This window comes from Crinia signifera, chromosome 1 (assembly GCF_055691185.1).
Source record: "Crinia signifera chromosome 1, ASM5569118v1, whole genome shotgun sequence".
In the NCBI taxonomy this organism is placed as follows: domain Eukaryota; kingdom Metazoa; phylum Chordata; class Amphibia; order Anura; family Myobatrachidae; genus Crinia; species Crinia signifera.
This window is the reverse complement of record NC_139217.1, coordinates 64,803,015-64,875,103: the sequence shown is the minus strand read 5'-3', so window position 1 is coordinate 64,875,103 and position 72,089 is coordinate 64,803,015.

Here is a 72,089-nt window from a genome sequence, read left to right as displayed (position 1 = left end):
CTTGTATGGGGGCGGGCAGCTGACATCCGGCAATGTCAGATGCCCGCCCCGTACCCACGCGTCACGGCCTCATTACCATGCATACGCCCCGCGTTTGCATGGGAACGCCCATGAAACGCGGGGCGTATGCATAGGGTAATGAGGATAAGTAGCCCCTCACGCCCCTCTACGCCCCCTGTGCGGCGTATAGAGAATCCTTGCGGCGAATTCGCCTGCACATGTGCAGAGTGACCTCTGCACATGCGCAGTAGATAAACATTGGCGGCCCGTACGCAAGCGGGAATATCCGCATCGATCAGAATAAGGGCCATAGTTACATAGTAGGTGAGGCTGAATAAAGACTTGCGTTCATCTAGTTCAACCTATGTTTATAATAGTTTATCCCTTGTTGTATTTGTATGTTCCGATATTTTAAAGACATGTTACTTATTCATACCCATGAATGTTTTTAACCAATAAATGTTTATCTAACCTTATTTTAAACTTATTTACAGTGTCTGCCGACTCCACTTCTTCAGGAAGAGAGTACCAAAGTTTAACTGTTCTGACTGTAAAGAATTTTTTACTTCTAGATGAACAAAATCTTTTTTCTTCTAATCTAAATTTGTGCCCTCTCGTCCTGGATTCTTGTCTAGCAGAAAAAAGGGTTTTTGACAGTTCCTTATATTTGCCCCTAATGTATTTATACATATTGAACATGTCTCCCCTTAAACGTCTTTTCTCTAGTGTAAATAGTCCCAGCTTGCTTAATCTTTCCTCATAGCTTAAATTCTCCATTCCCCTAATAAACTTTGTTGCTTTTCTTTGGATTGTTTCTAATTCTATGATGTCCTTTATATAGTGTGGGTCCCAGAATTGTATTCGAGGTGCGGTCTAACCAATGATTTGTACAGAGGCATAATTACTTTTGAGTTCCTAGTTTTCATGCCACTTTTAATACATGCTAGAGTTTTGATGGCCTTTTTTGTTGCTATATTACATTGAGAACTACACCCTAGTTTGTTGTCTATTTGGACACCTAGATCATTTTTGAGTACTGAATTACCCAATTCATCCCCGATTAGGTTATAACTAGCACACTGGTTATGTCTCCCAAGGTGCATAACCTTGCAATTGTCCACATTGAACCTCATCTTCCATGTATGTAATATGGTCCTTTAAAGATATTCACAATCAGGTATGTTTAGAAGCTAGGGATGGCCATCGACCATCGGTTATTCAAAATCATAGATGGTCAATGGCCAATGTTGAATACTTTTACCATTAATTGAAGAGAAACAGATGGTTTCCCTCCATCGATGGCACAGTATAACAATGTTTCACTTTTTTTTTTAAAGTGCCGGGGCACAGAGCATAGCTCCACCCCCCCAACATTCGCGAAACACCCCCCCCCACACCCGTGTATGATTGCACCACAGGCCAATCAGTCAAACACAATGGATGACCATCGATAGTTAAACATATCGATGGTCATTCATTGCATATTTTAACACTATCGATGGCCAGTTTCCCTATTGCCATTGATGGCAACCATCGATGGCAATGGCAATGATGGTGATCCTTATTAGAAACACTATAAGGTGTAAAATGTGATTTCCTTATAAGACCTCCACTATTTACTTTCTGTTATCCATAAGATAGAACATACTGTAGGATGGTGTCATCTTACTAGGAACTGCTTTCACGCTTCATTGCTTACTGCACATTGCAAGCCAACATTCCAATTGACAGCTTACCGGAAAGTGATGTTGCCATAAAAAAAAACTGCTATGGCTTGCAGTGTACATTGATGTTAGACACTGTGCGATGAGCGCTGTAGCCTTACAAAAGATAAAATGAATTGGCTAATGTGACAAGGCAACTGTTGTCGCCTCTGCAATTTGAGGTCTAAGGTTAATTGCAGCCCCTGTATCTCATCTCAGCCCCCCATCGTGCACAGTTAGGCTAAAGTACATAAGTGCTGGTTGTGAACTATACATAGCCTTGCATGGAATCTTTTTTGCCATTGTGAGCATTAGGTTATTAAATACAAGGTGCAGACAGATCTTCCATTTTCAGTGTGGTAAGGTGTCCGGATACAAAGACTGCACAAATAACATTCTGTATTAAAAATTGGTTTTAAAATATTCTTTATTTTAATATTTGCTTTAGTTTTTATGCTTGTATTATTCATATACGATCCTATTACTTATAAAGGAATTGTCTGCTCCTTAGGTCAATTGAACCATTTTGTATTTTTTATGTGATTGACAAATGAATATAATTAAGGTATTATTTGCACCAAAACTAAACAAGTATAAAGCAGCTAACTCACTTTGACAATGTATTTTTTGTTTATGACTTTTTATTTCATGACTTTATTAAAAGAACTAAGGGGTAGATTTATTAAGCTTGGTGAAGTGATAAAGTGTCTGGTTTTTATCACCGGCCAATCAGCTGCTACCTGTCATTTTTCAAACCAAGCCTGTAACTTTACACTTACAGCTTATTGGCCGGTGATAAAAACCAGACACTTTATCACTTCACAGAGCTTAGTAAATCTGCCCCTCAAATACACTTGACTTGTCTGACTGATCGAGCACCCTGCCAGCTGCATGTATATAAAAATGTACTCTACTGGGGCATACACTTGGGGCCTGATTCAGCACTGCTGGCTAAGCAGTGGTCGTTTGCTGCTTAGCGAGTGGCTTAAAGCTGATCCGGCCTGCTGTACACCCCCCGTAAGCCAACTCTGGTGCAAACGGCTTGGCGAGTTTGAAACTAGCCAAAGCCATTCGCTCGCGGGGTCTGCACATGCACAAATACAGATGGAGCAGCTTCCATCAGAGCTGCTCCTGGCGAAAAAATCGCCATCCGCCAGCTGCCACCATCCATCGGCAGCCGACAGAAGGGGCCACGTTCTGTTTGAACACTTCACCGCCCGCCGCCGGCCCCCTGCACCTCCCCACAGACCCCACGGCTCCCCCCACTCCCTGTCCATCTCCCTGTGGAGAACTGTGCTAATTGGGACGCGTTTGCTTGTGAGATGCTCGCACGTTCTCATCAGATGGATTGCCTCTGCGCCACCTCAGGGAATCTGGCGCGGCGCACTCCCTAGATTTAATAGGGAAATATCGCCATTTGTTTTTTTCTTGCCCAAAACTAAATTTGGCAGGGATGGAATCATTTCTAGAAAAAAAAAAAATAGGCTGGCATAACTCTAAAGCTGCAAATAATACTAAAGTCCTAAGCCACCTGATAGCTACACTAACAATAAAACAATCAACAAAATTCCATCCCAATCCCTATTCCAGATGCTGTTTTCAAGGGTTGCCAAACCCATCCCATGCCAGGGGGTTTAATCATTGGTGGCTGCAGCCCCTGGGTTGCAGCTCAGACCTTACTTGGCTGGAGGGAGCACATTTAATCATAGAAGGAGAGATAAATATAACATATGTGCTGAACACAGGTCCCTGGGGATCAGTAGCGCTGGGTCTATCACAGCTGCCACTGCACCCACAACACAGCATTCAGCATTCAAAGCCCGCCCCAATCTCCTGGGAAAACTAGCCAGCAGGACTCTGGGGGTGTGTTTAGAAGGGGAGTAATGTCTAATACTGAATCCTAGTTGCTTCCGATTCCTGCAGCAGCTCATGTTTGCATATAATTTTATATGAGCTAAGCCTCCCCTACACTATATAGTCGGCTCGGCATCACAGAGGATGCAGCTGAGTTTAAGTGTACTCCAGGCACATGGAATGGCCCCTGACATGAGACTAAATCTGCAAAACAAATCCAGAACTCACACCCTCCCTGTCATGGCCTGGCTGGGACCACGGCGCTTACATGTCCGGGTCGTACGCTGGGACCTTGTCCTGGTCCATGCGTCTAGTGGGCAGAGAGAGGCAGCTGCGGTGTCCGGGTCATGGCATGTGCCTCTCTCCGGCTTGTGTCTCCGGCCAGACAGTGCAGGAAGTTCCCTGCTATGCATCAGGTGCTGCCATTTTGCCATGGACCACAAATGAAAATGCAGCTTCTAAGCTGCTGATCAATCAGCACTGGGCAGAAAGTATAAAGCTGGATCACTGGCCCCAGTCTGACGCCAGTGCTTTGGCTGTGGTCCCTTAGGGAGGACCTACATCCTGAGCTCCTGGATATCTGCTATAAGTGTATTTTCCGTCAGTCTCCTGCTTTTCAGGATCCAGCTTCTTCTTCTTATTATTATTATTATTATCTTCAGCCAAGTCCCGTCCAGTATCCTGGTGAATTATCCCGGATCCAGCTTCTTCTTCAATTATTATTATATTCAGCCAAGTCCAGTCCAGCAACCTGGTGAATTATTTCGGATCCAGCTTCTTCTTCAATTATTATTATTATCTTCAGCCAAGTCCAGTATCCTGGTTAATTATTTGGATTCAGCTTCTTCTTCAATTATTTTCTTTGTCCAAGTCCAGTTCAGTGTCCAAGTGAATTCTTCCACTATTGACTCAACTTCTTCAGTTATTGTCTTCGTCTCAGTCCGGTCCAGGATTCTGGGGAACTCTTCTGTTACCAGTTTGTCTGTTCCAAGTTATCTTCTTACAAAGACAGTCCAGACACCTTGGGAACTTCTCCAGGACATCCCATGTACTCTTTCCACCCTGTCCTGGTGTCTTACACCATATTCAACCCATGTTCATGCATCTAATGGGAAAGTCTTATATCTGTCCTGCTACTCTCTTGTCTCCAACCACTAGAGTACTGCAAACCCAAGGCCAACAGTCGGAATCACAAAATACTGAGAATCTGACACTCATCCAGAGGCTAGACTCATCCACCATCCCAGTAGCAGCAAGGGGAATTTCCCATTCTCCACAATTTCATACACTCCATCAGTGTTTTCAGTGGAGCATGTTGAGCACATCAGTAGGATGCCTAATGGGAATGATCATCCACCACAAAGGCTTGTTTAACCATCAGAAAGAACATAGCCTTATAGTTTGTATGGAAACAAACCAAATACACATATTCATCAATGTTCTGGTGCTACCAAATAACGGATCCTCTAATAGAGTAACAAAATATAATTCATGTGCACAGTCTGGAACCCTATAGTATAGGAGGGGTTGGGACCCTCAAGCAGGGTGGCCCAACTGGGATTTTTATACACGCCTGTGGGCCAGTCTTACAATGCACCCCACTCACATGATAATTGTTATTACTTAATTAATCACTAAATAAATAATAGCTTACATTTTATTTGATGGTAGGTTAGGAAACAATTAATGTGGTTTCAATATTTATTAGTCAATTAAGTTTATGATATGACTTATGCTTTATGAGAAAACAAGCAACTTGATATGGTTAAATTGACAACATATCATTAAATTTAATTCATGTAAAATTAAAGATTTAACTCTGAGCTGAAATGATTCAATAATCCCTACTCACATTCATGACAATAAACCTATCATAGTAAAATTACAAACTACAGTTACATATTATAAAATGTGATATGTATAAAATAAATGTCTTGGTACCAATACATGTAACTTTACAATGTGCTTTGGTTAGAGAAAAAAAATGTACAATCAAATGAATGCAAGAAAATGCTTTAAATATACATAATTTGCTCTGTCCTCTATCGTCATGACAACTTCCATTGTTAGATACACTTTAAAAACAAAAAAAACAAAAAAACAAGCTGCTCAAAATGGGGTGTAACTAGAACTTTGTGGGCCCCTTAGCAACATTTTGCTAAGGAGACCACAAAATACACATACCCTAATGCTTTTAGACAGACACCTCTCCCAGCAGCAGTTGTTTATTTTATGCCATATAGTGACCTAGTTCATTCTATTCCCACAGTAGAGCCCTAGATCATTTTGTTCGCCATAGTATTGTTGTGGTTAACTACAGTGCCCCCAATTCACATTATGCTACATTAATTATCCCCATAACATATATTATAAGCTCTGTTGCTTAATTTTATAGCATCCACTATACCAGGGGTGGCCAAACCTGTCCTCAAGATCTACCAACAGTGCATTTTTTCCAGGCAACCTGTGAACCTATAGTAGGAATGAATGCAGCATGTTTTAAAATGTGACAGTTAGTAATGACTACAGCTGGTAACCTGGAAAACGTGGACCGTTGGTAGATCTCGAGGACCGGTTTGGCCACCCCTGCACTATACAATACACACTACCAGTGGCGGCTTGTGATATGCAGCTGCAGGACAGTTCAAAAATCAAATAGGTAAGCCACACCGACTGCCAGGGAGTCAGTTTGGAATGGCAGTTGGTGTGGCTCCCCTATTTGAATTTTGAACTGTGCAGCATCCCCCCTCTGGATCCTTAATACTACTAGTAAAATGGAATATAATGTTCTAGTGCTCTACCACTAATACCAGATTTAGAATCTTATACCCCTTTTCCACTTGAAGAGTCAGGTCATACCCGGAATGTGTTCCCGGGTGCTTCCCGGGACACTACCCGGGAATGAATGTACCCTTTCACACTGCACTCAGACCTGGGATGGACCCAGGACAGTCCCATTCACACTGATCCCGGGAAATCCCTGCAAATACAAATGCATGTCATTAGAAATGGACTCCAGGGCTCTGAAAGATGACATCAGCGTTTGTGAGCCCAAGAAAGCTCCAATCAGCAGCTTTTTGAAATTCCCATGTACCCGGTCCCGGGTATGGGACCATTCACACTGATCGCATCCCGGGTCGATTCTGGAATCTACCCAGGTCAGGACCTGGGTAGAAATCCCAGGATACTCATCCCGGGATATTCTTTCAAGACCCTTTCACACTGAGCTAAATCCCGGGTTGATGCGCGTTCATGTGCAAAAACCCGGGATATTTTTGCAAGTGGAAAAGGGGTATAACATGGCAGGCTCAGTCCTCTACAGCCTCCAGTGATAAAAAATATTTAAGTTTACAGTTAGTATAAAGACAGTGGGTGGGGAGCAATCTGCTCCTTACTGTGGGGGATACTTCCTAATAAAGGAAATTCGGTACTTCGGTGTATTATCACGGCGCCCGTTGCGTCGCATCACATATCACTAATTAAGGTATGAGATGGCATGCGATGGACCCGATTTGAGGCTTTTCCCGGGATGAGTGTACAATTTTAATATCGCGTCACCAACCTGAAGCGTGGCGAGCACAGCGAGCCCGGGAGGGGTGGCGGTACGCTTCCTCCGACCTTTTCATACCCCCGCTATCCACGTTGGCGTGGAGTTGATTATATATAGTGTGGCGAGCGCAGCGAACCACCGAGCCCAAAGCGTGGCGAGCGGACGCGCATTATTACGCGTCCCCTCGCGGGGCTCGATGCGCTCTCCACGCTTCGGGCTCGGTGGCTCGCTGCAATCGCCACACTATATAAAATCAACTCCACGCCGACGTGGATAGTGGCGGTATGAAAAGGTCAGAGGACGTGTACCGCTGCCCATTGCGGGCTCGCTATGCTCGCCACGCTTCAGGTTGGCGTTGATAGTGGGGTGGCGTTAACAATGGGGGGGCATTTAACATTGTCATTACCCATCAGGGTGGGTGTACAATGTAAAATCGGGTCTGGGTGCCTGTACAATTAAAAATCGGGTATAATCGCGTCTCATCGCATCGCATGCGATCATATGTCATGCAATGCGATGGGATGCGATTTTGTGGTTGTACAATGCCCTGCGATGGAAATCGGGGGGCGCGGTGATAATGCACAAGTACCGTAAATTCCCCTTTAAGGTGATAATTTCTTAATTTTGTCACACTGTCCTTCTCTGCGACAGTCCTAATCTCAGATGTAAAATTAAAGAGTTGGATTTTATGGGCCAGATTTACTAAGCTTCAAAAGTGCTAAAATGGAGAGTGATAAACAGCCAGTGAATCAGCTCCTACCTGCCATGTCACGACTGTGTTTGAAAAATGTCAGACAGGAGTTGATTGGTTGGTTGTTTATCACTCTCCATTTTATCACTTTTGAAGTTTAGTACGTCTCGCCCTTTATGTGTAGCTTTACGGAGAGTGAGAGACAGAGCAAGAGACTGCTATCTAGAAGAACTCTGACAATGTTCCCTTGTCAGGCCAGTCAACGAACAGACCGATATGCTTAGTGAGCATTTTTGAGTACTTCATAAACAGCTATATGACCTGGGTCTGATGCCCTCTAAATGTCTGGGCCCTATAGCAATGTCAACCCTGCACCAACTTTAGCTACACTCATGTGTTTGTAGCAAATAAGGAGAATGATGGTGGTAGAAAAGATATTAGTGACTTTCACTAGAAACCACGTGGCACACTTTCACGGAGTCCATGTCGACACATGTCAACATAGACACACAAAAAAACCCTGCAAAAAACTTGTGTCGACCTTTTGGGTGTCGACTGATCTCAAGCTTGTTTCAACCGTCTGTCACTGTTGACCTAGGGTGTGTCAACCATTCTTAGGCGTTAACCTAGTTGACGTTGACCAATAGTGGTCAAGCTAGTGACTGTCAACCCATTATCACAGAACCATATACAGTAGAGGGTTAGAATTCTGTTACACATCAGACATTGGGCCAGATGCACTAAGCTTCAAAAGTAATAAAATGGAGTGTGATAAACAGCCAGCCAATCATCTCCTACCTGCCATGTCACAGACTGTGTTTGTAAAAATGTCAGGCAGGAGCATTTAGTGTTAGTCCATCTAATGCTAGTTAGACAATACATGCAGAGCCGAATTTCCCATTAGGCACGTGAGGCACCGGCCTAGGGGCGGCACATGTTTGGGGGCGGCACTTGGATGCCTGTGATAGTACTGTCAGCCCAAAATGTACCAATAACTGCAAAATATCCACTGTACTGTACTATATTCCATCTTAAATAGAGTGTAAATGGATAGGACATGCAGATACTGCCCCTATAAACTGTCCTACTTAGTAAACATTATTGTTGTGCCTAGGGGCGCCCTCCTCCCTAAATCCGCCCCTGAATACATGCAATATATAATTGGTTGCTATGGTTTAAGCATTGATTGTAGTAGATAAAAATCTGTGTCTGTATTAAGGTTAAATGAGGAATTGGGACATAAAGTGCATACACTGGACTTAAGTGGTGAACGTACAAAGTTCAATGACCATTACTATAGCAACCACCGTGGAATGTTCATTAGATATTTTTGAGCATCTTGTGTAAAGAAAGTATTCTATGTTTTATACAGTATACTCTGCATATGTCCATCTGTTACATCGGAGAGAGGATATTTATATATGTACTCGGGTTGAAGCACACGCTGTGTTGTTGTTTACTGAAGAAAAGCATATTAAGACCACAGTGTAACTTTATAAACAGAACACACACATAACAAGAACCAGTAAATGTGATGGAGATAAACAAAAAAGCCTGAAGCTAAAGTGGTACTCGTAGCCATGGCAGCTCTCGGTATGAGTCTCTGGATTTTATTTCTCTGGAAACAAGCAGACCTGATTTGCTGACCATTATTATTACAAATCCTTTCATGTCAGGCAAAAACAGACTAAAGGACAGCTATAGTTTTCTCTGATTCCATGTTCATGAGGCGATAAGACATGCAGTAGGAGTTATAGGACTACCAGGAAGGTAAACTATCAGTAGTAGGGTAAGCACGGAAGATGGAAGTGGCTAGCTTGACATCAGCACATACAGGAGACCAGTAGCTGTGACGGTCACAGTGTCAGTATCAGTGCTCTTTAGGATAGAAGTGGCCCAAGGAATCAAATTAGAAGAGTGTTGAGCAGGGTTAGAAATTCTGTCCACGTGCTGCGGACTACAGCCATCAGCGTTATATAGCCAGGGATTCAAATGGGGAAAATGGCATCAGGGCTCCCGCTCACATTGATACACATACCATAGAGCCACTGCAGTGTATCACCCTATCCCGCCATATCGCCCAGGAGTTAGGTGCAGGAACAGCCCACACTACTTGCACAGCGCAGAGATTCACTGGTCCCGGCTCAGGAGCATGCCACAGCCAGCAACTCCCTCAAATCAGCAGCCAAGTGCCATGGTGAAGCACCAGCGGGAAGGCAGAGTAGACGGGTAGGACTTCAGGCACCTGGAACAGGGGTCACAGTCCCCAATGGAAGTGAGCTAGGATAGAATGGAGGATTTATGGAGGGAGCTCAGAGAATCTGCTGCCTACTCCATGCTTGCCCAAGCCACGCCCATAAGCTGTGATAGTTTTTACTTTGTCTTTGAGCTGCGACTGTTTTTAGCCACAAACTCTCCAACCCACCCCCAGTTCCTATCTGCTCCTACCTCCAATATCTGTCTTCACAGTTGCCTGTCTCCATATCCAGCAAGCTTGAAACAGACCAGTGTCCCTGCAAAAATTGCTTTAGCATTCTGTTATGACATCTTTTAGCACACAAAGAGAAATTTGGTCCATGGAGTGGCCTCTAGTGGTCAGTGGGTCTACTTATTGCTGGGAAAAAAAATTGTACTTGGTTAAAAATCCTTCCTTTTCACTCAAAGGCCAGTATTCAATGCTCCCGATTCACCGTTTTTTTCTGGCGAATCAGGCTGTTTTCACTCCTTGCGGTGAATCTTTCACTGAAAATCTGATTCACCCTATTCAATGTTCACTGTTCGCTGAAAGCGAACAGTGAATGCCGGCCAGTTCTCTGTTTCATGCTCGCTGCAATTCGCTGGTGTATTTCAATGGGGTTTTCTCTGGGATTCACCGAGAGTGTATTCAATGCTAGGATGGAGAACTGCTCTCACCATGATTTTCGCCATGATTCAGCATTTTGCATTCAACATCTTTTTAACGTGAACTGGAATGTGATCTTTTAAAGTAAAGGTTTTTGGGTTTTTTTTGGTGTAAAAAAATCAGTAATATTATTCTGTGAAGGGGCATGCTATTTTTATTCATATATATTATTTTTTTTCTTTTACACATTCGCCAGCAGGGGGCGGGGAGCCGCTTATTAAATATTCACTGCACACTGGTCCTGCTCATTACATATGCATGAGCGGGACCAGTGCAGCGGTTCCCTACCCGCGTCCCCTGCCAGCTCTCCAGGGGGGCAGCTTCTGCTGCCTGTGTCCCCAGGAGCCCTCCCCCCCATCTCCCTGCCTGCCGCCGTCCCCCGGCTCCCTGCGGCATTCTCCACAGGGGTTAAAAATCGCCGCCAGGGTCAGCGAGCCCCTGCGGCGTTCAATAGGGTGAGAGGGAGGACTGGCAGCGAATGCTCCAGCCCTCCGGAACCCTGCGAATGTGCAGCAAATCCTAAACGGGATTTGCTGCACATCGCGATAATGCTCATTGAATACTGCCAAAATCCTGCTCTAAATAATATGTTTGGTGCATCTTTGAAATAATAGACCCTGCATTGTAAATGAAAGGTAAACGTATGCATTCCACAGTATAAAGGACCAAATGTGTTTATCCTAATAATACATTTAAATGTGAGTTTTCTTATTATTTACAGTAGAGAGATTTTCCTTCTTCATAATAATAAAGTCTGATTAATGAATTCTACATTAATTAGAAATTAGGATAACACAAAATATGACTTTTGACAGGTTTTAACTGCATGGTTATGCATTTATCATATGCTATAATAATTTCATTTTGAAACATTATTTGAGACCTTAATTAACTTGGCAAAACACCATCTGATTAAAACATTTAATGGAGTGGATAAAATTTTCTAAAAACAAACCCATTTCCGTTTTCCTGTTACTTACTGGTAAACAGTGTGCATACAGACAGCTTACAAAGGAAAGTGAATGGTTTGGTATTTTGTTAATTAATAAAGCACTGAAAAGTTAAGTTTTTAAAACACTTGCCATTACTTTTCATGTATTGACTCGTGATGTGGTCCAAATTTAGCAGTTGGAATTTTATGAAAGAAGATATTTACATTGTTAATTTAGAGAAAGTAATTAGTAACAGGAAACCGGAGAATGGCCGATGTGCGATATTTATATCTTATGCTTGTTGACCTAGCAAAATACTTTAGTACATTTGCATACTATACTTTGCAATGGCTGCCCTCAAGGTCTCTTTCGGAAATTATATCCACCAAACAAATGAGGCAATCCTACTGTTTAAACAACAAATAGCCAAATAAACAAAGCAAATGCAAGCACCTATCTTATTAGTTTCCTAAGTGAATAGAAAACCTTGTAACAACATTCTGTACCTGTGTAAATTTAGATTAGAAAATTGTTCTGTAGAGAACATTATAACCCAGCATTAACATTGCCTACAATTGCTCCTATTTATTACTGTAATTGTATTTGGGTTCTTTTCTGATAAAGGAAAAATACATGATGCTTGTACTCTGATAGTTTTCTGCACAGTTGTCAAGATGCTTATCCTCTATGCCCTTTCCTAGGTAGCAAATTGTAATGAAAAGAGTTTCAACATCTTCAGCAATAGCTATATACCTTCATAAATATATACTACTGTGCATGGCCAGACTGCTAATGCCAGAAGGACCGATGGGTGGTCTGGCCAAACGGTGAGACCGTGCTGAACGAGCAGATCATCCCACCGGCACTCGGCTCAGCCGACTGGCAAAGAGAAATGGGGCATTGCACGAGACCAGGCACCCGTGACTCATGGAATGTTCCTGTTAGTAGTAGCACTCCCCTTTTGGGCTCGCACGCACAATTACATGACAGGGCTGTATAACAGCTCCAGGCCGTCCCCTGTTAGCATACATAGATATTTCTCAGAGATGTGAAGGCAAAGGGCAAACAGACTTAAAGTTTTCAGTTTCCAGTTCTAGAAATCACCATTCAGTACTGTGTTTGCAAATTCACATTTTGCTAAATATATATTAACAGAGCTGAGGCCATGGACAATCTATCCTTGCTCTGTTTGTATAGCAAAAGAGATAAAATGATTTAGATAATGCGTATACATATATTTATACGTTTTTTTTATTTTTAATACATTTGCAAAAAAATCTCCCAAAAACTTCTTCACATTATGGGGTATTGTGTGTAGAATTTTAAGGGAAATTTTTTTTTAAATCCATTTTGGAATAAGGCTATAACATAATAAAATATGAAAAAAGTGAATTTCTGTGAATACTTTTCGGATGCAATGTGTTTATTTATTTGCAGTTTCTTATATAGCGCAGCAGATTCCATTGCGCTTTACAATGGGAAACAACAGTGATAAAACAAACTGGATAGAAACAAATCGACATAGAGGTAGGAGGGCCCTAGCTTAACTTGTAAGTGATGAGGGGGATAGGATAAGAATGGACATGCAGCTCTTCCTTCCTTACAGCACCGCTACAACACACCGCCACTGAGGAAAACAGTGCCAGGGTCTCACCTTCTGCTGCTTAAGGCCAGAGTCTTCTTGTCTTGCTGGGTGTCAAGATTGTGAAAGCAGCACCAGCCAGCCAAGACGATGGAGATGTTGTCTGGCCTGGCTGGAAGTCGTGATGGCAAAGGGTGGTGATTATTGTACTTCCTCTGTGCTGGGGCCGATGCACAATGTTCCTCTCTGGTGGCAGAGGAGGAGCTTTGTCCCTCTGTGGCGTCGGCAGCTGCAGTAGAGTTGAGTAGTTCACAAATAATATGTTCATGATGAACTTATTTTAAAAGTGAACTAATTCATTTAGTTCATAGCTCTGTCAAAAATGTGTTCATTAGGAACTAAAGCAGATGGGAGGAGCCAGACACAATAAGAAAGAGACCAACAATTCTGGCAGGTTCAATCACTCACACTTGCTTCTGTAGTTCCTGATGCTGGAAAAGAAAAACAGAAAATCCCACAGTTCAGCAAATACAGGGCTAATTTAAAAAAAAAAAAAAAAATGTAAATTTGTTCTGCCTTGACACAGCTCATGTGTGAGTGTGTGTATGTGTGTATGTTCATGCAACTCAGTTTCTTTTATATAATCACTGTTCTGTAAGTCCAGTGTTACACACTCTTGCTCAAATACGCACACACACATTCTGTGCTTAATATTCTACTGGGTTTGTAGAATAGTTCACCTCATTCAGCTGCATCTCATTTAAAGGGCCAGATGTATCAAACTTCAAAAAGTGATAAAATGGAGAGTGATAAATGAGCTCTCACAACTTGGCAAAGATTTTCTGTGCACAATGAATGGCATGGGCTTCACACAAATCATTCTGCCACAAATAAAAGTGGTCACACGCTAGATCTTGTCTTTTCAGATTGGATTACTGATCTAAAAATAAAACCAGTCACGTGGCCAGACCACCTCCTTTGGTTCTCAATTACAACCCCTCAAAATAGATCTTTGCAGGTATCATCCAAGGAGGGGATATGACTTCACAAGCTCTTGCAGCAATTCTGGATCGCTCTGCATTACTGGGAGCTTGTGAAGCTCCCTGTTCCCTAGTCCATATCTATAATAGGGGTATGTTGGCTGCAATTGATTATTATAGATCCAGTGCATATACAACGTCTCAAACTGCACCGTCTAGCTCCCTGGTTTGACAACAGTCATAGGGCCTTATTCTGGTTGGTGCGGCCGGGCCGTACGCGTACGTTCCAGGGTTTTCCATGATCTGCGCATGCGTACAATCGCCAATGCGCAGGCGCGAACACTCCACAACGCTTACGGACGGGTCTCTCCGTGCGAAAAAACCTGTACGCGAGAGTACGGGCATTGGGGGCGGCATAAGGGCGTGTTGAGGGGAGCGGCCGAAATAATGAGGGAAAATGGGCGTAAATATGGGCGTACACGGGGGTGTGCACCAAAAATGAACGGTGCTACTACCGCACGATCGCCTAAAGCACCGTTCATTTCGGACACAAAACAGGCGGCCGCCAACCGCCACCTCAGACCACCCCTACAGATACCGCATGCCAGCGTGCGCCTGGGTTTGCTAATTTACGCTGATTACTACTCAAACACATACACCTGAATGTAATAAGCAATGCTGCAGTCTATTAAGTCCAAACCATGATTTCACTACCTGCAAGCCACACACAGCACTCAAACACATTGGAAGCTTATCTTTCTATACTTCTTGACATTTAAAGGTTTGTTTAATTTAAGGTAAGAATCTTTTTAAGACCTGCTTATATATGCTAAGGTAGGTATTTGGTAAACAGTTATACACATTCACTACGTGCTTTCATAGACTTTACACAGTAGCACACTCAATCTACACAAGTCGACATGTGTCAACATGTTTACTCTAATACAAACATATTAGAACATAACAAATATACATGTAATGAGGGTTAAAATGTTGTTTTATTAGGGTCTTTATTAAGGTAGACAATTGAGTTAATAGAAAACAATAATTGAATAACAATTAGAATAATTAATTAATTGTCAGAATTGTAGTTGAAAGGCAAGATTTGCAGGTCCATATATGTGAAGGGTATGCCAGTGTGCACGGACGTACGCTCACTCTCACGAGCGGTGACATAAGCTGAGTTTTCTATTGAAAACAATAGGGACCCGTCCGTGCAAGCTGGCGTACGCTCAGATAGCCGCAAGAAGTCGTTGGGAAGACGGACGAGAGACGTCCGTAAACGGTGGCGTACGCTCTGTTGTACGCCAGTTGTCGGAGTGTAAGGGCTGGTCCGTCCGTGTACGTTGGCGTACGCTCATTTGTACGCCACTCCCCTTCGACGTTGTTTCTGGCCGTACGTATGCGGCTGAGTTGTGGGTGGACCAACGGCCGCGTACGGAGAGCGTACGTTAATAGTGAACGTACGCACGTTTGGCCGCTCCGATCAGAATAACCTCCTTAATGAGCTCATGAAAAGGGGGCATAGAATTGAAGGACAATGGAGGAAGACTAACCTTATGGAGGACAAGATAAAACTAACAAAGCATATTGAGGGATATCTATTGACAATAACCCGTAAGAAGTCAAAGTTCCTGTCAACTAAGATCATGGCAGCAAACAATAGGCCTGTTCAACTTTTCGGCACAGTGGAAATGCTTTGCAAGCCAGCATGCCTGCAGCCTGATGAAAAACCCTCCCAGGCAAGATGTAATGAATTAGCAAAATTATTTTCAGATAAAATATCTGCCATCAGGGTTGGAATCTCCACAGTACCGACAGATGAGTGCCAAACTATCAAGCCTGACAATGTAAGCCACCTATCCTAAATGGACATTGCTGAAATTGTCCATATATGGCTTCCCACTTCCTGTGATTTGGACCCTATCTGGATCTTCTAATAGCAAGAGAAAGAGGTGACTGTTCAGTCTTAATCCTTCTGGATCTCTCTGCAGCATTTGATAATGTGGACCATGGGCTTCTTATTGAGTGCCTGAAAAATCCCTGTGGACTGGATGACACAGTACTAAGCTGGTTCAAATCATTTCTCGCTGGCAGGTCACAGTGAGTGTCTTTTGGAGTATACTCATCTTCATCCGTGCCACTATCATGCGGTGTCCCACAAGGTTCTATATTATCCCCCATGCTTTTTGCAGTGTACATGCTGCCACTGGGTGAAATAATTAGGAGCCGTGACCTTGTCTACCACTACTGTGCAGATAATACACAATTTTACTTGTCCTTTGCTCCGGGCACCGAAAACCCAATAACAACCTTAAATGGCTGCCTAGCTGAGCTCCAGGAATGGATGAATGCCAGTTGTCTGAGACTGAATCCTGATAAAACAGAAGTCCTTGTGATAGAACCTCAACATCAAAGGACAAGACTGCAGCACAGCCACCCAACTGGACTGACACTTGGGGGTACAGAATTACAAAACTCTGATCGTGTGCGTAATCTTGGTGTGGTACTGGATGGTGGCTTGACACATATTCATCAGATATCAGCCACAAACAAATCCTCATTCTTTCATTTAAGGAATATAAGAATCAAACATTTAATCCCCTCTGAAGATCTGCCAAAAGTCATACATGCATTTGTATAATCTCGTTTGGATTACTGCAATGCTCTCTACCTTGGTCCCCAAGCAAAAGAACTGTACACACAGCTGCCAGGCTGTTAACTAACCAGCCAGGTTGTAACCACATAACTCCCATTCTCTACTCCCTTCACTGGCTGCCCATAAAATGGCGAAACACTTTCAAGATTAACTTACTGATCTTCAAAGACCTATATGACCAAGGTCCAAGGTACCTGAAGCAGCTTCTGATTCCATACTGTCCCACCTGATTACTGCGGTCTGTAGATGAAGAACTATTAGCAGTAACTAGGATTTCCCGTAATTCATCTGGGGGTCGAGCTTTTAGCCATGCAGCTCCGACTTTATGGAACTCACTTCCCCACACAGTTCGAGAGGCCCCCACTCTGGAATGATTTAAAAACAGACTCAAGACTTTCCTGTTTACTCAAGCATTTTCTTCATTCCTTTAAGTATTGTTTATGAAAAGCTTTTCTGTACATCATTGTTTCTGTACTGTATTATATTAATTCTATCTGTTAAGCGCCTTGAGTAATATTGAAGAAAGAGCGCTATATAAATGTATTATTATTATTATTATTATAAACAACCAGCCAATCAGCTCCTAACTGTTACGTTACAGGCTGGTTTTTAAAAATGACAGGTAGGAGCTGATTGGCTGGTTGTTTATCACTTTATCACTCAATCCACTTTATCACTTTTTGAAGCTTGATACATCTGGCCTTCAGTTCATGCAGCTCAAATGTCACATGATGATACAATCCCCATCAGCACTCTCTTGCCTCCATCATGAGGCAGTAGCTGTAATCTGCCATGTGTAGAACTGCTGCAATCACACATATGTATTGTTTGTGAATAGATTACTGAACTATAGAGCCCCGTACACACGGGGGAGATATATTGCTCAGCCATATATTGCTGAGCAGAGCGACCAGAGATGGGGGGAGCCTGGCAGTGGAAATCAGCTGGTCGCAGGAGCATGTTCCTGCGACCAGCGATTAGAATGGGGCTGAAAACGGTAGCGCGCACCCGGCGATTTATCGCCGGGGCACACTCCCATAACTGGCAATATGGTCGCCTGCAACCATATTTCCAGCGATTTCAGCCCCTATCGCCCCCGTGTGTAAACAGCTTTAGAACTGATTGTCATGGGTCATTCTCCTAGTATATATTTATTACTCTACATCTTAATTGCACTAATCTTACTTTAATAGGGATTACATATCAAATTTTTCTAAAGAGGACAAGTACAGTCATAAACTGTACATGATAAATGATAGGTAAAAGCTGATTGCTTTCTATGGGCGATTTCTCTACCGATCTTCTTTAGAACGTTTTTTTTTTTTTTATCTTGTCCTTGCCCAGTGATATTCATTGGGGTAAAGAATACTACTGTTGTTTTTTCTAAATACTTTATTTTAACCCCTTCCCGACATTTGACGTACATTTACGTCATGGTCGGGATGTACTTCCCGACACATGGCATAAATGTACGTCATGACTTTAAAGTGTCACTGCGTCTAGAGACGCAGTGACAGAGGGACGATGTCTGCTGTCCCTGACAGCAGACATGTCCCTGCATGCCCAGGGGGGGCTGCGATGCTGCCCCCCCGTCGGCGATCGCTGTGATTGGCTGTTCAGTGTGAACAGCCATTCACAGCGTTTTCCTGTGTTACCAGCGAATCAGACGCTCGGTAACACAGGTGTCAATCACCGCCGGGCGTCAGGGGGCATGAGGGGGTCATCGGTGACGAAGACACCTCACCCCACCTGCCCCCAAGGCTGTGATTGGTCCGTGGGACCCACGGACCAATCACAGCCAAGGCGCGACATTTAAACTAACGGTGACTGCGCTGCAGACGCCATTCCGGTCTGGAATTGCGTGCAGAGCGGTCACCGTGCCTATCTGCCGTGATACTGACCTGATCCTTGCAAATACTTACCTGATCCTTGCAAATACCTTACCTGATCACCTGATCACTGCTTGTAGCGTGCTGGATGCTTCCTGGATCTGACTTCTTGTGACTTCCTGCTGCTGCTGCAGTGTGATAGAGAGATAGAGAGAGATAGAGAGAGAGATAGAGAGAGATAGAGAGAGATAGAGAGAGATAGAGAGAGATAGAGAGATAGTGACAGAGAGTGCTATATTTTGTGTCTGCTACCCCCCCTTTTTGGGGGTGCAGGTTTTTTTTTTTATATATATAACTGTCAGTGCTGCTGCTGCAGTGTCATAGAGTGATAGATAGTGATAGATAGTGAGAGATAGAGAGATAGAGAGATAGTGATAGAGAGTGCTATATTTTGTGTCTGCTACCCCCCCTTTTTGGGGGTGCAGGTTTTTTTTTATATATATAACTGTCAGTGCTGCTGCTGCAGTGTCATAGAGTGATAGATAGTGAGAGATAGAGAGATAGAGAGATAGTGATAGAGAGTGCTATATTTTGTGTCTGCTACCCCCCCTTTTTGGGGGTGCAGGTTTTTTTTTATATATATAACTGTCAGTGCTGCTGCTGCAGTGTCATAGAGTGATAGATAGTGAGAGATAGAGAGATAGATAGAGAGAGATAGATAGAGAGAGATAGTGACAGAGAGTGATAGAGAGTGCTATATTTTGTGTCTGCTACCCCCCCTTTTGTGCTGATCAGTATATCTGTGCTGATCAGCAACTTTTTGGGGGTGCAGGTTTTTTTTTATATACAGTATACCTGTCAGTTGCTGCCAGTTGCACTGTCAGTTGCACCAAAGGTTGTGCACCTGCTGCCCCTCACTGGTAATCAGTGTCGCATCAGTGATCACCTTTTTTTTTTTGAGGGTGCTGTGGGGTCTTTTTTTAATTTTTTTTTACACACACTGTGATTTTGTGGGTGTCCTGTGGCCACTGTGCGCTGATCAGTGACGTACATCACTGATCAGCTTTTTCGGCACAGGGTTGATCTATTTTTTTTTTTTTTTTTTATAAAATTCCTGTTGCCTTTGAGCGCTGTTCAGTGACGGACGTTACTGACCAACATCTGTGCTCAATTTTTGGCGCAGGACCTTTTTTTTTTTTTTTTCTGCACTACATACACACTACACACTACATACTACATTGAAATAAAGTTTTTACCCCCCCTACACTATACACGTGTTGAAACATTTCACTACCAGAAACACAAAAATAAAAATGGCATCCCAAATGTCATCCCAGTCATCCAGAAGAATGTATTCAGCGGAGGAGGCATATGCCATGCTTGCCTCTGACTCTGACACAGCCAGTGAGGCAAGTGGGGAATTTGAAGGATTCATCTTAAGCTCCTCTTCCTCCTCTAGTGATGAGGGACCCCCTCAAAGACGCCCCCGTAGAGCAGCTGAGACCCCCCCCCAATAATTGATCTCGTATGGACCCCACCACCAGACAATTTTGAGCCCCAGGTTCCTGAGTTTTTGGCCATCCCAGGAATCCAATTTGATTCCACAGGTCTCAGAGAAATTGACTTTTTCAAATTATTTTTCTCTGATGATTTTATAAATTTAATGGTGGACCAAACTAATTTATATGCCCAGCAGTTTATTGCTCAAAACCCCACGTCATCATTTGCTAGGTGGACCCCTGTAGATGCAGTAGAGATGATGACGTTTTGGGGTCTGGTGTTTCATATGGGCATAGTAAAAAAGCCAGAAATTAGGCAATATTGGAGTACAGATGTTCTGTACAGCACCCCACTTTACCGTATGGCCATGACCCGGACTCGTTTTGAGTTAATCCTTAAATTTTTGCATTACAACGATAATGCACAGTGCCCACCCAGAGATGATCCCACCTTTGACCGGCTATTCAAAGTCAGGCCGGTCATTGATCACTTCAGTGCCAAATTTGAAGAGATGTACATCCCAGATAAATTCATTTGCATAGACGAGTCCCTTATACATTTTAAAGGAAGGGTTAAATTCCGCCAGTACCTTCCCAGTAAGAGGGCAAGGTATGGCATAAAAATGTATAAGCTGTGTGAAAGCACCTCAGGGTACACTCACAGGTTTAGGGTATATGAAGGGAAGGATTCAAGAATTGAACCGCCAGAATGCCCCCCCTCCCTCGTAGGTGTTAGTGGAAAAATTGTCTGGGATTTAGTGCACCCCTTCCTGGATAAAGGTTATCACCTCTATGTGGATAACTTTTACACCAGCATCCCCCTGTTTAAGGCCCTTGGTTCAAGAGGTACAGCAGCTTGTGGTACTCTGATCAAGAACCAAAGAGGCCTCCCAAAAACGCACGTTGCCCAATTACTGAGAAAGGGTGAAAGCAGGGCACAATCCACCGAAAATATGTTGTTGGTCAAATATAAGGACAAGAGGGATGTCCTTATACTGACAACAATTCACGGAGACAGTACCACCTCCGTCCCTGTATGAGGTACCAGTACCCACACCTCAAAACCTAATTGTATCCTGGATTACAATAGGTACATGGGCGGAGTGGATCTTTCAGATCAGGTACTGAAGCCGTACAGTGCCCTGCGGAAAACAAAAATCTGGTACAAGAAGCTGGCCGTGTATATCATCCAGATGGCACTGTATAACGCTTACGTGCTATTCCGTTCTACCAGCCAGAGGGGGACATTTATGCACTTTCAAGAGGAAGTCATAAAGGGCCTAATATTTGGGAACCAGCAGGCAGAGGGCCCCAGTACTTCTAGTACTGGCCCCCGTATTGTACCAGGGCAGCATTTTCCTGATGAAATCCCCTCCACTGGAAAAAAGGGCAGGACACAAAAAAGGTGCAAAGTTTGCTATAAAAAGGGAATAAGAAAGCAAACTATTTCCCAGTGTGACACTTGCCCCGACAAACCCGGCCTATGTATAAAGGAGTGTTTTAAAATATACCACACATCTATGGATTATTAGGTTCATAATTTCACCGTGCTTCGGGGGTCTTGCTAATGCCACATAGCACCCACCATTCATTCCACCAGAATCTGAGCCGCAAAATCAAAAAATCACTCCTTCCCTTCTGAGTCCTGCCATGCACCCAACTGGTATTTTTTGGTCACATGTGAGGCATTGCCGTACTCGGGAGAAATTAGGGCACAGATTTTGGGGTGCTTTTTCTCCTTCATACCTTCTGAAAATGAAAAATTTTGAGCCAGAACTGCATTTTTGTGTAAAAAAATGTAATTTTTCATTTTCACTGCCCAGTTGTATCAAAATTGGTGAAACCCCTGGGGGTTTGAAATGTACACTATACCCCTAGATGAATTCCCTGAGGGGTGTAGTTTGCACAATGGGGTCACTTGTGGGGGGTTCCACTGTATTGGTGCTTTGGGGGTCTTGCTAATGCGACATAGCACCCACCAACATTCCACCAGAATCTGTGCTGCAAAATCCAAATATCACTCCTTCCCTTCTGAGTCCTGCCATTTTTTGGTCACACATGAAGCATTGCCGTACTCGGGAGAAATTGGGGCACAGATTTTGGGGTGCTTTGTCTCCTTCATTCCTTGTGAAAATGAAAAATTTTGAGCCAGAACTGCATTTTTGTGTAAAAAAATTTAATTTTTCATTTGCACAGCCCAGTTGTATCAAAATTGGTGAAACCCCTGGGGGTTTGAAATGTACACTATACCCCTGGATGAATTCCCTGAGGGGTGTAGTTTGCAAAATGGGGTCACTTGTGGGGGGCTTCCACTGTATTGGTGCTTTGGGGGTCTTGCTAATGCGACATAGCACCCACCAAAATTCCACCAGAATCTGAGCTGCAAAATCCAAAAATCACTCCTTCCCTTCTGAGTCCTGCCATGCACCCAAATGGTATTTTTTGGTCACATGTGAGGCATTGCCGTACTCGGGAGAAATTGGGGCACAGATTTTGGGGTGCTTTGTCTCCTTCATTCCTTGTGAAAATGAAAAATTTTGAGCCAGAACTGCATTTTTGTGTAAAAAAATGTAATTTTTCATTTGCACAGCCCAGTTGTATCAAAATTGGTGAAACCCCTGGGGGTTTGAAATGTACACTATACTCCTAGATGAATTCCCTGAGGGGTGTAGTTTGCAAAATGGGGTCACTTGTGGGGGGCTTCCACTGTATTGGTGCTTTGGGGGTCTTGCTAATGCGACATAGCACCCACCAAAATTCCACCAGAATCTGAGCTGCAAAATCCAAAAATCACTCCTTCCCTTCTGAGTCCTGCCATTTTTTGGTCACACATGAAGCAATGCCGTACTCGGGAGAAATTGGGGCACAGATTTTGGGGTGCTTTGTCTCCTTCATTCCTTGTGAAAATGAAAAATTTTGAGCCAGAACTGCATTTTTGTGTAAAAAAATGTAATTTTTCATTTGCACAGCCCAGTTGTATCAAAATTGGTGAAACCCCTGTGGGTTTGAAATGTACACTATACCCCTAGATGAATTCCCTGAGGGGTGTAGTTTGCAAAATGGGGTCACTTGTGGGGGGCTTCCACTGTATTGGTGCTTTGGGGGTCTTGCTAATGCGACATAGCACCCACCAAAATTCCACCAGAATCTGAGCTGCAAAATCCAAAAATCACTCCTTCCCTTCTGAGTCCTGCCATGCACCCAAATGGTATTTTTTGGTCACATGTGAGGCATTGCCGTACTCGGGAGAAATTGGGGCACAGATTTTGGGGTGCTTTGTCTCCTTCATTCCTTGTGAAAATGAAAAATTTTGAGCCAGAACTGCATTTTTGTGTAAAAAAATGTAATTTTTCATTTGCACAGCCCAGTTGTATCAAAATTGGTGAAACCCCTGGGGGTTTGAAATGTACACTATACCCCTAGATGAATTCCCTGAGGGGTGTAGTTTGCAAAATGGGGTCACTTGTGGGGGGCTTCCACTGTATTGGTGCTTTGGGGGTCTTGCTAATGCGACATAGCACCCACCAAAATTCCACCAGAATCTGAGCTGCAAAATCCAAAAATCACTCCTTCCCTTCTGAGTCCTGCCATGCACCCAAATGGTATTTTTTGGTCACATGTGAGGCATTGCCGTACTCGGGAGAAATTGGGGCACAGATTTTGGGGTGCTTTGTCTCCTTCATTCCTTGTGAAAATGAAAAATTTTGAGCCAGAACTGCATTTTTGTGTAAAAAAATGTAATTTTTCATTTGCACAGCCCAGTTGTATCAAAATTGGTGAAACCCCTGGGGGTTTGAAATGTACACTATACCCCTAGATGAATTCCCTGAGGGGTGTAGTTTGCAAAATGGGGTCACTTGTGGGGGGCTTCCACTGTATTGGTGCTTTGGGGGTCTTGCTAATGCGACATAGCACCCACCAAAATTCCACCAGAATCTGAGCTGCAAAATCCAAAAATCACTCCTTCCCTTCTGAGTCCTGCCATGCACCCAAATGGTATTTTTTGGTCACATTTGAGGCATTGCCGTACTCGGGAGAAATTGGGGCACAGATTTTGGGGTGCTTTGTCTCCTTCATTCCTTGTGAAAATGAAAAATTTTGAGCCAGAACTGCATTTTTGTGTAAAAAAATTTAATTTTTCATTTTCACTGCCCAGTTGTACCACAATTGGTGAAACCCCTGGGGGTTTGAAATGTACACTATACCCCTAGATGAATTCCCTGAGGGGTGTAGTTTGCAAAATGGGGTCACTTGTGGGGGGGTTCCTAAATTTTAGCATCTTATGGTGCCTAGAAACCTACATGGTGCCTAAAAAATAATCTCATAAAAAGGAGGCTCCAAAATCAAGTAGGTGCTCCTTCTATTATGAAGCCTGTGGTTTGGTCAACGTGCACACTAGGGCCACATATAGGATATTTATGAAAACAAAAGAATTGGGGGAATCAATTTTTAGTCACATTTCTCTAGTAAAATCTACTGTGTTCCTTTCATTTCACCTACACTTTGTTTTAATTCCTGTGAAACACCTAAAGGGTTAACAAACTTCCAAAATGCTGTTTTGAATACTGTGAGGGGTGCAGTTTTTGAAATGGCATCATTTATGGGGGTGTCTCACATACAAGTCCCTCAAAGTCACATCAGAACTGAACTGGTCCCTAAAAAAAATCAGTGTTTGAAATTTTCTTGAAAATTTGAAAATTTGCTATTCATATTGTAAGCCTCCTAGTGTCCAAAAAAATTAAAAGGAAGTTGAAATAATGATGGAAACATAAAGTAGACATATGGTCTATGTTAGTTATTAACTATTTTGAGTGGTATGATTATTTGTCTCACAAGCAGAAAATTTAACATTTTGCAAATTGCTAAATTTTCCATTTTTTTACGACATTTTGGTATTTTTCACAAAAAAACACAGACTGTATCGACCCAAATTTACCACTAATTTGAAGTACAATGTGTCACGAGAAAACAATCTCAAAATCACTGGGATAAGTAAAAGCAAAAAAAAGTTATCCCCACTTAAGTGATACATGTCAGATTTGAAAAAAAGGGCTCTGTCAGGAAGGCAAAAACATGCTGTGTCAGGAAGGGGTTAAAAGAATAAAAGGAAAATACACTGCATTTGTGTCTCTCTCATTTGCATGTTCAGGAAGTAACATATAACAAATACAAATGTATTAACTTTGCAGAGCTCACCATGTCACTCCTTTTATTGTATAAATGACTGCTCTTTCAAATATAAAAAATGATCAAACATTTAACATATCACTATATAACTCATGCAAGGAACTAATAGAAATGTCTACTGTATGTGTAAAAGAACAGATCTATGATTCTAATATTTTTTCTTGGCAGGGTTCCAGCATCAGTGAGCTATGAATTAAATAGGTACTTGTGAGTTATCCGGGCGCCCGATTTTTGGTCGTATACGCATCGCATCGCATCGCGTGGCATCGTATGTTAACCAAATGGCATGCGATGCGACGCGACGAGATCACCACCCGAACCCGATTTCGCATCGCGTCGCATCGTGTGTTAACCAAATGGCATGCGATGCGACGAGATCACCACCCGAACCCGATTTTACATCGGGTACCATGTAATGTGATCACGTCGCATCGCATGTTAACCACATGGCATGCGATGCGACAGCACCCGATTTTAGCAGGGCAAAACCCCCAGAAAGTGACACAAAAAGTGACACAATGTCAGTCCCATCCCCATTGTTAACGCCACTCCACTATCAACGTGAACCCGAAGCGTGGCGAGCACAGCGAGCCCGCGAGGGGCGGCGGTACGCGTCCTCCGACCTTTTCATGCCCTACTATCCACTAGGGCGTGGAGTGAGAATAGAATAGTGTGTCGAGCGTAGCGAGCCACCGAGCCCGAAGCGTGTCGAGCGCAGCGAGCCCCGCGAGGGGACACGGATACCTTCACAGGTAAACGCGTCCCTTCGCGGGCTTCCCAGGTGTTCATGGCGACGCGGACACCTGGAAAGCCCGCGAAGGGACGTGCTTACCTGTGAAGGTATCCGTGTCCCCTCGCGGGGCTCGCTGCGCTCGCCACGCTTCGGGCTCGGTGGCTCGCTGCGCTCGCCACACTATTCTATTCTCACTCCACGCCCTAGTGGATAGTAGGGCATGAAAAGGTCGGAGGACGCGTACCGCCGCCCCTCGCCACGCTTCGGGTTCACGTTGATAGTGGAGTGGTTGTGAACATCCAATATCATTCATCAATATCATTCATATCTGACACATTAAGGACAACTGAATTTAAGGGAATAACTGTGTAATTAACATCTCTCAGAAATAAATTATAATAACAATCAACACATGTCACACAATAATTAAACACCGTAATTATTTATCTAGCAAAGTGAGCGCATGTAAAATGCGGTTAAATGCGCTGTCTCCCGCCAGGCACTTTCGCCACACAAACTCCTGCATATAGGAGTCAAGGTGATGGCGGGCTGTGCCCCGCTGGCGTTTGTTGCGCCATTTTGCACAACCCCACAGTCTCTCGATGTTTTGGGTGTGTGCACCAGTCTCTGGGTCTACGAAATTGTAGCGATGGTTGACTCTTAAGTGACTGTAACCAGCCTGCTCCAGTTCTTGAGTTTTGTATGCGCGCCAGCAATCGCTGATAATTGTGCTTCCAGGCGCGACGTGCTCCACAATTGCACTGATGAGAGTTGGCGCATCTCGCTTGGCAACTGCTAGCATAAAACAGTCCCCAGTTTCCCGGCACACTCATCCGAACACCCACTGCTGTGGGAGAACTCTGCCAACATTGGCTTGTCTTTTCACAAACAGTGTCTCATCCACCTCCACTATTTGCCCTGCTCCACCAATCTGGCGTTGAGGCTGTGACATCAGGTCGCATTGACATGCCTCCCGCATCAATGCATTATAAAATATGGTACTTTTATTGCAGATTTTCAAGTTCTTAGTACAGAACTCTATAGAAGTGAGTTCATCACACCAACAGTATATGAAGCGCAGTATTGTCATGAACGGCAGCCTGCATCCGGGGTAGAATAGCGAGGCCCGCAGACTCTGCTTTTTCCCGCAACTTTTTATGTAGCAGCGCCATTTGCGCTCTTTTATAGACAGGCGCATAGGGTGGCCATTTGGACATGTGGCTGTAGATGGAAGCAGCCCTTTGTCCTGCAGGAATTGTACTGTTTCTTCTTCAGTTTTAGGGAGGCTGAAGATACCATCCACCAAAGCCATATTGGGAAATAGGGTGTAAGGGGCAAAATGGGGCAGGTGTAAGGGGCCAAATGGGGCAATATTGGGGCAAATGTCCGAAATTTCACCTCACAAGTACACCAACACTGTAAATCACTTGTTCTCTCCTCTGGAAACTACCTCACACTGATTTTCTGCCAGATGTGGCAGAGGGCGGGTTTAAAAATGGGCGGGAAGTGTTAAAATCGCGTAGCGTCGCATCGCATCCCATTGTATACCATACAATAAGCATACGATGCGACGCGATACGACGCGATGTCAAATCGCGTCGCATCGCGTCGCATCGTATGCTTATTGTAATGGCATGCGATGACCACATCGGGCGCCCGGATAACTCACAAGTACCATTAAATATTATATTACCGAAATACATTTTTCAACTAATCTTTTGCGTGAACTAATTTATAAGGAACTGATCACCAAACTAACCTTAATTTCCCATCACTAAACTGCAGCACCTTCTCCCCCATTCAGACTGACTCATGATGGCCTCTGCACAGCTAATCATGGTGAAGGTGGAGCTGCTGACACAGTGGAGTGCTGGCAGCCGCTGGCTGACAGTTTAAACGTCAAGAATTGCCCCCACCCTCTAAATCTACCACTGTGAGCCACAACAGGAGCTAGAACCTGCTATGTACTCCTCCACTTTAGTATTGTCCTAAATTGGATTGGATTTCTACTGCAACTGTGCTAGTTAAAGGGGCTGTACAATAAATTACGGAACTGTTTATTCTATTACATTAAATCAAATGTCCCTTGCTGTATCCTGCATTACTTAGCTATATTCAGGAGATATTTCTAATAACTGCTAAACCTTGCAATAGCGGATATGTGACCCTTGCATGATAAAGTTAACATCTGTAATCTTAACACTCTATAAAAGAAATGAAGACACAGAGACATGGTTTGGCAGAAATTTGTTAGCTGAAATTTATTGAAGAAATGATTTTTTAAACTAATTTTGTTTTTATTTTGTTTTATTATTTTATTTTTATTTTATTTTTATTTTATTTTTATTTTTTATTTTATTTTATTATTAAATGGTGGCCAAGAAAGAACGGCTACTATTAATCTCCACCCCCAAACCAACATACGTAATTTGGCCTAACCCAAGAAACGGTCTCCACTCCACCCACACATTGGCTGCCCACCCAGCCGGGTGGGCTTGCTATCCCCGGTCGGGTAATCTAGCAAAGGCCTAAGCCAATGAGGGGCAAGCGCACCGAAAGATACCAAATACGCAATAAACTTCAAACAACCAACGCCTAAAAAACTCCTAACTTGCCGTTCTTTCCCGCCTAACAGCTAACGCGATTAAAACAACACCCCACTGTCCTAACCCCTAAGCGAAAGAGGGACGGGCGGGTGGGGAATTTTTCAGGAGAAGAGGGAGACTCCTCCCTTCTCCTGCTATCTTAAACCTTAAGCTAACAAACCCAGTGCCACAGCCATAGGCTGCCCATGTCACATGCTAGTCCTGGCCACACCCCGCTATTCAGTTTAAGTCACTCCTTGTCTATCCTAGCCACTGCGTTGTTTTAAACCTTGCAATAGCGGATATGTGACCCTTGCATGATAAAGTTAACATCTGTAATCTTAACACTCTATAAAAGAAATGAAGACACGGAGACATGGTTTGGCAGAAATTTGTTAGCTGAAATTTATTGAAGAAATGATTTTTTAAACTAATTTTGTTTTTGTTTTGTTTTATTATTTTATTTTTATTTTATTTTTATTTTATTTTTATTTTTTATTTTATTTTATTATTAAATGGTGGCCAAGAAAGAACGGCTACTATTAATCTCCACCCCCAAACCAACATACGTAATTTGGCCTAACCCAAGAAACGGTCTCCACTCCACCCACACATTGGCTGCCCACCCAGCCGGGTGGGCTTGCTATCCCCGGTCGGGTAATCTAGCAAAGGCCTAAGCCAATGAGGGGCAAGCGCACCGAAAGATACCAAATACGCAATAAACTTCAAACAACCAACGCCTAAAAAACTCCTAACTTGCCGTTCTTTCCCGCCTAACAGCTAACGCGATTAAAACAACACCCCACTGTCCTAACCCCTAAGCGAAAGAGGGACGGGCGGGTGGGGAATTTTTCAGGAGAAGAGGGAGACTCCTCCCTTCTCCTGCTATCTTAAACCTTAAGCTAACAAACCCAGTGCCACAGCCATAGGCTGCCCATGTCACATGCTAGTCCTGGCCACACCCCGCTATTCAGTTTAAGTCACTCCTTGTCTATCCTAGCCACTGCGTTGTTTTAAACCTTGCAATAGCGGATATGTGACCCTTGCATGATAAAGTTAACATCTGTAATCTTAACACTCTATAAAAGAAATGAAGACACGGAGACATGGTTTGGCAGAAATTTGTTAGCTGAAATTTATTGAAGAAATGATTTTTTAAACTAATTTTGTTTTTGTTTTGTTTTATTATTTTATTTTTATTTTATTTTTATTTTATTTTTATTTTTTATTTTATTTTATTATTAAATGGTGGCCAAGAAAGAACGGCTACTATTAATCTCCACCCCCAAACCAACATACGTAATTTGGCCTAACCCAAGAAACGGTCTCCACTCCACCCACACATTGGCTGCCCACCCAGCCGGGTGGGCTTGCTATCCCCGGTCGGGTAATCTAGCAAAGGCCTAAGCCAATGAGGGGCAAGCGCACCGAAAGATACCAAATACGCAATAAACTTCAAACAACCAACGCCTAAAAAACTCCTAACTTGCCGTTCAGGAACCCCGCCCCGCCACCAAACTAAACTACTGAATCTAAAACCATAAAAATATCCTCGATGAACATAACCAGACCCTCCTTAACCAAGTGAACTCCATCGGGCCTGTAGAGCTGGTGGTATCTAAACCTAATACGTTCGTGCGCCAATCCAAAGAAAAATAATTTGGATTGGCGCACAAATTTGGTGCGATAGAACTACTTCAATTCTAATTGAAGTCACTCCTGGATACAGAGGGTAAGAGACAGACATCGGTAGGTAAGGGTAATGGATAGGTAAAGGAAAACAGGGGATTACTCGGCCGGAGAAAAAACGTCAAGACCTGCTGAGGGACTCTTAATTGGTGCCGAATTAGCCGAATTGGAATAAGCTGAATTCAGTCCGTCAGGTCAGGTAAAAAAGCGTGAAAACTCCGGACGCTGGCCCAACAACAGAGCGTAGCAAATTCCCGAGTAGGAATATGTGGGGTAGGGGTAACACAGGAGTACAGCCACTCAGCTTTCATTGCATACGCACAGACATTAGATCATGAGGTTAGGGCGAATGTACTTTCTGTAGGTCGCGGAGCGCCAACGCCCTAGCTTCTTAATGTCCCTAACTGACCAGCCAGAGCCCGCAGCTGTAGTTGCGGTGCCAATTCTAAAGGAGTGGGTACCAAACTCCCCCGGACACAAGCCCAGCCCTGCTAGGCACTTGCGCATCATCCAACTAAACTGATATCTCGTGAGCGGGGAGCCATCGTAGTGCACCAGCCAAGACTCAGTTATGCTGGGCCTCACCAGAGCGTAATGCTTGGCCAGCGCGACTGGGCATGCTGAAGGTGGTGCTACCGCGCTCAACTGTATCCATACCCCTTTAGCTGCCTGGTCAGTTTTCGACTTCTTAACCCTACACCAAACTACCTCCTGCTCTATGCGTATGTCTGAGGCTCGCAGCGCAGCTACTTTATTCTTTGACGGGGAAACTAACTCTAACACACGGAAAGCTCCGTGGAAAGCCATTGAAAAGGCTAGCGTGAATAACAATGTCTCAAATGCGGACTCCGCAAACTCTTTAACCTTGCTCAAGAGAGACAACAACAATGAGAAATGTATGGGGCGCCGATAATCGGGAGCAGCTGGCGCCAGACGCGTCCAGCCCTTCATGGCCCTACGTATTAGGAAGCACTTAGTAAAGTCCGCTACACCTTTTAGCTGCGCGAAGAAAGATATTCCAGCCAGATAGCGCGTAGCCACCGCCCTAGACTTCCCTGTATTGTAAAGGTGCCATACAAAAGAAAGCAGCAGCCTTTGACCCCGCCTACCTTGGTGCCCAGCGCTTCCAGAAAAAGCTTCCCACTCCGACCACGCTTGCTGGTATGTTCTGAGGGTAGCAGGCGCCACAGATAGCTCCGCTAGCCCCTCCAATCCAGCCTGATGACCTGCCAAACATAAAGTGGGCACGAGACCCCGACAGTGTCAGCATCTGGGGCTAACTCCCTAAAGCGGTCCCAATGAAAGCGCGATAATGCGTCAGCTACCTCATTTTGCGTTCCTGGGACATGTTTGGCTTTGAACAAAATGTTGTAGCGGAGGCATTGAAGGAAAAGCTGTGCAAGGACTCTCAAGACTAGCAGGGATTTGGCTTTCTGATTATTAATGGCATGCACAGTGCTGAAATTGTCACACCAGAACAGTACGCTGTGGTTTGCTAAGCGCCTGCCCCATATCTCCATAGCTACCATGATCGGAAATAGCTCGAGCAGTAGCATGTCCTTCATAAGCCCTTCAACAAACCACGATGCCGGCCAGCCCTGTGCGCACCAGCTGCCCTCCAGAAAGCACCCAAATCCCGTGGACCCCGCAGCGTCGGTGTAAAGCTGCAACCTGGAGTTGTCAAGAACCGGGGTAAGCCATATACGAATGCCATTAAACTCCTCCAGGAAAACCGACCAGACCCGTAGGTCGCGTCTGATTTCGGCTGACAAACGCACAAAATGGTGCGCTCGCAATACCCCGGTGGTTGCCCTCTCCAGCTTGCGGCAGAACAAGCGGCCCATTGGGATGACCTTACACGCAAAGTTAAGCTGACCTAGCAGGGACTGTGTCTGGCGCAATGTGATCTTCTTCGCAGCGCAGCATTCCGCAACCGCCTCCCTAAGCTTTCTTATCTTATCCTGGGGTAGGCAGCAGTGACCCTTTATGATATTTATTTCAATCCCTAAGAATGACAATGAAGTAGTAGGACCCTCCGTCTTGTCTTCTGCAATTGGTACACCAAATAACTGAAAGACATGACGGGCGTGCCCCAGCAGGGAAGAGCACTGGCTGGAGTAGGCCGGGCCCACGCATAAGAAATCGTCTAAGTAGTGAGCGATCCCGCTCACACCAGCCGACCTCTCAACACACCAATGCAAGAAGGTACTGAACCTCTCAAAGAATGCACAGGATATGGAGCACCCCATCGGCAAACATTTGTCGATGAAGTACTCTTCACCAATACGGAAGCCCATGTACCTAAAAGCATCGGGGTGCAGCGGGAGGAGCCGGAAGGCCGACTCCACGTCGATTTTTGCCATAAGTGCTCCGGCCCCGTATCCTCTGACCATGGCCAGTGCTTCATCAAATGATTGGTAAACCACCGAGCAGAATTCGGGAGGAATGGAGTCGTTAACTGAGGAACCCACAGGATAAGACAAGTGCTGAATAAGCCTGTACTTACCGGGCGCCTTCTTTGGGACCACCCCCACCGGTGAGATCACCATGTTCGGAAGGGGAGGAGCCGGGAAGGGGCCGGCCATGCGCCCTAAACTGAGCTCCTTGCCCACTTTCTCTTGCAAAACAGAAGCCAGCGAACGTGCCGACTGGAGGTTCCTAAAACTACCTCCTGAAACTTCCCCCGAAATGGGGAGACGGAGACCGTGTGTAAAACCCTCCCTAATAAAGCTGGCTGCCCCTACATCCGGGTATTGGTCGAGCCATGGCAACATGGCTTGTATCCGCACCGGGGTAACTGCCCTATCGAGGGTTGGAGGACGCTGCGGGTCGAGGTGCTGACGAGGCAACCGCCCCTCTGGAGGGGCGGCCGCCACGAAAGCAATGCGAGGCAGCGTGGTTGCCGGAACAATTAATGCATATATGTTTGTACCGGCAGCGCTGCCCCTGGCTGCAGAAGGAATTGTTGAACGCGTAGCATTTACCTTTTGCCGCGCCAGGGTTAAAGGGCCTGTTCCCAGTAGGGGGGCGTTTATGGGGGACTACCTCACCAGCTGGTCGATGTTGAGCTGCGGGAGCGGCGGTCACTGTGGTTACCGGGCGTGTAGCCTCCACTGTCTCAACATAGGCCCTGGTCAAGCCCATCCATACCTCCACATCTTTGCAGCCAAAATCCATAATATGCAAGCAGTCCTGCTTACGCCTGAACTGCTCGTCGTATGTTCTCCAGGCGATGCCCCCATAAGACCTATACATATCGTGGACCATGTGAATATAACGAATTATATTCATATGCTCGTCTGGCCTGTCTTCTAGGTAGCATGCAGCAAAAACGCAGAAACCGGATAGCCAATTATCGTATGAGCGGAAGGCTTCCGCCCCTATGCCCCCTTTTGCCTTGGCGGTTTTGTAAGCCTTCTTAGCCTCATCAGTGAGGCTAAACAGGTCTACAAATTCTCCTTTTTGGATCTTTGTCCTGCAACTCTCGCGTAGACCCCTACACACTGCTGTATAATCGCAATGTACCACACCGGGTAGGTTCCTGCGCTTACGCTCCCTCCTGGACAAAGAAGCCCTGCGCTTACGCTTACCGCTTTTAGCTTGCCGGCCTGCCTCTTTTTTCGCATACTTAGCTGCCCGCTTACGCGCTTTTTTGGCGCTACCCGCCTCAGAGCCACCAGCCGAGGAGGAAGAGGAGGAGGATGAGTGGCGCGTAGACCCTGACCCTACCGTGGAGGAGTCAGCAACAGAATCAGCCCGCCCCCGGTCAGTAGATTCATCACCTGTGTCTTCCGGTTGCGCCGCCCATGTGTTATCATCGTCATCGGTATCCTCTTCTGGTAAGTCCATGCCCCCTTCTTCAACGTTTGGTTCATCAGCATCTGGGGAAACAAAAAACAAAGGCCTGGCGGACCACTCGTGCCGACCACCTGCCTTCTGGCGTCTGTTAGTAGAGCTGCTTGCGGGGGGTTCCCGATGAGGAGCCTGTCGACTTTTTGCAGGTGGAGTGCTAATGCACCCAAAGGCCCGGACAAACTCAGAGCAACCCGGAATCTGCTGCCCCCTAAGGGAAGGGCCCCTCCTGCTAGATGCCGAACCTGAAGCCTCCCCGGGATAATCTTCTACTAATGGAGCTAGGGCCCCTGCCATCGAAGATAGAGCCGCGGAAAGGAGGGCGGGATCAAATGTACCAGGGGCTGGTCTATCCACCCCCCTGTCCCTACCGTGACCTGCAGCAGCTCTCTGGCGGCTGCTGCGGCCCTGTGCCGCCCCTCTACGCTCCCCCCTGCCATGATAGCTTGAAGGTTCATCCCTGTCATAAGAATCGCCCCTCTCCCAAGATGGCCTATAGCCATAGAGAGGGGTATCAGGGTCCGGGGCGGGTGCTGGCATTTCATGAGGTATATCATCCTCCTGGCCATATTCATAGTCCTCCCCCAGGACCCCTGTGGAGCCTGCCTCATGTGCTCGCCCCCTTCCACTGGAGCTAGGGCCCCGCCGTCCACGAGGACGCCCGGACCCAGCCGCCCGGACCCATGCCTGCGTCATCAGGCACCCGCCGGGACGCAGTCACCGCAGCGCGACCTCTGCCCCGGCGCCCAGGACTCGCTGAGGCGAGACGCCGCCCGGGAGCCGTCCCTGCCGGATGCAGGGAGTCAGCATCCATGCCCTGAACTCGCGGCGGGGTGCTGGCTGACGTGCGCCCGCCGCGACCAGCGGACCCCCTCAGCCCTGCCCGGCGCCCACAACGAGAGGGCGCCTGCACCACTGCACATGCAGCGGCACCCGCGCGCCTCCCTCTCGCAGCACCGGTAACGGCCTGGGGGCACTCGCCGTCTGCCCCTGGGTTCACTGACGCCACAGCACCACCATCCTCCGAAAAACGGGCGGGTGGTCTCACCACACGCCTGGGGCGCCTGGCGGCAGCACGGGGCATATTGCAGGTAAATTAGCTGTACTTACAAGGAATAAGACAGGCTTCCCCTCACTGAACAGCGACAGATGTGTCCACATTGAATTTTTCAGGAGAAGAGGGAGACTCCTCCCTTCTCCTGCTATCTTAAACCTTAAGCTAACAAACCCAGTGCCACAGCCATAGGCTGCCCATGTCACATGCTAGTCCTGGCCACACCCCGCTATTCAGTTTAAGTTACTCCTTGTCTATCCTAGCCACTGCGTTGTTTTTCTGGGAAAGCTATCCCTGCCAGTGATTTGGCAGTGATAGTTACGTGATGGGGTTTATTTACTAAGATGTGACTTCTATAGAAGATGTAATGTTGCTGTGGGCAACCAGATTATATATATTATCTTCTAGAAGGTGCTACATAAATAAGAAGTAGATTCTGATGGTTGCTGTGGGCAACATCACATCTACAAAAGAACTCCCATCTTAGTAAATAAACTCTGATGTTTCTGCTGTTTACACATGCTTTTTAAGAATGATAAGTTTTATAAAAAGGACCTAGACCAGTGGTTCCAAAACTATGGCCCTTATTCTAGTTGATTCGGTCGGATGCGTATTTTCGGACAGGAACTGAAGGGTTCTTAGCCCCGCCTTCCGTATGGATCGCTCACACCATCCGTATGCGGTAAGATGCCGACCAAACGGACCGCGAGTGGATTTTTCATGTGAACACCTCCTCCATCTGTGGGAACCTCCCCCCTCATTCGATGGTTGCCGACCATCGAATTCTGGACCGAGTGGTCAGGCAGCCCCAAGTGCCCCAGACCACTCGGACATTTCTCCATGTGAACGCAGGGATATGGGCGGGCAGCTGGCATCCGGCTATGTCATATGTCCACCCCCCCACACGTGCGACACGGCTGGATTACCATACGTATGCTCAGTATTTTAATGGGAACGCCCATGAAATGTGGGGCGTACGCATATGGTAATGAGTCCAAACAGCCCTTCACGCCCCTCTCCACCCCCTGTTCGGATTGTACAGAATTCATGCCATATTCGGACATGCGCGGCATTCGCACATGCGCAGATATGCCTCTGCACATGCGCAAACACCAACCATCGGCCATCGGTCCGCATTCGGAGCCATCCGACTCAATCAGAATAATAGCCTATTTGCCGTGGCACCTTGCGGTGCTTAGAGGGACTTGCAGGGGTGCCTGGGTTAGTGGTTCAGGACCATGTCAAGTTTTTGTATGTCCATTGAAATAGTCACATTGTTTACAAACAGAAGTGAATCATGCCCATTATCATATAACAGACCCTAAGGATGAGATATAAACACAATTTATTTAACTTAATATTTGTTTCTGACTTTCTCAATGAGAAACCTTTAGCCTAGGGGTGCAGTGAAAACATTTCTGATGCTTTGGGGTGCCGTGATTCAAAAACTTTGGAAAACCCTGATCTAGACACATAAAAGCTGCACTAAACACATGTTTACTGTGTGATAGAATAGTGTTTATTCTTAAAGCTCATAAGAGTTTAAATGTTGTTTTTTTACGGTTTATATGCTAATGTGCAATACAAAAGTACTGATTTTAAAATGCAAATTAAACCATAAACTCTTATATGTCACCAGCGCACAATCGGTGTAAAAGGGAACAAGCAGAATAAGCTTTCCTTTTGTATATGTATACGGGCAGTGAAAACTCACCTATTCATCAAAGTGCACCCTTCCACTGCATAACCATGGGCCTTATTCTAGTTTACTCTTTCTGACAAAATCCTTCTTAGATGGACAAAACCATGTGCACTGCAGGGGGCAGATGTAAAATGTGCAGAGAGAATTATATTTGGTATTGTTTCTGTGCAGGGTAAATACTGGCTGCTTTATTTTTACACTGCAATATAGATCTCACTTTGAAATAAAACCTCACCCAAATCTTATTATTTCTGCACAAGTAACATCTGCCCCACCTGCAGTGCACATGGTTTTGTCCATCTAAGAAGGATTTTGTCAGAAAGAGTGAACCAAAATAACCCCCTAGTCCTGAGGCTGTTACTCCGACCCCCTGCCTCATGCCTTGACCATCTCTGCCTGCTTACTTCCTGCTATCAAGCCACCTCCCACTTGCTTACACCTCAAGTAATCTGTCTGTCTCTCCTTCCTACAATATTGTAAGCTCCTCAGAGCAGGGCCCTCTTCCCTCCTGTTGTCAAAGCCCTCTTTTCTTCACATTTCACTCACAGCTCTCCCATACTCAAACACTCAGCGACCATATTTGTGTGCATACTAATCTCCATATTTGGCCAACAGTCCTTAGTAGTACGTTGACTAAGTCCTCACTACTTACATTTAAGCTGTAATGTGTATTGAACTGTGGTGCTCTTTTTACCTGTACTCTATTTTTGTTATTTATTTACTGTAATGTTCAATTTCACACACCCCACCCATTTGCTTCCCCCCAGCACCCCACTTCCTCAGGAGACAGGAGCCATCATGTGGGAGGAGGGCCCTATGATGCAGGGGGAAGAGAAGACCCCCCACATACACTCCAGGCTGCTGGAGAGTGAGGGTTTAAAGCCAGCGCACCTCCCTCTGCCTCCTCTCGATCTGCCGGCACTCTCCAGCCTCCTCTGCTGCCATGAAAGCTGCTGCTGTGCCGTGGAGGCTGGAGAGGTTTTAAGGCAGGAGTGGTGCAGCACTGGCCAGAGGGCCTTCTAAGACAGTAGGGACTAGGGGTAATGCCCCCACCCCTAATCTGGCTCTGCTTACTATGCAATATAATCTATAGGGAGAGACCTGCACTTCTGTTGCATGGAATAACAATAGTGCTAATATGGTATGTCATATAAATTACCGTATAATGTAAATAGTACATGTAGTAAGCTTACCAGAAAGCAGTGCAGGATAATGTGTTGTATATACAATAGGTTATTTGATCACAATGCCTATTTATACCAGTGGATGTACAATATAAAGAAGCAAAAAGTCTAGTAGTTCCAATAGGTTCTAACATGCTTGCAATTTAACACAGCACTAACCCTGCTTATTGGTGTGACTCTGGGAGTATTATCCCCAAATACAAGGATTGTCACAGCATCAGTATGGAGTATATTACTCACAGTTCCACTAACATATATCAAGTCTCTGGTTTATTGCAAAATAGCCCAATTGGGTATATACGTAGTAGGCTCATTAGCCAATGTTTCTAGTCATGCATGCTGCAGTTTAGAGATCTAGAATTTTTAAACTTATGTTTTTATGTGATTTAAAAAATTTCTGTGCACACAGTTTTTTGAGATTGTCCTACCGTCCAATTTTAGTTCCAATAGGTAAAGGTAATATTTTAAAGTCAATTCAAAGGGAGTATGCAAGTCCAATGAATAAGTATTGTACTTGTCATATGCTGAACATTTTCATGTAAGGCCTTTTCTATGTGTCTACTTTGTTCCATGTCGACCTTCTACACATTGCCCTTATGGAGTTTACCTAGACACTGCAGACCAAATGCACAAGAGCTGAACCAAACAGCCCCACTCAGCAGGCCAGGTCCCGGATAACTGCGCTGCACTAGAGAGTGCCCTTCTAACAGCGGAGTAGCTTTGTTTGGGGCGCCCCCCCCCCCCGCCGTTAATGGGGGAGGCGCCCCCCTCCCCGCCCGCCCATCCATCCAGCCGCCCCCCCGTGCCTCCTGTGCCTGCCCCCCCATGCCCCCTGTGCCCCCTCCCCCCATTGCCGCATGCTTACCTGTCCGCGCATCCCGGCTCCCCTCCTGGCTTCAATAAATTCTATGCAGACGGACCATGATAAAATGGGCGCCCTCATACCGCAGACAGTTTCAGAGAACAGAGTCCGTCTCCATAGCATTGATTGAAGCCAGGAGGGGAGCCGGGACGTGCGGACAGGTAAGCATGCGGGGGATGGGGGGCGGGGGGATTACTATAGCACCGCAGCCCCCCCGGCACCCCCATATGCACAGCGCCCCCCCGCGACCGCGGGGGCTGCGGTGCTATAGTTACGCCACTGCCTTCTAATACAGATCGCTGAAACAACTGGAAGTGACAAAGATACTAACTAGATTGCACTGATCAATTTGATGTGGGACATTTACACATCTGAGTGCAAACAAATAAGAATATGTGTATAAAGTGCTACGACGCACCAGCCGAACACCAAGTTGCATTGTGCTTCATCTGTACCTCTGTACTTGTTAAATACTAATTCCTGTGCAGCTGGAGTGGGGTCTCTGTGCATCAGCGATGTGAGTAAGAAGCAAAATGCAAAGAAAAGTAAATCCCTCACAGCAACTCAATCAAGTCAGGTGCCGTGCACCATATGGCGTATGGAAGCTAGGTGTATGAGGACGCATATGTCTATGTCATTAGTATGTTGTCTACAGGTTTGTAGAATGTTTGATATGCTGCAAATGCTGTTTTAAGATCAAATAAAGAACAGCTGTTTATTTCTCTTATTGTAGTATAAACCAAGGTAGATTGGATCTTTCATGTGCTGCCTACGCCATTTGGAGTGTACTGTATGTAGTATATCCAAGGTTAGATTAAAGTGGGGAAAACCAGTCAAAAAGGGGATGGTGCTTCTGCTGCATGTAGCAGTTAAATTGTTCTAGGGGGTGTGGCCATGCCCAGAGTGAGTGAGGCTGGCACACCCCATGTCATGATGGAACCACACCCCCTTGTAGTGGCTCTTTTCTTCCTTAACTTAACAAGAGTTGATGCGGCTCTCTGATATTAACTATTGGATTCGGGATGCAATCAATTTACCTACAATAAAAATCCCGACGGTCAAAATCCTGCCAACCATTGACCGATGGTCAAAATACCGACAAGGTCAAAATACCGACATTTAAAATACCGACACGGACAAAAGACCGACATGGTCAAAAAACCGACATTTAAATTGTGCATACTTTACCATCCCAGTGGACATGGAGGGGGAATATAATAGTGTGCCGAGGGCAGTGAGGCACCGTGCCCAAAGCATGGCGAGCATAGCGAGCCATGCAAGGGGACGCGGTGCTACGTTTGACTGTCCATGTCGCACCAACATGTGCAACCACTGATTGCGGTACGTGATACCATTCTTATGTGTACCTGATAGTAACTTTTTAAATGTCTGTACATAAATGATACAAGCACAATGGACCGCTCCTTCTTCTCTTTCTAGAATTTTTACCTGTGAATCCAAGTGCCCGGACAGGCAATTTGTGGAGCAGTCGGTCTCATTATTGGACCCAAGTGTTTGACAAACTCAGCAGACTAGACGTGTTTGGTTCCAGGTTTTTACAATTATAACGACTTGCGCACTATCTGGACTTTTTTTTTATGTCGACCTATGTCAACATACAGAACAACAAAATATGAATAACTTGTGTATACTTATTGACCTTGTCGGTATTTTGACCTTGTCAGTATTTTAAATGTCAGTATTTTGACCTTTTCTGTATTTTGACCTTGTCGGTATTTTGACCGTCGGTCAATGGTTGTCAGGATTTTGACAGTCGGTATTTCATATCGAATCCAATGGATTCAACATGGATTCACTAGCAAGTATTGCCCTTCAATACAGATTCACAAACATACAGTATGTGCCCACTAGCGTCCCTTTTATGACTGGGAACACTTAACACATAATATCGTAAATAGCAATAAAGTATAAAAACCAGGAAAACTGTCAGAACTATTCTAGATAAAGGACCATACACACTGGGTGACTTTGAGCTGAAAACCGCTCAAAACTGCAAGTTTGAGTGGCTTTCAGCTCAAAGCCGCCCAATGTGTTTGGCCCAGCTATGAGTGGTGAGCGCTGCTGCGTGCTTCCGCATCATCACCGGGAAAGCTGTTCATCTGCTGGCATTACCAGCAGATGAGCAGCTTTGAGGATGGCTTTACGCTATGTACTATGCAACGCCATCCTCCCCCCGCACTATGCACTATGCAACGCCATCCTCCCCCCGCTGATGTCGCTGGGCAGGGGGAAAGCGGCTCGATGTGTATGCACTGAGCGGCTTTCACCCCAGCGATGACAACGATCATCGCTGTCCATACACGCTGGGCATAATCGTCCAGTGTGTATGGACCTTAAGCCTATTTGTGCTATCATTTTACCACTTAATATTTCAGGCCACTTTTTATCAATTGTGCTGCGGCCACAAAGAGTTAAGGGAATAAAGGCATTTATTATTTTATATATTAAATTAATGTCTAATGTATTCTAATCTTTTCTTTGCGCAATTGTATAAGCCCATTCTTTCTATCTGACTTACTTGATTGACACAAGCTCTATTTAACTAAATAATTACATTTCATTCACATTTTAGGTATGCCTTAACGCCTCAATGTACAGATTATCAAATATAAAAGTAACATGTTCAATAAGATCATTTTCACCGTGATCATATAAATAGCACATGAATACAGTAGCTCAATTTATGTTCTTTTGCTGCTGCATTCAGAATATTATTGATGAGAATTTGTTTTTTGATGCAGATAAATAATTGAAACAACAATGCTGTCAAAATGTACACTGGCAGAATGTCACATAGGGGATGTTTCTGGACTGCACACCATAGCTAGGGGAATGTCACATAGGGGAATAGGTTCCCAACAGAGGTGGTAGAGGCAAATACAGTAGAGCAATTTAAACATACAAGGGTTAGGCATATTGGGGGTTATTTTGGCTCACTCTTTCTGACAAAATACTTTTTAGATAGACAAAGCCATGTCACCGCAGGGGGGCAGATGTAAAATGAGCAGAGAGAGTAAGATGTGGGTGAGTTACTTTGTTTCTGTGCAGGGGAAATACTGACTGCTTTGTTTTTACACTGCAATATAGATCTCACTTTGAAGTAAAACCCCACCCAAATCTAATTCTCTCTGCACATGTTACATCTGCCCCACCTGCAGTGCAAATGATTTTGTCCATCTAAGAAGGAATTTGTCAGAAAGAGTGAACCAAAATAACCCCCATTGATATCCTTACAAAAAAAAGTAAGGATCAAATATGGTTTGAGGTAACATGTTTAAAAAAGAGGCAGACTAGATGGGCCAAGTGGTTCTTATCTGCCATCAAATTCTATGTTTCTATGTACATTGCACCATGTTTCTTTTGGCTTGGGATGCAATGCGTGCACTCGAGCATCACATATTACAAGCCAAGTTCCATTCGTGATCAGGCAGAAGCACAAGGCTGCAGTAGGTCACGTGTTTTTGGATGGATCACAGGACTCTGAGATGACTTCCAATATTTTTAATTTAATGTTTTTATTTTTTATGATAGGGGAATACAAAATCTCTGTATACTAGTTAAAATTCCCGTCTAAAGTGATTCTAATATTCTTATACATTCCCACACAGTACACTTAAAATTAATTAACGTGACAGAAATATTACCCACCTCAGGTATCTAAGCATTTAATTACTGTACAATAGTTACTGCTTTGCATTCAACTGAACAAGTCGAGTGAGTCTATACAGCCGGACAATTGACTACTATTAATCGAGGCACATGAATAGTGTGTTTGAAAATGAAGATGCATTTTAAGTGTTTGATCTCCTCTATAAGACCACTCCGTAGCTGCATGTATTCAGCGAGGGACAAGAAAGCATTGGAAAATGCAGACCAAAAGCACCTAGATGCATAAGCTTAATGAATAAAATGGGGTAAGGGATAATGAGAATAATATAATAATTTGATAGTGTAATGCTGGGTACACACCAGGACGACTAGGGCCCGATCCCATTAATCTAGATCCAATTCCAACCAATTGGATTTAGATTGTGTGGTGATTGGGCCCTTTTCAGTCCTGTTTTGATCCGATTCCGAACGGATGCGCTGCCCAGTGGGTCGGTCGGTTGTTATTCAGATCCTACCTGCAGCAGGTAGAATCTGGACACGACCATACACCCGGGTGCGGGTCGCCATCAGATCGGTACCGCTCACGGTGCACATCGTGAGCGAGTCGTGCGCTCCGCGTCATCGTTAACTGGTTGGACGAGACACTGACGACCCGCTCACAATGTGCATCGTGAGCGGGTCGTCCTGGTGTGTACCCTACATAATTACTAAAAATATAATATCCTGAACTTACGTAGCTGTTGTTTTTGTAATAAAATAAATATACACTGGGAAAGGTTATTTTTCCAAAGAGATTCAGAAAACTTCAGAATGCCATTTCAGTGATGCCTGCTAATGAAAGACTTTTCAGTCAACACTGGGGAAAATGATTTTAGGATAAATTGCCTTTTTTCGCATATCAGCTTAAATAAAGGTGTCCTCTAACATTTCCTTATGTAATAAATAATTCTAAAAAGAAGTAATAAAGTAAGTGAAACACTTTTGTAATAGAATTTATACACCCTCAATCTCTATGTAAGAAGCCTTGGATGGAGATACTATACATCACCAGCCAATCTGCTATATATATATATATATATATATATATATATATATATATATATATATATATATATACACATTTGTAAATATATATACATATGTAAAGTGCAACGGAATCTGCTGCGCTATATAAGAAACTGTAAATAAATAAACACATTTTCTCCCCTCAGGCAGGCAGTCTCCTGGACACAGTCAGCTCAGCGTAATCACATCACACAGACCACGCCCCTATGCATTTTGTCATTGGACTTCATCAGTAGGGTGGACACTGATGAAGTCCAATAACGAAACGCGTAGGGGTGTGGCCTGTGTGACGCAATTCTTACACCAGAGACAGAGCTGACAGAGCTGAACTCGCACTAATGCTGAACCGCCTGTGTAGCCAAGGCCGGTGTTAGAATTTTCAGCACCTTAGGCAAAATGTCAACCTAATGTCCCCCCCCCCCCAATACTCCAATACTGCCACCAATCCCCACTTCCCAACCCCTTAGACATACTTGCTTAAATGTTCCATAGCAGCCACCTGCATAAAGTACAACAATGATCCTCATAAACATCCTCGATTTTAGCAGCGCATCAATCATGTGAAGTATAGATGAGCCGCTGGCTATTCAATGCTGCCGTTTCTGACAGCATTGAAAGCAGATTCCCGAAGAAACAGACCCGACTTCAAAACAAGTCGGATCTGTTTTGTCAGAAACGCCTGCAGATTGTCCAATTCGAACAAATTTGCCTGGGATTGGACACGGGCTAAGGTGTGCAAAACAGCTTGTCTCATTGTGTCTGTTCCCTGGTGACTTGGCCACATGTAGCATCTTTTTTTGTTCAAAATGTGGCTCGTATTCACATTTTAAAAGAAAACAATTGGACCAACACTATGAGCATGTAATCACACACCGTCCCTTTAACTGCTTTGATTGCATTCAACTGTTTTAATATAAAGTTCAATATGAATGCGCAAATGGATTAATGGATGAATGAGTTTTTGTTAATGATCAATGTTTCTTTAAATTCCTATGAGCAATTTTGCTCTACTTTTTAAGGTGATGACGATGGAAAGAGAAATGTGCAAGTGATTTGAAGTAGGGCAATTTAATAATGACAATTCCTTTGCCATTACATGAAAATGATTACATAATTTATGAATTTTAAAAGAGAGTTTTGCAGTAAAGGTTTCATTTGAAACTTTTTATGCTGTTAATCATATTACATGATCCAATCATTCCACTCTAAAAAACATAACTATTTTATTTGGAAAGAAAACACATCCCCCCGCCAAACTCATTTTCTGTCATTTGTATGACTCATGAGTCTGTCGTGTCATAAGTCTGGCGTTACGGATTTATAGTTTTTTATTAAAAGTTTACATCCAAAAATCTAGTTTTGTTCACCAGTTTAAAAGGTGATTCTATAGCTATCTATATAAGATAGATAGATAGATAGATAGATAGATAGATGAGATTGGGATAGATATTTCTGGAATGAGATCTCATGGAGGCGGGGTCTTTTGAGGGGTGGGGTCTATATAGATAGATAGATTGATGAGATTGGGATAGATATTTCTGGAAAGAGATCTCATGGAGGCGGGGTCTTTTGAGGGGTGGGGTCTGTCATAGGGCCTGATTGTAAGCTGGACACAGTTGCAGCCATCCTTTTGTCTTTTCCTGCAGTTGTGTCTGTGACTTAAAGCTAATTCCACTATAATACCCTTCCAGGTCATGGGTTTAATTCCCACCATAGCTCTAACTGTGTGGAGTTTGTATATTTTCCCCGTGCTTGCGTGGTACTCTGGTTATCTCCCACAATCCAAAAATATACAGTACTGTACTTGTAGGTTAATTGGCTTCCAGCAAAGATTAAATCTAGAATGTCTGTTTGTGCATGTGGTAGGGAATATAGACTGTAAGCTCCACTGGGTCAGGGACTGATGTGATTGTTCAAATATTCTCTGTAAAGTACTGCGGAATATGTGTGCGTTATATAATAAACTGTTAATAAATAATAATACACCCATCACCTTCTACCCTCTCCCAACAACAGGTGGCACCACTAGTTTCTTCCCTGTGGAATCTATTGCCAATGCGTAGATAGATAGATAGTACATGTTACATCTCTAATTTATTTATTAACCGTTTCTTATATAGTGCACACATATTGCACAGCGCTTTACAGAGAATATTTGAACATTCCCTGCCCCAGTGGAGCTTACAATCTATATTACCTACCACATGTACACGCACAGGGTTAATTTTGTTGGGAGCAGAATAGCCTACCAGTATATTTTTGGATTGTGGGAGGAAACCGGAGTACCTGGAGGAAACCCACGCAAGTATGGGGAGAATATACAAACTCCGCACAGTTAGAGCCATGGTGGGAATCGAACCCATGACCTCAGTGCTGTGAGGCAGTAATGCCAACCATTACACCATCCGTACTGCCCTGGTGAATGATGGAGATTCTAATGCGGATTTCTTGGTTTATGCTAGGCCATAAGTAAAGTTCCCATTTTTCTAAATTATTTTAACTACAAGACAGTCTACTGTATCTCCATTCAATGGCATTGATAAGTAAATTTGAATAGTGTATACATGGTACTTGCCTGATACATTATATCAGCTTACAATTGGGGCTTTGCATGCACATTTCCTTGTTATCCCAAGTGTTATGGCTCCGCTATATCCCTAAAGCTACAGACTTGCATCTATTGAAATACTATGTCCTTTAAAAATAGGAATCTAATTGAATCCCCTCTGATTAATTGCATCTATCAACCAATCAGATACATGGGAATTGGTTATAGTGGCAATTATGCTTAGAAAAGTGACCTTCAAGTCAATGGTAATAGGTAATTTGAAATTTACAGAACTTGTTAAATCTAATAATACTGTTTCAGTAAATCAATGTCCCCATGTTATCCCCTGCAAAGGCTTAAACTCTCTGCACCAGAATTATAAGGCAATCATGGCTATTCTTAAAATTAGCCTATGCATATTCAATTAGTGCTTGATTCTGAATCACAAACATTATTTATTATACTGTCATTGCCGTAGGGTTGCAATCTTGTAAAGCAATATTTACAATATAGGATAATCGTCATGTGTCTATAGATATTTTACACAATTGAAATATTAATGTGCAAAAATGTCAATATTTTGCTGCATGATCATAAGATAATTTTCAAAGTGTAATTCAATGGCACCAAATGATAAACCTTTCATGAAAGCATTGTAGCATTGGACATTAGGAAAGGCTGGAACGAAGCAATTAATAATAGATCCTCTGTCGAAAGAATGAGGTCTTTGGACTCAAACCTTAAACTATTATGCATCATTTATGTGATATTTCAGCACTATGCAGAGAATAACCCATAGTATGTACAGTAATTCCTTCAACAAAGGCATACAGTAAGGTGTTCCGTTGACCTTTGTGTTTTACATGTACAATGTCACCTTTCCACTCCAGTTGCCTTTTTCTATTGCAGCAAAGAAAAAATGGAACAGAAATATACTCAAACCAGGATGGCTGGATGGATAGATTCAATTAGATAGATAGATAGAGATTCCAATGTGCATTTACAAATATTCTAGATGAAAAGATTGTTTTGTTTTTTTACAGTCCCAACATATTAGTTTCACTTAATAATGTAGCATTTTTCTAAGACTATCAGCAGGCTAAATAAAATACACATCACCAGAGGCAGATCCAGGGGTGGGGCTACAGTACAGATCAGTTGGATCAGTTGGATCACAAATGCACTGCAGGTGGGGCTGATGTGCAGAGAGAGTTACATTTGGGTCTTTTATTGTTTCTGTGCAGGGTAAATACTGGCTGCTTTATTTTTACACTGCAATATAGATATCAATTTGAAGCACACACCCCCACCCCTCCCAAATCTAACTCTCTCTGCACATGTTACATCAGCCCCACCTGCAGTGCATATGGTTTTGTCCATTAGAGAGTGATTGTGCCTTTCCGAGTGAATCAGAATAACCCCCAAGGTGCATAAAACAACTTTTTGTTTCTACTTTTTAAATTGAGTTTAAAACAATATATTAAGTGGTTAGATCTGTGAATCTTTTAACATTATACTGTATATCAAGCTTTACTTTAATATATATGGCTACAGATTTGTTTCCCTTTTGCCTATACTTCTGGCAGGGCATACCTTACTGCAGATGTAGCAGCTAAATTTATCTATTAACTTATTTTAAAATATCTCCCTTGGCACTGCACAAAGGCCCTTATTCTGATCGGTGCGGCTGGATCCGAATATGCGGCCAGCACCGTGCGTCCTAAACCCCGCCTTCCATACGGATCGCCAACTCCGTCCGTACGCGGTAAGAAGCTGTCCGAACGGACCGCACGTGTATTTCTCACGAATACACCTCCTCCATCTCAGGGAACCTCCCCCATCATTCGATGGTCGCAGAACATCGAATGCAGGGCCGAGTGGTCCGCCAGCTCCCGCAACCTCAGACCACATGGGCATTTCTCCGTGCAAAAGCAGGGATTTGGGCGGGCAGCTGACATCCGGCAATGTCATATGTCCGCCCCCTACACGTGCGTCACGGCCTCATTACCATACGTACGCCCAGCGTTTTCATGGGAACGCCCATGAAACGCGGGGTGTAAACATATGGTAATGAGCCCAAACAGCCCTTCACACCCCTCTCCACCCCCTGTTCGTAGTGTACACATTTCATGCGGAATGTGGCTCGCACATGCGCAGAGATGCCTCTGCACATGCGCAGACACAAAACATCGGTTGCACGAACGCACGCGGATAATATCGCACCAACCAGAATAAGGGCCAAAATGCTGTCTCTCATCCAGAGAAACATACTGTAGACTTTAATGGCAGTTAAGAACCACTTGGCTCATCTAGTCTGCCCATGTCTGCCCAGACAGTTACACACTAGGGTTCATTTTTGTTGGGGGTCATTTAACCAACCAGTACATTTTGGGAGCAAACCAGAGTATCCGTAGGAAATATACACAAGTACGTGGAGAGTATACAAACTCTGCACATTTAGGCCCATGGTGGGAATAAAACCCACAACCTCAGTACTGTGAGGCAGTTATGATGACCATTACCCCATCTGTACTCATCACTTGCTTGCATTTACATTACAGAATTTTTGGGGGGTTGCACCCTGTCACATGCCAAACTGAAAAAAAACTGTCTGCACCAGATGCTCACGTGAAGTATAGATGAGTCGCTGCCTATTCAATTGCTCAGTTTCCGACAGCATTGAAAGCGGATTCCGACAAAACAGGTCTGACTTTAAAACAAGTTGGATCTGTTCTGTCAGAAATACCCGCAGATTGTCCACTTCACAAACGTTTTTCAACAATCTGTGGCCGACACACCCACTTTCCAACACTCGACAGCCAGAACATTGAATTTTGGCTGTCAAGTTTCAGTTAAGCTGGATGAAAAAGGCCTGGAATTCCTACTGTCTGGACGTTCCAACGGTCGGAATGCCATATTGAATACCACCCTTAGACTGTTTGTTTCCTTCATCCTCCATACCTGCTTGTTCCGTACTGCAGAATCCAGAGTTTGACTCCACAGTACAGTGTTATACCTATATTGATATTCTGTACTAGCAAGTCCTTCAGCATTCAGTGCTTACATTTCATCTCCTGAGTAAGCTGTAGTTCTCTATTCTATCATATCGCAGCACCAGTGCAAGAAAACACAGCCTGTTCTTGCTGTACTATTGGTCTTCTGAGCTAGCTGTGATTACCTTGTCCCCAATTGCGATGTTGTAGCACTATTCACATCCACCTGTACTTTTCACACAGTCATCCATCATTAAGGCTACTGCAGTAGTACTAAAATTACAAGCCTTTCACACAGCTGAGCATAATCTATAAACTCAATCAAGTACTAGACTTTTACCAACTATCCATTACACACTGTGTAAACTGTGTTCACCTCTCTGCAAAGGTTGTGCTGTACATGGATATATATATATATATATATATATATATCCCAATACTTCCTGCGCGCTTATATGTTGTGTTTCCCAAATATAACTGTTTACAAATAACACAATTATGTACAATAAATTTAGGGCTGCTTCACCACAAGGTTTCCAGAGGGCTAGGAAACAATACCCACAAATCGCTCCCCAATAGTGGTACAGCGCCCAGATAAATTCAATAGTCCACACGTTCCATCAGACTCCAAATAATCAATAAAGTGTTGAGTTTCCAATAATGTGTTTTATTTCGTTCTTCAAATAGCGGTATGACAAAAATCCCAACGCGTTTCGTCTTACACAGACTTCATCAGGGGAATAGTTAGCAGTCTACAAGTATAAACAGAGTTTCAGTACATAAAAAGTGGAACAGGTGGTTTATTCTCATATGACCAAATTAGTTAAAAAATATATATTGGCTCTTTAAAAATTAAAAAATAATAATAATAAAAGATAAATAAAAATAAAAAAAGTTTTCTACAGGGAGAGCCGGATCCCCACCCTTGTCTATATATATATATATATATATATATATATATATATATATATATATATATATATATATATATATATATATAATTGTGTTGGAGCAGCACAGCCACGTCAATTACTGATGCTGTAAGGGTGCTGCAGCCTGGTTCCAGAAGTCTCCAGTTCATGTATAAGCACATGCAAGTTCGGCGGCACTCCAAATAATTTCAGCAATAGTCAGGAATATGGCAACGTTTCGAGGACTTTATTTCCTCGTCATCAGGTCAAAAATACAAAGACAAAATAAACATTTATATACATACATACCAGTGCGTGTCCCTCCTCTCGTTCCGGACGCCGTTCTTCCACTTCCGCACATGTCATCAACGTGCGTCGTACGGCGTCACTGCGCACGGACATCTGTGCGTCATGTCGTCCAGACGGCCTTTGTCGTCAAGGAGATAGGGACCTAAACATAGAAAAACTTTATTAACACCACAGAAGAACATGTGAACAATACCCGCATAATATTTTGCAGGTATTGTTCACATGTTCTTCTGTGGTGTCAATAATGTTTTTCTATGTTTAGGTCCCTATCTCCTTGACGACGGAGGCCGTCTGGACGACATGACGCACAGACGTCCGTGCGCAGTGACGCAGTGAGTGGAAGAACGGCGTCCGGAACGAGAGGAGGGACACGCACTGGTATGTATGTATATAAATGTTTATTTTGTCTTTGTATTTTTGACCTGATGACGAGGAAATAAAGTCCTCGAAACGTTGCCATATTCCTGACTATTGCTGAAATTATTTGGAGTGCCGCCGAACTTGCATGTGCTTATATATATATATATATATACTAGGTGATTCATCGCGCCCTACGGGCGCTCTTCACACCATCGTAAGGGGCTGCGCCCCCTTAATTTGTGAACATTTGCATATGAGAAAGATGGTTAGAATTGTATGAAAGATGCCCTGTATTGCAACTTGAGTTATAGGTGAAATGTGTTAAATAGAGAGCATTTGATGTGGAAGGGGGTGTGTATTGTTTTGTTTAATTAAAAAGCGGTTACAGAGTAAGATGTACATTGATAGTGTGGATGGTACAGTGACATTTGTAGGGGGGGGGGCTGTGTGTGCGTGTTGTTTAGGTGTGTGTGTGCAATAGTATAGTAGGGTGTTTCTGAGTCAGCGGCTCTCCACTGGCGGAGGACACGACACAGGAAAACAGGAGGCTGGGTAGTGATAGGGGTGTGTGGGCATAAGGGGGACTAAAGAGGAGGGTGGGAGATACTGTGCAGCTTCTGCCAGTGGGTGAGGGTCCAGCGTGGCAGTACAGGAGTACAGGATGGTGGCCCTTAGTCAGTGTCTCCTCCTACTGGGTGGGAGTTCGGGTGCATGAGAGCAGGAGGCTGGGCTATGAGGCATGATAGGGGCATGTGGGTAAAACAGCGTCAGCGACTCCCCAGTGGTGGAAGTTACGGTTCAGGAGAGCAGGAAGCTGGGTAGTGATAGGGGTGTGTGAGTATACGGGGGACTAAAGAGGGGCTTAGGGTTGCTGCCGTGGGTGGATGCCGTGTATTGCGGGAGGGGGGGGTCGCGGGGGGGGTGTGGGTACCGCAAATTGTGGGAGGGGGGGCGCGGGGGGTTGCAGTGAATCGCGGGAGGGTGGGTTGCGGGGGCGGGGGGTTGCTGCAATTACAGGAGGGGGGGGTCAGGGGTGGGGAATCACGGTAGGGGGGTCGTGGGGGGCACTGTGAACAGCGGGAGGGGGGGCCCGGGGGGTTGGCGCGAATCGTGGGAGGGCGGGTCACGGGGTGCCGCAATCGCAGGAGGGGGGTGTCACGGGGTGGGGCCGCGAATCGCGGGAGTCACCAGGGGTGCCGCGAATTGTGGGGGGTGTGCTGCAAATCGCGGGAGGGGGGTCGCGGGGGGTGCCGCAAATCACCACAAGAAAAAATCAACACAGAAAGTTCAACACATGTAAATGTTGACATAAGTGTGGCATTTCATCGGTGTCCATGTCGACACATGAGAATGAATATGAAAACATTAAAAAAGAGAAAAATAAATCTTCAAAAACTCATGTCAACCTTTTTCATTGTCGACCATAGCCGTGCCAGTGTTTTGCATGTGCCATTTAATCCTGGGGTTGCCGTGAATCGGAGGAGGAGGTGAGGGGTGTCCTCGACTCATGGGAGGAGGGGTCGTAGGTGGATGTCGTGAATTGCGGGAGGGGGGGTCGCGGGGGGGGGGTGTGGGTGCCGCGAATTGTGGGAGGGGGGGCGCGGGGGGTTGCAGTGAATCGCGGGAGGGTGGGTCGCGGGGGCGGGGGGTTGCCGCAATGACAGGAGGGGGGGTCAGGGGTGGGGAATCGCGGTAGGGGGGTCGTGGGGGCACCGTGAACTGCTGGAGGGGGGGCGGGGGGTTGGCGCGAATCGTGGGAGGGGGGTCACGGGGTGCCGCGAATCGCAGGAGGGGGAGTGTCACGGGGTGGGGCCGCGAATCGCGGGAGTCACCGGGGGTGCCGCGAATTGCCGGGGGTGTGCTGCAAATCGCGGGAGGGGGGTCGCGGGGGGTGACGCGAATTGCCACAAGAAAAAATCAACACAGAAAGGTCAACACATGTAAATGTTGACATAAGTGTGGCACTTCATTGGTGTCCATGTCAACACATGAGAATGAATATGAAAACATTGAAAAAGTGAAAAATAAATCTTTTCAACCTTTTTCATTGTCGACCATAGCCATGTCAGTGTTTTGCATGTGCCATTTATGGGGGGGGGGGGGGAGGGAGGGAGGTGCATACCTTCCAACATGACCCTCTCCAGGAGGGACACATTGCTCTGTTTCTGGACTTCTTAATTTATGGATTACCATCACCTGTGCTTAAACACCTTTCTTATCAATTACCCTGTTTAAAACAGGTGATGACAATCATAAATTAAGCTGGAAGTCCACAACCCAGCGTTACAGCTCCAGATACACTTTGAGTGACAGATGTAGCCAAATATATAAGAGATATATATATATAGAGAGAGAGAGAGAGAGACCCTACCATTTAGTCCTCTCCATTGTGCTCACTGAGGGCGGGATGTATTAAAATACATCGCCGCCCTTCGCGCCCCCCCCCCCCCGCCGCGATGCTGCCGCATATGTACTAACATATGCAGCTGGCATCGCGATGCGGTGACGGAGGCCCCCCGCGATACCTGTACTGTGGTCTGCTGGGGGTCTCCGTCACCTCCCAGACGGTTTCTGCTGCTTTCACGCCGGGGACAGCTAAGCAGGCTGTCCCCGGCGCTTCCTCCTCCCCCCTGCAGCCGGAAGGACGTCCGGCTGCGTTGATAGGGGGAGGAAGGGCTTACCTTCCGGGGTCCAGGAGGACCTGCAAGAAGGTAAGCCCAAGGGAGGGGGAGAGGGGGGGTTGGCGAGGAGGCGGGGTTGCGGCGACGCGGCGGGCGGCGAAAAGAAGCCCATAGGCTTCTATAGGGTATCGCCACCCAAAGGTGGCGATACCCTTCAATGCGGTATCATTTTTGATACATTGGAAAATGTGGTAAAACCGGGGTTTTACCGCATTTTCCATTTGATACATCTCGCCCATACCCTGAAGTGCAAAATGGTATTTTAAAGTACTATGCTATACTCTAGTGGGTGGGCCAAATGGTTCTTATATGCTGTCAAATTCTATGTTCTAAGTTTCTTTGATCATACACACTAGTCCTGCTGGTAATCAGAGACTGATCTACTGTATTATACAATATATTAAAGTCCATTATCTCCTATGAGGAGAATCCTGCTCAGATCTCCCAGTTTCCTTTCCACAGCCTCCAGCCATAATAATAACTTGGGCTCTGTCAAAAATTCAGACAATGACACCATAACACAACTTGTAAAAGATTTTCTTCCAGTCTCTAAACCTTACAGCATTACCAAGTTGAACCTCATGTAACTTTTCTACAGTATGGTTTTCTATTCCCTTGCCAATTCCAACAAAATGTACATTTATCTTATTTCTACAACCAATATTGCATCATTTTTCTGTGAATAGGTCACATAGACCATCAAGCACTTTTTTTTAATTATAATATTTTTATTTTTATAGTTTTGTGTTGTGATGTCACTGGCCAGTGTATTTTAGTATAATAAATACTTTAATTTTTTATATTATATATTGTTTCCAGCGCGTTTATATTTTCTCTTTTTCTGTTTTTGAATTATAATATTTATTGGATATTTTCTCCGAAATAATACAAAATAACATGCGAACATAAACAAAAAATGACAGTCTAATAACTTAGGTATCCAACCCAGCACACTGTTAATAAGAAAGGAACACTTGACTCCAAAGCAGCCGTAACAAAGGCCAAGACGAAAAGATATGGTAGATATCACCTACACATCCACAAATTTTTTGATGTATTCCCAGTTATAAAGCCTTTTAGGATAAACTGGTGCTAAATGCATATACATTCTTCTTCATCTTCTTTTTCTTCTTCTTCTTCATAATAATAATAATAATAATAATATTAATAATAATAATAATGATAATTTATTTAACTTCAAAGCTTATGGTGGTCTGAGGCAATTTGGGGACATTTTGTAGCAAGTGAAAGGTGTGTGTGTCATGTGCTGGAATTCTGGAGCTAATGATGGCCATGTCGAGCCACTTGGGATTTGACAATGCCATTTTGAGGCTTTTTTTATTCTTAGAAATAAGGAACATTATTATTTTGATGGATGGAGGGCTGTATTCTGTAAGCAAGGCTTTAAAAGCGTAAAATTGCCCATTACTGATTTAAACACTACAAATGTTAATGCCTAAGAATATGATAAAAATGTAACATTACTACAACTTCTATACTATGGGTGGTATGCAATCCCGTATCACGGCTGTCGATCCCTCCCGACAGCCATGATCCTGGCCCGTTTGCAGTTTGCCCAACCGCAAAATAGCAGGTGGGATTCAATGTGGGCATGTCCATGTAAACGGCCGTGGATTGTTGATATGTGTCCGGGATCACGACAATCCACGGACGTTATCAGAAGAAGGGCACGAGAACTTATAAAGTCGGGCTTATTCTGCCGTGATCCCTCTTCAATGTTGTCAGTAAAGAAAAATGTTTAAACCCAAGCAAGTCATTATTTTTCACCTATAGTTTTTTGTTATTTATTTGATATATTATTTTTTTTTCTCTTGTTTAAGTGTTTGCACATGTACTGCATCTCTTCTACTTTGTTTATGTATTGAAACAAATAAAATAGATTTATAAATATTTTTACTACACCTTTATAATGCTTAAAAAATGCACACACATAGGTCAGTATTCTTTCAGGAACACTCTTTATTTCATTATTTTCCCATATTTATTAAAAAATCTTGAATATCAGCTCTGTAGTTTTCTAAATCTATTTTATTTTTGTATATTTAAAGTTAGTATCAATTCTTGGCGACATTTACCCATGAATTGTTTTAACCAAATATAGCCGTAAATACATTGTCAGACAAAAAAAAAAACAACAACAAAAACCTAATCATACATTAAAGTCTATGGGCCAGCATTCAGCAAAATAAATCTTGAGTCAATGGACTGTAGCAATACTTCACATGACCTGTCAGCACTGATTCAAGGTATCAAAAGTTCAGTGTTTAACTGCACAGCACAAGAGAACACTGTGAAATAAAGTCAAAACCACATCATTTGCCAGATGCTTTCCCGCTATAGTCCAGGGGTGAGTTATTATTACCACTGAAGGTGTGACAACATTGAGCAGAGAATTAAAGTAAGTTACAGTAAGGAGAGATGAGTGAAATTGTGTTGACATGTTGGCCAGATTGTGTTTTCGGTATACAATTTTCAAGTTTAACATTTGTTTTTGCAATTCTGTAGAATAGCGTTCTGCACTGTATTAGTAAACTCAGATTTTGTGGAATTTATACAGATGTCTGACTTCTAAATACATCACATTAAACAATTGAAACTGTTAGTCTACAAATAAAGCTGCAACCACTAATGGCATTCTGTTTTGAAGTGCGGTGAGGTTCAGGAACACTTAAAGCCAAATTCCATTTTTATCAAATGTACACATTTTGAAGTCAAATGCAAAATGAGGGAAATAAATTACAGTATGTTATCTGATTGAACATTAGTGGGGGTTTCATCTGATGTGATTCTACAAATCTGGAGAAAAGGCGAATAGAAAGACTTATTATGAATGGTGGTAGGTTAATGCCTAGTGTCTTTGAAGTAGTATGTTACATTCTAATAGATGCTCAGTGATATTTCATCCCATTATATATCATAAATATAGATGGTCTGTTGTTTATATAATCATATTCGCTTGTAATAGCGGGTGCACATGAGGGGAGGAAGGGGGGTGCACAGTTCAAACAGAAGGCCCCAGGAGACAGAAAGAAGGGTGCCCATTGGGGTTAGGGGTCTGGAGCCTCCGATGCTTCAGCTGTTATGCTGGAGAGCAGGGTTGTTGGTCAGCATACAGTTATTCCCTCCCAAGAGTCATGCTATACAACAGGGATGGGGAAAGTTCGGCCCTCCAGCTGTTGTTAAACTACACTACTCCCTGCATGCCCTGCAACAGTTGTAGCATGGCCACATAGCAAAACCGGGTACTTGTGTATTATCACGGTGCCCAAAATTTTCATCGTACAGCATCGTATTGGTCGCATCGCATCCGATTTGACCCGATTTTAAATTGTACAGGCACCCTTATGGGTGATTACTATGTTAAATGCACCCCCATTGTTAACCCCACCCCCACTATCAATGCCAACCCAAAGCCTGGCGAGCGCAGCGAGCCCGCGAGGGGCGGCAGTACGCATCCTCCGACTTTTTCATATACCCACTATCCACACCGACGTGGATAGTGGGGGTATGAAAAGGTCAGAGGACGTGTACTGCCGCCCCTCGCGGGCTCGCTACACACGCCACACTTCGAGTTGGCGTTGATAGTGGGGGTGGCATTAACAATGGGGGTGCATTTAACATAGTAATCCCCCATCAGGGTGCTTGTACAATTTAAAATCGCATTGCATCACATCGCATGCCCTTTTAATGGCATGCGATGCGATGCAATACTGTATTTTATTGTACAGTGCGGGTCTTTGGACCCAAAAATCGGGTCCCATCGCATACCTTAATTAGCAGTATGCGATGCGATGGGCACCGTAATAATACACAAGTACCCAAAAGCGTAACAAGGCATGCTGGGATATGTAGTTCCACAACTGCTGGAGGTTTGAAGGTTCCCCATCCCTACAAGCTCTCTATCCATTGCCTGTCTCTCAGAGACTGCAGCAGCCTTAGCGGCACATGCCTGACACTGTTGTGTGTATTTAGTAGTTTAATGCTTTGTGTAGCCACTAATGCTGTTTGTATTAGATGGCAGTTACTGATGCATAGCCAGATGCACTAACTCAAAAGTGATAACATTTAGAGTGATAAACAACCCACCAATCAGCTCCTGCCTGACATTTTTTAAACACAGTCTGTGACATGGCAGGTAGGAGCTGATTGTCTGGCTGTTTATCGCTCGACCATTTTATCACTTTTGAAGCTTAGTGCCTCTGGCCCGCAGTCTGTAAAATATGGTGGTCACTAATGCTGTCTGTAGTACATAGTAGTCACTAATGCTGTCTGTAGAAAATGGCAGTCACTAGTGCTCTTTGTAGAATATGGTGGTCACTACGTGGGCGTGGCCTGCGTGACGTGCCTCTGCTGTTACAGACTGAGCTGACAGAGCCTGTTAGCTGTCCCCGCCGCCGAGCTGTTTGTTACCATTGGACCCCCGCTTGAAGGTAGACATGGTTCAGTGACTGAAAACTTGCAGGTGTACACTTATGCAGCTTTGCCAGTGGGATTCTGGATTTTAAAAATCTGTGGTATTAAGCCCACAGCTAATGTACAATTTGGTATGGATGCTATATTTGAATTTTAAGGACATGAAAATCACACATTTTTTATAAAAACTATACTACACTCAGGTGCCCCCTCTGTTAAGTGCCTTGAGTCCTATTGGAGAAAGAGCGCTATATAAATAAAATTATTATTATTAATATTATTATTATTATTACTATTATTATTATTATTATTATTATTATTATTATTATTATTATGGTTTAGATCAGGCATGTCCAACCTGCTGCCCTCCAGCTGTTGTGAAACTACACATACCAGCATGCCTTGCCATAGTTTTAGCATTCCCTAATATCAAAACTGTGGCAAGGTCTTCTGGAATGTGTAGTAGCTGGAGGACCGCAGGTTGGACATGCCTGGTTTAGATAGATTTGCAAGATACCTGTGGGAATCAGGAAGACTGACGGGAGCAGCGGTCCAAGAACTGTATGGACAAGTGCTTTTCTGAGACACTATTGATTGGTGATCTTGTGGACATTTGTTTGCAGGTGTCAGCGCACCTATATAAGTTTATTATATATATATATATATATATATATATATATATATCTTCTTCCTTGAAAACGGGGCTTACGGGACCCCAAAACGTCGGGCACAGGAATATGTGTTTGTACACATTAAAGAACTTTTTTTGAATTGCTGTCTCGCCTCCAGTGTGTGCCGCAGCAAACCACACAGTCTACATATCCACTTCTGGCTGCAGGCACCGGAGCACAAACCCTAGGAAGTGTGGAGTGCCGGACCACCCCTGTCTACCTATATATATATATATATATATAGGCAGAGAATCCCGCACTCGCATCCAGGAGAGTTGGATATACTGGGGTGCACCTTAAGGTAATCCTATCCAGACGACCAAAAATATCCACAAGTGCTTAATAAAAAGCCAGGGCACTCACCATTGCAGTCACAGTCAGCTCTTGTTTAATTATACATAAGTATTGTCGACGTTTCGACCCTCTAGGGGCCTTTGTCAAGACAGCTCATATGCATCAATAGGCAAAACACAGGCAGGCAGAGTAGTACTGACACATGTATGCAGCAGCCCTTAAATACCTCCCTGATCACCTCACCTTCAAACACCTGTCAAAAAATGGCCGCCATTGGCCACAATCAAACTGTCACAAGATAATGCTGTTAGATACAGTCATTTCTCTATTAATCACTTCTATATTCGATAGCAAACATGCGCTTACCTTAAGAGACATAGCGGCTTTTAGGTGCTTAAAGCACCGTCCTATCCGCCAGAGCAGTGCGCACTTGGAACGCATACTTCCGGGTATGCGTTCCACACATTGGCCCGGATGCAGGGTGCGCGCTCAGCCTGCGCGTCACACCAGTAGTTTTACAGAACCTATCATAGACGGCTTTTACCCGTCTATGTCATCCGGCTTCCTAGGGAAGATGGCTGTGCGTTCCAGCCTTCTGCGCTATTGGAACGCATAATAGCGTTATGTCTAGATGTTAGAAATAGGACAGGTGTTAGGTGATTGATTTGGGGGCATTCACTGACCGCTCTTTTGTTAAAAAACATAAAGACAAAAAACAACCTATATTATACAAGACAAACTTGCATAGAAATGTATGAATTAAAGGAAACTTACATCGATAGGAAATGAAAAAGGAAACTTATAAATGACAAAAATAATTCATTAATCGATGGTTCATAAATGACCAGTGGCTATTGTTAGATGACATACAATGGCATTGCCCATACTGGCATAGCCGTCAGATGTCACCAAACAAAAAAATCTTTTTTGATTCTTCATCTTTGAAGAAATATATTCAAAGGATTGTGTTCATTCAATCCTTTCGGATCGATAGTGTTTAGTCGAGCGATCCATCTTGCCTCAAGCTTCTTAAGCTGTAGTTCCCGGTTCCCACCTCTAGGGTTTCTTGGTACATGGTCTATTAACATGCAGCGTAGGGTAGATACCTGATGTCCATGTTGCAAAAAGTGCCTGGCAACTGGTTTGTCCGTGCTGCCCGTAGTCAGTGCAGCCTTGATAGATGTCCTATGGTTTGCCATACGTTCACGAAAGCACCTCGTCGTGAGCCCAGTGTAATAAAGTCCACAGGGGCAAATTAAGATATAAATAACAAAATCCATGGTGCAAACCAACTTTTTCGTGATCCGAATTTTTTGGCCTCCATGTGGGTGTGGAAATGTGGCCCCAGTATTTATTGATCTGCAGGTGATACAGGTTGGGCACTTGAAGCATCCAAGTTTTCCACTGGTTAGCCAGGTGTTGGTTTTTAAAGATGGATTCATAGTTGGCCTCATCAGCATCTGACGAATGTTTGGGCCTCGTTTATATGCATCCATTGGCGGTAGCCTTGGGTCCAAAGATAGTGCTGGGTCAGTACCTATTATTGGCCACAGTTTTTTGTATGTGGCCTTAGTAGATCCAGATGTATGGTCATACGTAGTGACATGGACCATTCTGTTTTGTTTTGTCCTTACTGACTGTGACTGTGTAGTGCCTTCGAATTTTTTAATTGCCTTTTTTAGGCAGCGATCAACATTATGTGGTGAGTGTCCTCTCTCCAGAAATCGTATGCGCATTTCTTCAAGTTGTGCTGTTGCTTTCTCCCTTGACGAATTAATTCGTAACACCCGCAGGAACTGGGATATCGGCAGGTTCTCTTTTAAGGGTGCTGGATGTTGGCTGTGCGCATGTAAAAAAGTGTTCCGATCAGTCTCTTTTTTGAAGAGAGTGGAGCCCAGTTTGTGTCCATCCTTGTAGAGTTTAACATCAAGAAACTCTATTGTATCTTTATTAATGTTATGGGTGAACTTCACCGACTCATCAAGACCATTAAGTTGTGAAACCATTTGGAGGAATAAGGCCTCAGTGCCGGACCATAAGATAAAGATATCATCAATATATCTGTAGTAACGGAGCAGGTACTGGCCATATCTGGGATAGATGTATGTATGCTCAAACGCAGCCATATATAAATTAGCATAAGATGGCGCTATATTCGAGCCCATGGCGGTCCCATTTTTTTGTTCATAGAACTCCGCCCCGTACATAAAGAAATTTTTTGTTAATATCAGTTGCACCAGATTCACCAGGAATTCAACTGGTGGATCTACATGTCTAGCCTGGACTAGGCTCGCACGTAGTGTATCCATTCCCTGTTGATGGGGAATTATCGTGTACAAGGACTGAACGTCCATTGTGCACAACCAAATATCATTCGGGAGTTCACCACTATCCATGACTTTATCAAGAAAGTCACTGGTGTCCCTAAAATAACTGGGGATCTCTTTAACAAGTGTAAGTATACTTTATATTGTTGTAGATTTATTGTAATCAATCATGCAGTGCAGGTACTTTACTGATAGATTTTAGTCAGCACTATATTGTAAATAATTGTAAATTCAGTTGGTTCTACTAGACCAGGACAGGCCGACCTGTGGCTCTCCAGATGTTGGAAAACTACAAATCCCAGCATGCCTTGCCACAGTTTTAACACTCCCTTATAGCAAAACTGTGGCGGGGCATGATGGAATTTGTAGTTTGACAACATCTGGAGAGCCACAGGTTGGCCAGGCCTGTACTAGACCATGGGTGTTCAACCTATGGCCCTCCAGATGTTGTGAAACTACATGCTCCAACATGCATTGCCACATTTTTTTTCCTATAAGAGCATGCCAAAACTGTCAGGGCATGCTGGGAAATATAGTTCCACAACATCTGGAGGGCTACAGATTGAAGACCTGTGTACTAGACTATCTCATAGCCCAAATACCACATTCAAAAATATTAAGAACAAGTGTTCACTTCACTTCAATGTCATTTCAAAATAGCTGGTATATACATCAACGGTAATTGAATTATTGGTTGCAAAACGACATATAGTATAAAAACCAAGGTTGTTGTATAGCTGTCTACTTATGTCCAATGTCATTATGTCTTTATACCTGTATATAAATGCGCAGTTTAATTACAAGGTCTCGTATGCAGTAAAACAGACTTCTGTTATGTGATGCTCTTACATCTGTTTCATGAACAGCAGTTATATTGCACAAATTTGTCCACAACAGAATTACTGTATGTAGTAAAAATATAAAATAAGGTATATGCAAAAAAACAGTCATTTTACACAAACACTGTAGCACAGTAGGGACCTAATTGTGAGTTGCACGCAATGCTGATGTTCATAGGGTTGTGGATTATTCTTCTGCTGTGCATATACGAAAAGCAGTAAAAACTCCTACAGCGCATACTGTACATCTAACAGCGTTTACACACAGAGGAGCAGTTGTGATTGCATCAGAAATGTACTGAACATGTGATGGGCACTCCTGATAGTCCTTTTTGTAGGTGTTATGGAAGTGTCACAGCAGGAGTGTTGCTGAATCGGATGGATGCACAGACATTTATACGCTCACACTTGAGGCTACACTCAGACAGCTACCTTTGAATTTGTACAAGTTTCAATGGTGTGAATGATGGTTATGTACTAAGGTTTTAAATAATTTAAAGATGATCAAAGTTGGTGGCTCAGTACTGTAGATACATCGAATTTGATGACAGATAAGAACCACATTGCCTATCACATCTATCCATAAGGTTTAGGGTATTAGGGTTATGGTTGGGATATAGGTTAGGATTAGTTTGTGTCACAGCCTCCCGGACCGCGGTGGTCACTTACCGGGTCCGGGGGTGTGGGTGGTGCGGGCGCCCTCTCCGGGCTCAGCAGCGACGGCGGCAGGGCTGGGGCGGCGTGCGGGGCTGGCTGGATCAGGGCGCTGGAGTCCCCGCTTCCAGCAATGGTTTCCCGGCGGTGCCGAGGGAGACAGGAAGCGGGGCTCTGTCGGGCAGGCGGGTGTGCGCTCACTAGGGGCGCGCGCGCCGCTCTCATGAACTTTTAAAGGGACAGACAGGAAATTAGGGGTTTTGCCTGCAGGGATAAAAGGAAGTCCCTGACAGGTAAACCCCGCCAGAGTATAGGCTCACACCTACTCCAGCGTTACTGTGCCTTAGTGCTTGTCTCTATTGCTACTGTTTGATCCGGCTTGTTACTGACGATTCTCCCGCTTAACCCCTTGTACTCCGCTTGTGACTTCTCCGTGTATGACCCCAGCTTGCTCTCGACTATTCTCCCGTCTCATCCCAGTGTACCGCAACAAGTGTCTCCCGTGTATGACCCGGCTTGTCTTGGACCTCCTTTGCCTCTCCCCTGGGCTCCTAACTGACCGTATAGATACCGACCCGGCTAGACGACCGCTTCTAAATATTATCTACCTCCCAGCCTCCAGCTCATAAAGGGAAACCTAACCAGAGGACCGTGACCGACGTGTCGAGTGCCGCAGAAGCCCAAATCCCAATTGGAGGGGTCACTGGCAGAAAACCCTCGGCACGGTTAGACTCCACACCTCTGCGTTAGGTCTAGCCAATTCCCGAGCTGAATAGGCAGGGATTCCAGTAAACTTGTGACAGAATACTCTGGCCCATAAATATGGATCCAGCGGCCGGTCCGTCTCCAAAGGAGCTCCTGGAGCATCTGCTAACCAGAGTGAATAAGCAGGAACAGGATCAGGCACAGATCATGCAATGTCTGCAGACCCTGATGCAACGAATTGAAGCCCCTCCTACTCCACCGCCACCGGCACCACTTCCCCCGGGGGTCGCAGCAAGTGCTCCCTCACTTCGCATTCCAAACCCAGCTAAATTCGATGGCTATCCTAAGGAGTGTCGGGGATTTCTGAATCAGTGCCTTATCCAGTTTGAGATACAGGCAGCATCCTTCCCGTCGGATAGAGCGAAGGTAGCCTACATGATTTCACTACTGTCGGGTCAAGCTCTGTCCTGGGCCTCTCCACTCTGGGAGAAGGATCACGCGGTGATTAACAGCATCACTGAATTCATCACCGAGTTCCGTAAGGTGTTTGATGAACCAGGCCGGGTGACGTCCGCCACCTCAGCTATTCTTCGGCTGAGACAGGGAACCCAGACTGTGGGTCAATACACGGTTCAGTTCAGGACCCTCGCATCCGAGCTGGGGTGGAACGAGGAGGCACTGATGGCCACCTTCACACAGGGGCTATCCGAAAAAATTAAGGATGAGTTGGCAGGTCGAGAGCCGTCAACTTCTTTGGACGACCTCATTTCCTTATGTACACGTGTGGACCTCCGTTACCAAGAGAGGGACAAGGAGAAGGAACAGTCCCGGAAGTACAGTTTCAAGTTGGCACCTCGATTTATTCCTCCAACTAGCTCACGATCGGCATCAGCCTCCGTGGCAAGTCAGCAGTCAGAGGAACCCATGCAGATTGGGAAAGCTCGCCTTCCTTTCGCAGAAAGGGAGCGAAGATTCAAGAATCGACTGTGTCTGTACTGCGGGGAATCAGGTCATCTCCTCTCCGCTTGTTCTAAGCGTCCGGGAAACGACAAGGCCTAACTGATTGTAAGGGGGTCAGGTTAGGCACATTATTGTATACCTCTTCTCAAGTATCCGCAATTGGGTTCACCATCGATGTAATCCTAACTTATAGAAACTCTTCCTTGAGCCTCAAAGCGTTTCTAGATTCCGGCGCAGATGGTAACTTCATTACCGCAGATACTGCCAAGCGCTTAGGAGTTCCGTGTCACGGACTGAAGAATCCTCTACACATCATCGGAGTAGATGGTAATAGATTGCCCTTTTCAAACATCTGTTCCAATACTGCAGCTGTACAGATGAGAGTAGGGATTCTCCATCAAGAGTCCATCCCCTTCTTCGTGCTTCCATCAGCAGAGAACCCTGTAATTTTGGGGTTGCCATGGCTACAGTTGCATTCACCTGTCCTGGACTGGAAGCATCCTCAAGTATTGGCATGGGGGCAGGAGTGTCAGGGGCGATGCCTTGAACAGGTTAAACGCCATTCATGTTCTATATCCTCCTCTAAACTGGGAACCAGCCCCAAGCTTCCAATCGCTTACCAAGCCTTTGCTTGGAAGGAAGCAGAGAAGCTACCAGCCCATAGAATTTGGGATTGTGCCATAGATTTAGTTCCTGGGAAATGTCCTCCTCGGGGTCGAGTGTTTCCATTGTCCATGGCATAGTCTCAGTCAGTTTCCGAGTATATTAAGGATAATCTGGAGCGGGGTTTTATCAGGGAATCCAAGTCACCAGCGGGAGCGGGTCTGTTCTTTGTTAAAAAAAAAGACGGGGGTCTCAGGCCCTGTATTGATTATAGGGGTCTCAATGCCATCACGGTGAAGGATCGTTTTCCCCTCCCCCTCATCTCCGAACTCTTTGACAGGATCAAAGGGGCTTATTTTTTCACAAAACTGGATCTCCGTGGGGCATATAATTTGATCTGAATTAGGTCAGGAGATGAGTGGAAGACAGCCTTCAATACGCGAGATGGACACTTCGAGTATTTGGTGATGCCGTTCGGCTTGAGCAACGCCCCGGCAGTTTTCCAAAGATACATGAACCATATCTTCCAAGATCTTTTGAACAGATTTGTAATTGTCTACCTGGACGACATCTTAATTTTTTCAAGAAACCTTTATGTACATCAGCAACATGTTCAAGAAGTTCTAAATCGTCTTCGTAAGCACCGGTTGTACTGCAAACTAGAGAAATGCTCATTCGAACAACAGGAGATGCCTTTCTTGGGCTTCATTGTTACTGGGTCAGAATTACAGATTTACCCAAAGAAGTTGTCTGCAATCTCTGACTGGCCACAACCTGTAGGGTTAAAGTCCATTCAACGTTTTTTGGGTTTTTGCAACTTCTACAGACAGTTCATAAAGGGTTATTCTTCTGTAGTAGCTCCTATAACCAAGCTCACTCGCAAAGGCGAGAATACCAAAGAGTGGTCTGCTGAGGCTAAGCAAGCCTTTTCATTACTCAAGCAACTCTTTCTTTCCGCACCCATTTTAAGGCGGCCTAACCCTGACAAACCCTTCTTTGTGGAGGTAGATGCATCTTCAGTAGGGGTAGGGGCAGTCCTTTCCCAAAAAGATGAGGCTAACAAATGGTACGCCTGTGGTTTCTTCTCCAAGAAATGTCAACCTGCAGAGAGGAATTATGCTGTAGGGGACAAGGAGCTGTTAGCTATTAAGTTGGCCTTACAGGAATTTCGTCATATATTGGAGGGCGCAAAATTTCCAGTAACAGTCTATACTGATCACAGAAACCTAATGTACCTCAAGACGGCTCATTGCCTAAATTATAGACAGGCTCGATGGTCCTTATTTTTTGACCGATTCGATCTGGTGCTAACTTATCGTCCAGGAGACAAGAACATTAAGGCAGATGCACTTTCGCGAGTATTTGGGCCAGCTGCCTCAGAGGAGTTAGATGACCAGAAGCCCATTCTAAAGTCTTCTTGTTTCATTGCATCCTCCAAAAAGATTAAAGTCCCCGTAGGGAAGACGTTTGTGCCGTTAAAGTCCCGAACTAAACTGCTAAGTTGGTTCCACTCTCACTTCACCGGACACGCTGGTGTCAAGAAGACTACAGAAATCATTTGTCGCAGTTACTGGTGGCCCTCAGTCAAAACAGACGTTAAGAACTTTGTAGCTGCTTGCGATACATGTGCTCAACACAAGTCCATAACACAAGCTCCAGCTGGCTTACTTCAGCCCCTTCCAGTCCCAACTCACCCCTGGGTTGACATTTCGATGGATTTCATCACTGAACTCCCTGTTAGCCAAGGTTTTAATACTGTCTGGGTGGTGGTGGATCGTTTTTCCAAGGCGGCTCACTTCATTCCCCTCAAGGGCCTTCCATCTGCTTCTCAGCTGGCCGAGAGTTTTATAAAAAATATCTTTAGATTGCATGGATTCCCTCAAAGTATTGTGTCAGATAGGGGAGTCCAATTCACTTCCAAGTTTTGGCGAGCTTTATGCTCTTCTTTTAATATCAAACTCAACTTCTCTTCGGCTTACCATCCCCAGAGCAATGGGTAGACCGAGAGGGTTAACCAGGATCTGGAAAAGTTTTTAAGGATGTTTGTGTCAGCCAATCAAGATGATTGGGCATCTTTGCTTCCTTGGGCAGAATTTGCCCACAACAATCTGTACCACGAGTCCACCGGTCAGTCTCCATTCTTCATTCAAAATGGATTCCATCCTAATCTTCCTGAAATTTTTTCCAAGTCTTCCAGTACTCTGCCAGCTGTCCAACACACGGTTAAAAAGTTTTTGAATATATGGTCTGAGGTGAGAAGAAACCTTACTAAAACCTCTGATCGCTACACACGTTTTGCCAATTATAAAAGGAAAGCGGCCCCTCAATTTAAACCCGGAGATAGGGTATGGCTCTCCACGAGACATTTAAGACTCAAAGTTCCGTCTATGAAGTTAGCCCTAAAGTTCATCGGTCCCTTTTATGTCCTTCAAGTAATTAATCCAGTGGCTTTAAGGCTCAAACTTCCCAGTTCTCTTAGGATTCCCAACGTCTTTCATGTGTCACTTCTGAAACCACTTATTCTCAATACGTTTTCCTCTTTCAAATAGCCTCATACGCCTCTTCTAGTAGATGGTCATGAGGAATATGAGATAAAGCAGATTCTGGATTCAAGAATTTCCAGGGGTCGTGTTCAGTTCCTCATCGACTGGAAAGGATTCGGTCCTGAAGAGCGCTGCTGGGTTAAGGCCTCTGAGATTCACGCTCCACAGTTACTCCGCAAGTTCCATCAGAAATACCCCAAGAAGCCTTTCATAGGGTGTTCGGTGCCCACCCCTAGGGTGGGGGGTAATGTCACAGCCTCCCGGACCGCGGTGGTCACTTACCGGGCCGGGGGCGTGGGTGGTGCGGGCGCCCTCTCCGGGCTCAGCAGCGACGGCGGCAAGGCTGGGGCGGCGTGCGGGGCTGGCTGGATCAGGGCGCTGGAGTCCCCGCTTCCAGCAATGGTTTCCCGGCGGTGCCGAGGGAGACAGGAAGCGGGGCTCTGTCGGGCAGGCGGGTGTGCGCTAACTAGGGGCGCGCGCGCCGCTCTCATGAACTTTTAAAGGGACAGACAGGAAATTGGGGGTTTTGCCTGCAGGGATAAAAGGAAGTCCCTGACAGGTAAACCCCGCCAGAGTATAGGCTCACACCTACTCCAGCGTTACTGTGCCTTAGTGCTTGTCTCTATTGCTACTGTTTGATCCGGCTTGTTACTGACGATTCTCCCGCTTAACCCCTTGTACTCCGCTTGTGACTTCTCCGTGTATGACCCCAGCTTGCTCTCGACTATTCTCCCGTCTCATCCCAGTGTACCGCAACAAGTGTCTCCCGTGTATGACCCGGCTTGTCTTGGACCTCCTTTGCCTCTCCCCTGGGCTCCTAACTGACCGTATAGATACCGACCCGGCTAGACGACCGCTTCTCCATATTATCTACCTCCCAGCCTCCAGCTCATAAAGGGAAACCTAACCAGAGGACCGTGACCGACGTGTCGAGTGCCGCAGAAGCCCAAATCCCAATTGGAGGGGTCACTGGCAGAAAACCCTCGGCACGTTTAGACTCCACACCTCTGCGTTAGGTCTAGCCAATTCCCGAGCTGAATAGGCAGGGATTCCAGTAAACTTGTGACAGTTTGGGGGTTTGGGTTATGGTACTAAGGTTAGGGTGAGAGGGTATTAGGGTTAGTTTTGAAGTTTGGGTTAGTCACAGCTGTGGGCGACCTAGAGTCAGGCACTAATGTATATGTCACTGGAGAAACTGAGACTAAAGTCAAAAAGTGCTTCCACATACAGCCATTTACAAGTACAAAAATAGTGTCACTTCCGTGAATCACTTCTGCAATTAGTGCCCCAAAGATGTCATCTGATATTTCAGTTTATTTAAACTCTTTAGGAACAATAGACATTAAATATATCTCACCTAAATTACATACTGTAGTTAAATCTGGGGGGCACCAGAGGGGGTGGCACAGCAACCACCACTTAACTGCCATTCCAAACTGACTCACTGGCGGTTGCTGTGGCTCCCCTATTTGAATTCTGAACTTTTGTTGCAAATATGAAACACTACTATCCAATAACTTGTCAGCTTATGTTTATGTTATGCAAGATCGGTGTAATGGTTAGCATTACTGACTCACAGCACTGAGGTCATAGGGTCGATCTCCACCATGGCCCTAAGTGTGTTGAGTGTGTATATTCTCCCAGTGTATAATCGCTGCCTAGCGAGCAGGTAAACACTGCCCCGGTGAATGCATGCCCCCACCGAGCGAATACATGCATTTGCATTAGTGGATGTGATACTGTACACATCCACTTGCATGTGGCCACACAAAGGAAAAGTCATTTGATGGCCGTTCACCATCTAATGATTTTTCCTCCGTTTGTAATGAAAAGTAATCCAGGACTTTTCCTCTGAAAGCTGTGCTCCAAAATCGGGGTGGACGCTGATGTCATGTGACGTCAGCCGTCCACCACAAGCAGGCATCGACATACCTGCATCTGCAGGGGTATGCCCAGTGCCACAAAGCATGATGTTTCCACCACCATGTTTCACGGTGGGTAGGGTGTTTTTGGGATGACACTCGTTATTCTTCTCCCTCCAAATACGGCGAGTAGAGTTTGTACCAAAAAGTTATATTTTGCTCTCATTTGACCACATGACATTCTCCCAATCCTCCTCTGGATCATTCAGATGGTCACTTGCAAACTAGATGGTCCTGGACATGTGCTGGCTTAAGCAGGGGGACATTTTTGGGTGCTGCAGGATTTTATTCCATGACGACGTAGTGTGTTACTAATGGTAAGCTTTGTGACTGTGGTCCCAGCTCTCTTAAAGTCATTGACCAGGTACCCTCGTGTAATTCTGAGCTGATTGCTAATGTAAAGATCATTGATACCCCACAAGGTGAGATCTTGCATGGAGCCCCAGGTCGAAGGAGTTTGTCATTGATCTTGTCTTTCTTCCATTTTTTTAATGATTGCGCCAACAGTTGATCTCTTCTCACCAAGCTGCTTGCATATTGTTGAGTAGCTCATCCCAGCCTTGTGCAGCTCTACAATTTTGTCCCTGGTGTCCTTAGACAGCATTTTGGTCTTGGCCATGGTGGAGAGGTTGCAGTCTGTTTGGGGGTGTGGACAGGTGTCTTTTATACAGATAACCAGTTCAAACAGGTGCCATTAATACAGGTAATGAGTGGAGGATAGCAGAGCTTCTTAATGAAGAAGTATCAGGTCTATGAGAGCTAGAAATCTTGCTGGTGGGTAGGTGTCCAAATATTTATTTTCCACAAGAATATACAAATAAATAAAATAAATATACAATGTGATTTCCTGTTTTTTTCCACATTCTGTCTCTCACAGTTGAAGAGGGGTGCTGGATGGCTCCCCAACAGTTGGGATTATGATGGTCAGTACTCCAACTGTTTAAATGCTTGACAGCCAGGATCCTGACAGACAGGGGCTATTCTCCCTTTTGGGGGTCCACTACCCCCATAGAGGGAGAATAGAACCTGTGGCGAGCCATCGAGCCTGCAGAGAGGCGAGCACAGCGAGCCAGCAAGGGGCTTCTTTGCGCCTTGCCGTTCTTCCCCCTGTTGGAGAACCAGCAGTCGGGAATCCAAGGTCAGGATACTGACCGTCAGGATCCCAATTGCAAGACCGCCATACCACACTTGTTAAATTGTACCTATGATGGAAATTACAGACCTCCCTCCCCTTTTTATTGGTGGCTGTCCAAATAATTTTTTGTCCTACTGTATATATTGCATTGTGATTCTTGGCGCAAATGATAGACCAAATCTGATTGGTTGCCAGAGGTTGAAACCTTACCACTTTTTATTATTAGAAGCTTTGGTAAATTTAAACGTCAACTGTTTACAACTAGACAATAAATTCATATAAATGTCTATAGGAACCATTCTTAAAATATAGTACAGTATTTAATTGTGCATAATTTTTGTATTTGCGATAAATATAATCTACTGTATGCAGACTTTATACTGTATACTGTGAAGATATAACTATTACGTATAGTAATGTAAATGATGCATTACCTATACTTGCATGATTAAATGGACAACTGCAGGGGAGATTGCCCCAGTTTCTACATGGGGGAATCACAATTATATACCTTTGGTATGTAATCATAATATTGCAATGATAAAAGTCAATATGTTAATGTCGGGAATACAGGTACAGTAGACTGCATACTGAAGGGCTAAAAATACAAAGACAGTAAGTATTCATGTTAAGACTGATCAATTCAGCTATGAGTCCTTATGTGAACCAAAGCACAATTTTAAATTGGTTTATTAGTTAAAGTTTATCTTGTTACCAAGATATTTTTCTCTTTTTATGACCGCCTGTTCCAGTCATTTTTATAACTACCTATTGTTTTTTAATGTAATTATAACACAACAATCATAACAGATAAGACTTGTCAGACATTAATAGGTAACTTTTAATAATGTATTCGTTTCAGCCATTCTGTATAAAAGATGGATATTACAAAATGAATAAGCAACTCTATGGTACACAAGACAGTTGAGCAACACGTTTAAAAAAAAAAATGACAATTACTTTTTTTTAAGCCTATTCAAGGCTGTATATGTCATGATCTGGCGTCTGAGAACACATTCTTATCATTTAATTGTTTCTCTAGGCTTGCTCTGAAGTGCTATAGAAGGTCATGGTGCTGTAAACAGTCTGTCCAGCCGGTGTCTCCCTAGGTCAACTAAGAGCGCTGATCATGTCACACTGGCATATACCACTCTGCCACATCCTGCTATCTCCGACAGCGCTGATCATGTCCCACTGGCACACGCCACTATACTGTATACCACTACCGCTGACAGTACTCCGCAAACTCCATTCCCATTGCTGAAGTCACAGGCTGCAGTCACACTTCCTCTAATTCCCAAACATAGGCTCTGCCATCTTGTCTGCTGTCTCATGATGCTCAACATCCAATCTGGAAAACTTCTTTTCTCCTGCCAAACAACACCACCTTACTACTATAAGGATGCTAAAAGAAAACCAATGGTGTACAGCCTAGTAGCATCTTAGGATTTGCTCCTATGATATCCAATCTCCAGA